The 71,934-nt window shown below is 41.7% G+C and overlaps 3 protein-coding genes across 23 annotated transcripts in view; 2 read left to right on the plus strand and 1 right to left on the minus strand.

The window, feature by feature from the left end:
* The first annotated feature begins 642 nt into the window (after positions 1 to 642).
* Positions 643 to 46,391, plus strand: cntnap2b (contactin associated protein 2b). Its single transcript, XM_019348132.2, has 25 exons — positions 643 to 1,103; positions 13,210 to 13,320; positions 14,225 to 14,418; positions 14,995 to 15,142; positions 16,964 to 17,167; positions 17,270 to 17,454; positions 22,035 to 22,178; positions 26,324 to 26,582; positions 26,721 to 26,870; positions 27,293 to 27,455; positions 27,615 to 27,721; positions 28,386 to 28,505; positions 28,667 to 28,779; positions 29,027 to 29,111; positions 29,298 to 29,454; positions 29,749 to 29,876; positions 31,520 to 31,690; positions 33,299 to 33,517; positions 35,329 to 35,565; positions 35,661 to 35,894; positions 36,198 to 36,331; positions 38,688 to 38,781; positions 41,898 to 42,125; positions 42,503 to 42,577; positions 44,133 to 46,391. Exons 1-25 carry the CDS (start codon positions 1,022 to 1,024, stop codon positions 44,330 to 44,332), a joined length of 3,942 nt encoding a protein of 1,313 aa, XP_019203677.1. The 5' UTR covers positions 643 to 1,021; the 3' UTR covers positions 44,333 to 46,391.
* A 997-nt stretch (positions 46,392 to 47,388) lies between these two features.
* On the minus strand, positions 47,389 to 60,671 carry tgs1 (trimethylguanosine synthase 1). Of its 3 annotated transcripts, none has more exons than XM_005461534.4 (15): positions 60,447 to 60,671; positions 58,510 to 58,571; positions 58,104 to 58,231; positions 57,906 to 57,996; positions 57,029 to 57,103; positions 55,936 to 56,445; positions 53,848 to 53,974; positions 53,644 to 53,730; positions 52,024 to 52,180; positions 51,297 to 51,627; positions 51,051 to 51,206; positions 49,641 to 49,787; positions 49,328 to 49,544; positions 48,036 to 48,114; positions 47,389 to 47,760 (listed from the first exon to the last, which is right to left on the minus strand). In XM_005461534.4, the coding sequence occupies exons 1-15, from the start codon at positions 60,557 to 60,559 to the stop codon at positions 47,650 to 47,652; spliced, it is 2,391 nt and encodes a 796-aa protein (XP_005461591.1). In that variant the 5' UTR covers positions 60,560 to 60,671; the 3' UTR covers positions 47,389 to 47,649. The 3 variants fall into 3 exon arrangements, with proteins under 3 accessions (XP_005461591.1, XP_019203678.1, XP_025756285.1); XM_019348133.2 differs by having other exon boundaries at positions 60,398 to 60,518; XM_025900500.1 differs by lacking the exon at positions 60,447 to 60,671 and adding an exon at positions 59,088 to 59,257.
* tmem68 (transmembrane protein 68) overlaps positions 60,425 to 71,934 on the plus strand; it is an 18,624-nt gene continuing 7,114 nt past the window's right edge. For 13 of the 19 annotated variants that reach the window (XR_267432.4, XR_267434.4, XR_002057224.2 and 10 more), the window contains exons 1-6: positions 60,917 to 61,116; positions 61,497 to 61,645; positions 62,534 to 62,704; positions 68,354 to 68,453; positions 69,382 to 69,549; positions 70,328 to 70,521. Coding sequence is in view for 7 of the 19 variants with exons in the window: in XM_005461528.4 (XP_005461585.1) it covers positions 61,586 to 61,645; positions 62,534 to 62,704; positions 68,354 to 68,453; positions 69,382 to 69,549; positions 70,328 to 70,521 (693 nt within the window). In the remaining 12 variants the exon portion in view is untranslated. Of the gene's footprint in view, positions 60,564 to 60,916; positions 61,117 to 61,496; positions 61,646 to 62,533; positions 62,705 to 62,938; positions 62,988 to 68,353; positions 68,454 to 69,381; positions 69,550 to 70,327; positions 70,522 to 71,934 lie in introns of those variants that run through there. The other 6 variants (XM_005461530.3, XM_005461532.2, XM_005461531.4 and 3 more) reach the window with 6 other exon arrangements.

Consider the following 71,934-nt stretch of genomic DNA (forward strand, 5'->3'; position numbering starts at 1 on the left):
TCCCCCTAAATCTTGTTTTTGTGAGAGTAACCTGATGCGACCAAGTGTAAATACCTTTTTCTTTACACTGTTTTTTGTTTTTGATCATGAAGTGAAGTCATCCAAAAATGCACTTATATTGTAAAAAGTATTCCATGAAGTCCTGAAATTTGACTATAAGACAAAGAAGTTGTATTCATTCATTTATCCTTAAACCCTCATTAAGAACTGCTTTGTGATTATCATTTCTATGGAAACCTAAAGAATATTTCATTTATTTCTTTGCTCTTTACACGAGCAGGAACACCTTTGTGGTGTGAGCACACTGAGGTCTTTATAAAAACTAGTATGCTGTGGTGTTAACTGGCCTGTTTTTACTGTTAACCATATCTATATATTAATTCAGGCCTTTTGTTTTTGTGTGTATTTAATGTATCTTTTAGTCTGGATTCGTGGTGTGAGTCTGTCGTGGGGGATAATTTCCATGTTTTTATGTTAAAAATAAACTGAAGAAGATGTTTTGTTCCAGGCCTTTCTGTGCTTTGTGTCGCGGCTGCACACCTCTCTCGTGTTTTCCCTCCGGGACCCGTGCGGACCCTTCTGTTACCCCTCTGTCCCCCCTCCTTTCAAAGAACCCTGTATTGTTGTACATATCAGACCGTACCAAGTAATGTGGAGAGTGGGGGTGTATTGATTGCTCCTGCGGTGTATTGATGCTCCTCCATCGCACTGTCTGACCACGCACCTGGAGCTCGAGGCCCGGCCCGCTGCACAGTCGCGTTCCGCTCACAGGCTGGTACCGGAGGGTACCGTTTCAAGTCAGCTGAGTGCCACTGGGCAGACTGCTGGGACAGGAGAGAAAGCAAACACGTACACGACGCAGTGGGCGGACAACCATTGCTCCTGGCTGCTAATAAAGGAAAACCGTGTGTCGGCTGTGTGTCGCTGGAACAACAGACAGCCCAGCGGAGGGAGCGCGGCACGGGATCCCGCCTGCACCTGCTTTGTTGTCTGTGCTCGTCTCGTTCACCGTGCGGATAACATGTTTCATCGGAGCGCTTTGTTACTGCTGCCCGTCTTTTGTAACATCATCAGCAACTCCAGCGCTGCATCCCCAGCATCCCGTAAGTAGGCTATCACGGGCGCGCGCGCGCACGCACACACACTACCGTAGCAACCGAGGGTAATTTGGAAACATTCATTCATATAAAAAATTACGCTCGTACCAATATTTCTGTCTAACGTGTAAAAGAACTGGGCTGCAGTAGAAATAGCAGCTCTGCGTGGAGACACACTCGTGTTTCGGTCCACCGTGGACTTCTAGACAGAATATCAACAACACATCAGAATAATATCATGACAAATGCACACCACCTCTTACTGTGTACTATATCCATGGATGCTCCACAGATGTAGCTAAAAATAGCAGCAGCTGTTCAGTGTGTCTCAGTTCAGCTTGTATTTATTTAGCGCCAGATCACAGCAGCAGTTCTGTTTATGGAGCTGCTAATGCAAAAGGTGAGCCCTGCAGAGCAGTCAGATACAGCCCTGTAATGGGTGGAAAGAAGAACAGCCCTTTAACAGGAAGAGATCTCCAACAGAATGAGGCTGAGGGAAGGGCAGCCATCTGCTGCAGCCGGTGACTGGCTGGGCAGTGATGGGAAACGTAAAAGAGGAGCATAGGGAGACCTCCAAAGAGCACACAGTATAAAGCAGGTAGAACTTAATCACATGTATTAGGGACATATAAACACATATGGAGGGGGGAAGAAAGGCATCATGAATGAACACAGGATAAAAAAGAAAAAGTTGAGAAAACTCTGAATGCCAACATGATCCACTGGCTTTTTCACTTTTGAGGGTTGTTTTTGACTTGTTCTGGTAACATGGAAATTAAGAGTAACTGAATATGAGAGAACTGTGATCTTTTATTGGACTGTGACCAGAGCCCGTATTGATTTTGACACAGAAATTCTGATAACATGACGATAGTTGCTCTGAAGTGGATACATTGAAGAAATTGATGGATGGATCATTTAGTATAAGGTACTGTGAGCAGCATATTTACCGGGGCTCCAGTTCTGCTGGAACTGAAGGGGGCAGCACATGCATACAGTTGTTTTAGGTGGTGGAGAAGAAGAATAAGGACCCAGTATACACACTGAAAACTACAGCTAGACAGCTCTGCTTCAGCTCAGTGATAAGAAGGGCAGAGTTGGGTATGAAAGTTTGTTGCATTCAAAGTCAGTGACCAAAGGTTAACAACGGGCAATATGTAACCAGTGCTATCATGCTTTTTATACTGGGAGAGAAAATGCTTCCAGTTTACCATTGCACCTGAAAGTCTGGCATCTGTTCAAAGAATTACATGTTTGTTTCAATTCAACATCAAACCTCCAGTATTACCCTTCTGTTACTGTGAAATACACACAAGTGTTCTCTGAGGCACTGCCATTGGAGAAATCAAATGTGATTGATGCGATTGTGTTTTATCTGACAGTAACATTAGTCGGCTACAGCAGCCACCCTAACGTGTCAGGCTGTGTCCACACGTGGTCTATCACCAGCATGTCACTGATTTAAAAGAACTTTTTATTCAAGAAGATTATGGTTATGTACCTGGGATAGTCATTTTAATTTGGTATCAAAATGGGAATCACATAATTGTACTGGGACTGTTCCCAACTACTAATTTTCTGGCATTGTGACGTCCCCGCTTTCTAGGCCCTGTCATACTTTACTAAGTACATACAATCATTAACAAAGGTTTGCATCTAGTATGCTTCACAGCAGGACATTCTGTTTTTTGTTTTAAAAAGATAATAAATAAGGGACAGACAAAAAATAGAATAAAATAAATAAGTAAAAGCTGTAGACCCGGGGTGTCAAACTCCAGTCCTCGAGCGCCAGCATCCTGCTTGTTTTTGAGATATCCCTGCCCTACCTGCTGCTGATTACCTGGATCAGGTGTGCTTTGCCAATATGAAGCTACAAGGGCAGGTTGGTTGGAAAACAAGCAGGACAGCGGCCCTTGAGGCCTGGAGTTCGACACCTTTGCTGTAGACAAACCAGAGAAGAGTAGTACTGATCAGTCCAGTCGTGTTACAAAATCCAGAAAGGGAGTCCACGTCCACTCAAACTCTTTTCATTTCCTCTGTACTGAATGGAGGATTTTTTGGGGAGTACAGTATGACGACAGCTCATTAATCCAGTGTTTCTGCCTCGGAGGCTCTGTTGATTTCCAGTTTCTAAGTACACACTTTTTTGCTGCAGTCGATGTAAGCAACACAAAATGTCTCCGACTAGGGTGTAGCCTTAGAGACGCAGCATCTCCAAGTATCCAGATCTTAGGATCAGAGTCCAAATGAAATCCAGACAGCTCTGAGGTCATTGTGATCACAGCGTTTCAGTAAGCCTGGAACTCCAAAGCATATGAACAAGATCCCCAACAGAGATTTTACACGTTTGGCACAGGTCAAAGACACTATCTGTCAGTTTACTCAGTCTGTATGGCGTGTAATATGTTCGGTGGATAATATTAAATTGGATTTGTTTGTGTTGAGTAGTGTCCCCAAAATTCATGGTCCTTAGAGTCTCAGAAAGAAAGCTAGGTGTCAAACGTATTCTCGTATCAAAGGATAATATCACCAAGGGATGCTCTTGGCTTTTAGCAAAATCAAATATATGAAACAGCCTCTGAACTTTATCTGCTGCTTGCCTGTTTTCAACAAACCCTGTTTGGTCTGCATGAATAATTTTAGCAATAACTTTCTCCAGTCGAGATGCTTTCACTTTAGATAAAGATTGAGTCGAGCCTACAGTTACCACACCTCTGTGCATCCTTCCCAAGTTTGGGAAGTAATATTGTTGTTGCAAGCTCTGAAGGTTGAGGAAGTGCCGCCTTTTGTCTCCTCGCTCATGTTTGTGAGAGGGGTTAGGAGTTTTTTGAAAAGGTTTTGAAGTTTTCGACCAGAAATCGGTCCCGGTTTATTGTTTTGTAACGATTTAACAAGAAGAAAAACCTCGTCCTCATGTGTTTATCTGCTGTGCTAATCTTTGGCAGAGGTCATTGAGTTAGAATTGTTTTTATTCCAGTATTGTCATTATCATGGTCAGTCTTATATAAGGCTTGATAATAGTTTTTAAATTCTGAATTTATATCTTTTGGGTTTTCTAAATATCTACCATCGTCTGTTTTAATACTGTGGATCTGCCAGGCCAGTAGTTTGCCAGTCTTATTCATAATAATGAACAAATTATTCTGCTTGTTTAATTCTCGAGTGATCAGTTTCCAAGGTCATTATGTTGTTTTCTAATTGAAAAGGCTGTTCTCTTCTATGTTCGTCTTTATACGAGACATATGAAATAATGTGACCTCTCATATAAGCTTTAAGTGATTCTCATATGTTTCAATGTGAGGAGGTGTTTAGGTTCACCTCCAGATACATGTCTATTTTAGTATTCATACAAGTAATAATTTCGAGGTCTTTTATCAAATATCCTCTAAATCTCCACCCAGAAGGAGGAGAAAGAGGCTCAGGTTGGTAAAGCTTCAATTCCATTTTTATAGGACTGTGATCTGAAATTGTAGAGGAGTGCCTGTGAGGCCAAAGACATGTCAGTTCTTCAGTAAGTATTAGGAACAGTTGAATAAAATGAATATTCTTTGCTGAACATCACTTAGGCCCAATTCTCTCGGGCCCCGAGTTTGAGATATTGCCGCCTTGGAAAGCAAACTAGTTTTCCATGGAGCGATCCATTGACGGGTTTAAAACTAGGTTGTAATCGCCGCCCAAAAGACTTTGGACTTTGACTGCTGCATTAAATTATTAAAAAATTGGGTCATCTAAATTTGGGCCATACAGGGATACCAGTACTATTCTGTTCATGTCTGTTACACAGTCTATGAAAATGAACCTGCCATGTTTGTCTATCTCTGTTGAACTTAATCGAAATCTATGGTTTTTATTAATAAGCCACACCTCTAGCTTTGGACGAGAATGACGAATAAAAAACATGACCAACCCAGTCTCTGCACTATTTTAAATGTTCTATGTTAGTGAGGTGGGTTTTTTATTTTTTAACATATGTTAATGCTTTCTTCTTTTTGATGGGGAAGTTAATCCCTCTCAATCAAACACAGTCTAACTGTCCAGTCCTGTTCATTTTACACATTGTAAATGAATCTTTCCCTGGTTAGGAAAGCAGCTCAGAGTATAACTAAACCCCCGACTTTTGCCAGATGTTTACAATTTGCAGCACTTACAGAGTCAAACATGGTACAGAGAGAGCGCCCCAAAAGGTCCTTCAAAGTGGAAAAAAAAGAAAGAAAAAAAAGAAAAAACCCATCCTATAATCTCCCCATGACAAAAAACCCAGGAAGGTAAAACTCCATCTCTAAACTTACGAGCGCCTCAGTGTTCAGAAGTACCGTCACAGCTTCATAAAGGAACAACCGAACCAATTCACAGAAAATAGTAGTAAAAAGTAGCATGCATGATAACCAGTTGTTGCATATACAGGGAGTGCAGAATTATTAGGCAAATGAGTATTTTGTCCACATCATCCTCTTCATGCATGTTGTCTTACTCCAAGCTGTATAGGCTCGAAAGCCTACTACCAATTAAGCATATTAGGTGATGTGCATCTCTGTAATGAGAAGGGGTGTGGTCTAATGACATCAACACCCTATATCAGGTGTGCATAATTATTAGCCAACTTCCTTTCCTTTGGCAAAATGGGTCAAAAGAAGGACTTGACAGGCTCAGAAAAGTCAAAAATAGTGAGATATCTTGCAGAGGGATGCAGCAGTCTTAAAATTGCAAAGCTTCTGAAGCGTGATCATCGAACAATCAAGCGTTTCATTCAAAATAGTCAACAGGGTCGCAAGAAGCGTGTGGAAAAACCAAGGCGCAAAATAACTGCCCATGAACTGAGAAAAGTCAAGCGTGCAGCTGCCAAGATGCCACTTGCCACCAGTTTGGCCATATTTCAGAGCTGCAACATCACTGGAGTGCCCAAAAGCACAAGGTGTGCAATACTCAGAGACATGGCCAAGGTAAGAAAGGCTGAAAGACGACCACCACTGAACAAGACACACAAGCTGAAACGTCAAGACTGGGCCAAGAAATATCTCAAGACTGATTTTTCTAAGGTTTTATGGACTGATGAAATGAGAGTGAGTCTTGATGGGCCAGATGGATGGGCCCGTGGCTGGATTGGTAAAGGGCAGAGAGCTCCAGTCCCACTCAGACGCCAGCAAGGTGGAGGTGGAGTACTGGTTTGGGCTGGTATCATCAAAGATGAGCTTGTGGGGCCTTTTCGGGTTGAGGATGGAGTCAAGCTCAACTCCCAGTCCTACTGCCAGTTTCTGGAAGACACCTTCTTCAAGCAGTGGTACAGGAAGAAGTCTGCATCCTTCAAGAAAAACATGATTTTCATGCAGGACAATGCTCCATCACACGCGTCCAAGTACTCCACAGCGTGGCTGGCAAGAAAGGGTATAAAAGAAGAAAAACTAATGACATGGCCTCCTTGTTCACCTGATCTGAACCCCATTGAGAACCTGTGGTCCATCATCAAATGTGAGATTTACAAGGAGGGAAAACAGTACACCTCTCTGAACAGTGTCTGGGAGGCTGTGGTTGCTGCTGCACGCAATGTTGATGGTGAACAGATCAAAACACTGACAGGATCCATGGATGGCAGGCTTTTGAGTGTCCTTGCAAAGAAAGGTGGCTATATTGGTTGCTGATTTGTTTTTGTTTTGTTTTTGAATGTCAGAAATGTATATTTGTGAATGTGGAGATGTTATATTGGTTTCACTGGTAAAAATAAATCATTGAAATGGGTATATATTTGTTTTTTGTTACGTTGCCTAATAATTATGCACAGTAATAGTCACCTGCACACACAGATATCCCCCTAAAATAGCTAAAACTAGAAACAAACTAAAAACTACTTCCAAAAACATTCAGCTTTGATATTGATGAGTTTTTTGGGTTCATTGAGAACATGGTTGTTGTTCAATAATAAAATTATTCCTCAAAAATACAACTTGCCTAATAATTCTGCACTCCCTGTAACACAACAGTGTTTAGACATTTAAGACACAGCTGATAGTTACTCATTTTAACGTTTACGTCATAATGTGTAACAGTGGTTCACTGTTTACAGCTGTTTACAGTAGGCCTCTTTGACACTGCACAGGAAAGTTTCCACCTCAGATGGAGTAGAAAAAATGTAATGTCAGATCCACAGTTTGGTAGGATAGGTGCTGGTGTACTCAAGGTTCTTCTCTCAAAGTTTTTTCTTCACCTTGTTGAAAGCGATCATGTCGATGCTGTAGTCCAGATAAAAGGAGACTCGATTAGTATCCAGGTATACAGTCCCTTTGTCTCTGGCCAAGCGGAGCACTTTGTCCTTATCCCTGTAGTTGAGAAACTTAACAAGGATAGGCTGGACCCCATCCGCCGCTCTTCCCAAGCAGTGTGCTCTCTCTATGGTGACCGTTGCTGGGAAGTATTCCTCCCCAAAAATCCTGGGGATGATGTAGCCAAATCCATCATCACCCTCAGACTTCTCCGGGATATTAACAACCGTCACATTAGCTCTCCTGCTCCAGTTTTCTGGCTGTCTGCTTTCTCTTTTAGAAGAGCCATCTCCTTCTCTGTGCGATGGCCAGGTTGTCTTCATTAGCTCCATTGTGTCTGCTTTGCAAAGAACTGAAATGGTGTTAGCACTATAATACAGCTGTTTCTGTCCTGGATGCATTTTCTACTTTACTCGCGCTTTTGCCTTTTTGTCCAATAAAAATAAAAGTAACGGCCACATCCATGCTGCAGACTGCAGACTATTTTCCACCACCATGAACTAAAATCATCTGATTGTTGTGCAAGTGCAGCTGGAACTGGTGAGTAGAATCGATCGGCCACCAGACTAATGAGTCCGAGGAACTGAATTATTCAGTTGAATTCAGTTTTATCTATATAGCACCTAATCACAACAGTCGCCTCGAGGTGTTTAACGCTTGGGAACTGGTTCTCTACAAGAGTGCGCTCAGCTTGCTACCAGCTGGTTGTATTTTGGTTGGTAACATGTTACTCTGTTTGGTATTTGTATAAATCAGGACGTTCGCTGAGTGCAGCTGTAATAGTTAAATGTGAATTTATGTCTAAGCAGACAGCAACACACGATGTTTGATGACTTATCACAGTTTATTGGTGTTTTATCAGAAACTGATTGACTGTAATTGCCAACTTTAGCCCAGTTAATCACAAACTTAAAGCAGAAATAGCAGCTTGACTCTGTATTATGGCAACATTATGTTGGATTTTAGTGACAGTGTTTCTGTGATTGACAGTCTGATTTTGCAGCAAGAAAAATAACAAGTTTAACTTAGAGGACGTAATCTGAGTACGCAGTACTGAGTGTATTGAAAATGTAAAGAATCACAATAATATTGTCTGGTGATAACACAGTATCGTGGGGTGTTTGGTGATTCTGACCTCTAATATGTGTCTTTGCACGTACATGCATTCCTAAATAAATGTTTGTATCTGTTTTTCATTTGTGGAGCTAGTGAAACAGCCAGACTGTTTCAGCCTTCATAATCATGTCAAAATAAATGTGCTGACGGCCTTTCAGCAAATATCTTTGTTCCTTTTTTGGCTAATTTTCCCTACATGTTATTTTTAAAACTGTGTTTTAGGTCATTGCTGAGGTTGCTGGGTTTTCCTGTCTATGCTTAAATAACTTTTTAAGTTGATGCAATTAGTTTTGTTTCAATTTAAAAAAAAGTCAGCTGAGTCAACATTTTTGACCTTGTCAGCCATGATTGGAGCATCGACTGGCATCACTTCACAACAGCAGGTTAAAAATTATATGGTCAAAAGTTGGTGAAGAATATTTGATCTAAAGTTAACCAAATGTTTGTCTTGATGATGTCGGTTGACAAATGGTGCTGATTCAAAGGGAAATGGCCCCAGTACAGTTTTCTGGTTTCATTCTTTATCCCTCATGTAAAACTACAACAAAGCAGCAGTTTTGGTTTAGACTTTAGTTCAGTGCAGAAACAGAAAAAACATCAGAAATCATTCACAGTTTTTGGCATTTGCATGTTGAAAATGATGATGAAAGAATATTAAGAAGAAAAGCAGGGATGGATGGAGGTTGCTCAGTGGTCGGGTGAACAGCAGGCTGGTCAGCTTCCAGAAGCAGCAGCACTGTCATCACACGGGAAACTAAATTAGATCCTAGTTCAACCAGAAACTCTGCACCACTCTGTTTATTATTCGACGTGATTAAAAAAGCAGTTAGACTGGATTTTTAGGAATATCATCATTGTGGTTTTGCAGCAGGAGCTCAGAAGTACTGAGTACTGTTGTCAGAAAGATCAGGTGCAGGTGGAGAGGCTGATATTAGGTCGGCTGCTGACGACGTCGTGTTTGTTCCTTTATGCTGCTTAATGCATGCAAGGCTTGTTGTTTTGTAATGCATATGAGGAAGCTCATCACTATGCTCAGCACCTGTCTCTCTCTTTCTCACACACACACACACACACACACACACACACACACCAGGAACAGTTCAGAGCTGTGTGTGTGTGTGTTACATAATTTCCTGTGGGATTGATAAAGTGTTTTTTGGTGATTTTGACTGGGTAAGAGTAATGTGTGAGCTTCGGCCACTGTACACGGTGGGCCATTTATATGGATACACTAGAGCTGGGTGATATATCGAGTTTTTTTAAAATATCGATATATTTTTATACGAGATATAAGATGTGACAATATCCTTTATATCGATATAGTCTATGTTATGTTATAATTATAGTTGCGGAGCCGCAAGTTTGCCTCTCTTTCGTCCACTTTTGTCTTTACGCAACGTTACTCGACCTCGCCTCTCCTTCACTGAACACAACTCCCCCTCCTCCCCCATCACTTCACCTGCAGGCAGCGACAAGATGGACACGGCAAATCTCCGTTAATGAGTTACTGCGCATCGCCCCGTGCGTGGGGCTGGACCGCGTCAACGTGTTAACGAGCTAACTACGCTAACGAGCTAGCCACGCTAACGCCATGCACGGCCTGAAATCCTTTCATTTTCTCAAAAGTTGACTGCTCGCCTTTTGTATGAATTCTGGTTGTGCTTGATGACCGCGAACCGATTTTATGTGATACACGGCGCTCAGCAATCTGTCAAAAAATGTTTTAGTTCGACTTTGCTAAGCTACGGAGCTGCACCGCTTGATGGATTGTCGGAGCATTACGGCTACCGAGGAGCCTCGCGGAGTAATACGTACTGTGCTTCAACGTAATATTACCGTACTGTGTGTGTATAAGGACCATAAATGGCTCCTGTTCAGAGACATGGTTACGAAGCGGATTTCAAACTCCAGGCTGTCAGTCACGCAGTAGAAGTTGGGAACAGAGCAGCTGTGAAATCTGTCTTTGTTATTATGCTCAGCGTCTGTTAGTTTACATTTTGACTGCACAATTGTGAGCTCTTTGTTATGCACAAAACAACATAGTTTTCTTTTATTTATAGAGCATCATTATTTAATAAATGCTCATAATTTATTTTTGAGTAGTTTTTTTCATGTACATCTATGCTGTATGTTAATAAAAGTGCCTGTGTGACATCTGGGACACAGCTTTGACTAAGAACTCTCTTTTTGTTCTTACTTTATGGCTTTAAAAAAATATCGAGATATATATCGTATATCGCCATCCAGCTAAAAAATATCGAGATATGAATTTTGGGTCATATCGCCCAGCTCTAGGATACACCACAATAACATGGGGATGGTTGGTGATATTAAAGTCCTGTTTGTGGCACATTAGTATATGTGAGGGGGCAAACTCCTCAAGATGGGTGGTGACCATGGTGGCCATTTAGAAGTCGGCCATCTTGGATACAACTTTTGTTTTTTCAATAGGAAGAGGGCCATGTGACACATCAAACCTATTGGTAATGTCACAAGAAAAACAATGGTGTGCTTGGTTTCAACGTAACTTTATTCCGTCATGAGTTATTTACAAGTTTCTTACCACTTATAACATGTGTTCAATGTGCTGCCCATTGTGTTGGATTGTCAGTGCAACCCTCTTCTCCCACTCTTCACACACTGATAGCAACACCGCAGGAGAAATGCCAGCACAGGCATCCAGTATCCGTAGTTTCAGGTGCTGCACATCTCGTATCTTCACACCATAGACAATTGCCTTCAGATGACCCCAAAGATAAAAGTCTAAGGGGGTCAGATCGGGAGACCTTGGGGGCCATTCAACTGGCCCACGACGACCAATCCACTTTCCAGGAAACTGTTCATCTAGGAATGCTGGGACCTGGCACCCATAATGTGGTGGTGCACCATCTTGCTGGAAAAACTCAGGGAACGTGCCAGCTTCAGTGCATAAAGAGGGAAACACATCATCATGTAGCAATTTCAGATATCCAGTGGCCTTGAGGTTTCCATTGATGAAGAATGGACCCACTATCGTTGTGCCCCATATACCACACCAAACCATCACTTTTGTTGTTCCAACAGTCTTAGAGGGATCCATCCAATGTGGGTTAGTGTCAGACCAATAGCGGTGGTTTTGTTTGTTAACTTCACCATTCACATAAAAGTTTGCCTCATCACTGAACAAAATCTTCTGCGTGAACTGAGGGTCCTGTTCCAAGTTTTGTTTTGCCCATTCTGCAAATTCTGTGCGCCGATCTGGGTCATCCTCGTTGAGATGCTGCAGTAGCCGGAGTTTGTAAGGGCGCCATTTGTGAGTAGCTAATATCCGCCGAAGGGATGTTCGACTAATGCCACTCTCCAGTGACATGCGGCGAGTGCTACGCTGTGGGCTCTTGCTGAATGAAGCTAGGACAGCCACTGATGTTTCTTCATTAGTGACAGTTTTCTTGCGTCCACATTTTGGCAAATCCAACACTGAACCAGTTTCACAAAACTTAGCAAGCAGTTTGCTGACTGTAGCATGGGAGATGGGTGGTCTCGTAGGGTGTCTTGCACTGAAATCTGCTGCAATGACCCGGTTACTGCGTTCACCAGATATCAACACGATTTCGATCCGCTCCTCACATGTTAACCTCTTCGACATGTCAATGGCTGTGAACAAAGAGAAACTTGTAAATAACTCATGAAAGAATAAAGTTACGTTGAAACCAAGCACACCATTGTTTTTCTTGTGACATTACCAATAAGTCTGATGTGTCACATGGCCCTCTTCCTATTGAAAAAACAAAAGTTGTATCCAAGATGGCCGACTTCTAAATGGCCACCATGGTCACCACCCATCTTGAGGAGTTTGCCCCCTCACATATACTAATGTGCCACAAACAGGACTTTAATATCACCAACCATTCCCATGTTATTACGGTGTATCCATATAAATGGCCCACCCTGTATTTCAGACACATATGTTATACATCAGATATATTACTGTGCTGAGTATTCTGGTCTTTTCCTCTCATAGCAGTCAGTGTGTAGTTCATCAAATGTTATCACCGGACTCTAAACACATCAAACAGATAATCTCAGACGCAGTCAGTAACATCTTTTTGTTGTTACCGTGTCATCACACCCAGTTTCATCAGTTTCCATCAAAATGTTCACAGAACTGAGATCAGCAGCATCAGCCTCACACTTCTCCTAACCTCCCAGTGTCAGTTATATAGATGAGTTAATGTTGTTGGCGATGTCATGTTAACCTTGGCTACAGTTATCCCAGTATTTTAAAAATGTTCAGTCAGCTTTCAGTTGTTTGATAAACATTTGGACCAGAACATTCGTTTTTTGTACAAGTGGAACAAAATGTCCAAATGATGGATTTTGGTGTTTTACTACAGTTTGTTTGTATGAAGACACATCAATCAGTTGTCATTAGAGTGTAAAATAATGTCCTCAAAGCCAACTTTGGTATCGACATGAAGAGCGGATTATGTTTAGTTATCAACATTTACATTGTTAATCCAACTCCCTGAAAGCTCACGTCACCATCACTGGACATGTTCAACAAAACTAACAGATGTCAGTCAGTCACACAGCTGTGGGAAGCTATTTTTGCTTTGAACTAAATTCAGCAGCTAATGTTCTCACAGTCAGATTGTGACATGCTGATATGGTGAGGATGCGATGTAGAAGTACAGCACACTGTAAAACGTTGACCTGCTGGTAGCATTAAAGGAAACATGTGTGGGCTTCTGTTTCTGCTTCAGGGAAGTGTGAGGACAGCTTGGCCACTCCTCTTCCATACAGCTCCTTCACCAGTTCGTCACTGTACAGCCGAGGAAATGGAGCTGGTTATGCCAAACTCACCCGGAAACAAGGTATGCGTCGGGAATATTGTGGATGATGGTGTTTGTATTTCTGGGTATGCGGAGGGGTTAATATTAAAAAAGTTTCTGGGTCCATTCATGGCTGCATTTTTATAGCTTTGGTATTAAATGCTGGCTTCTGTTAAGGCTATAGCTCACAATGCGAATATGTATTAGTTGTATAATTATGTCAAAGAAGAAACTGGTTTGTAGAGTCCTGCTGAAATGCAGTCCTGTACCCTCAGCTGAACATGTTTATTTAACTTTGACTTGGACTCAGGCTGAAACATCCAACATCACCATAAAGTGTTGATCTTGTCATAAACTAACATTGAACACTGAACTAGCAGTTCTAATGCTCAGTAACTTCTCATGAAGGTATGAGCTCGACCTTTTTCTTTTTAATATCACTGTAAATATACTAAACTATGATTTGTGGATTTACTGGCTCCCATGTGAAGTTTTACCTTATCTGACTATAAACATCTGGCTGCTTCTAGAGCATATGTAAATGATAAAAGTATAAAATAATAATGACCAATTGACTATTTAATTTAAGAGATGATCCAGATTAGATATAAATGAGAATTTATATATTTGTTAAACTTTAGGCTGTAAATACATCATCTGTGAGCATTTTAAGAGTTATTTTGGTGAAAAGCAAATTTTTTCACTGTTTTTAAAAATCAGATTTGGCATGTGAGTTCATGTGTGCAGTTTTTTTGCCTTGGTGACTATTGAAATTAAAGTTAGTGTGGGCAAAGCCTCAAAATAATTATCCAGACAAAGTAGTGCAGATGTGCTTCTATAGGACACTGAAGATGATTAGGCTCAAAATGTAGTTTTTTCTTGATCTGCTCACTTTTTTCTCTGACATCTTTAACCCTTCCCAAACTTACAACATCCCCAAATCTAGGTTCTGGAGGGTGGTCCCCATTGGATACAGACCGTTACCCGTGGCTACAAGTAGACCTTGGTTCTAAGAAGCAGGTGCTTGCCATAGCAACACAGGGTTGCTATAGTAGCTCGGATTGGACCACAAAGTATCGGCTACTTTACAGTGACACACAGAAAAACTGGAGACCTTATCTACAGGATGGAAACTTTTGGGTAAGGAAATCAGTCTGACCAACTTATCGACACAAATATCATTTCAAGTCGACGCTGATGGGAAGGTAAAATATTACATCTGTCAGGGTTTAGGAAGACTAAACCCTGACAGATGTAATATTTTAAATTTAGATCTGTGGCACGGTGTTATTACTGAAACTATTACTCCTCTTCCTTCAAGTCTTCTTCTTTTACTCCTCGTTCTCACACTGTAACATAGGCCTGTGTGTAATGTTGCAGTGTGAGTCAGTGACAGTTTCAGAGGTCTGGACCCGTGAGGTGTGTTTGTATTTGCTCAGTTTATCACTAGATCCCTAGAGTCACAACTATTTATGGATTAATGGTGGGTACAGTGTTATTATCAGGTGCAAACTGGGACAAAACCTGCGATTTCATTTGAACTCAGTTTTTTTTAAATATAACACCAAATCACATCAACAGTCGCCTGAAGGTGCTTTTCCCTTTCACTTTTCTAATTAACCAAAAAAATAAATAAATTGTGGTTTAATGTTATTTGATTCATTTTTAAAACAAAAAATGCATTTTCTCTTTTTTAAAACATTTATGTTGTTTCAGACATTTGAAGGGAATGTAAACAGCGAGGGTGTAGTTCGCCATGAGCTGCAGTATGCCATCCTGGCCCGCTACATCCGTTTCATCCCAGTGGACTGGAGCAGGGAGGGTCGCATCGGGGTGCGCCTGGAGCTGTATGGCTGCTCATACTGTGAGTGCAAGCTGAAGAATACCTGAATGAAACACCATGCATATGATGTGGATGAGTGGATGTAGATACAGTCAGTGACCTGTGGACACCTGGCCTGTGTCTGGCCTGCTTCTCACTGACTGTGAATTAGAAGAGGCTCCTGTGGCTACACTACAGGATAGGCAGTTCTTGAAAACTGGAAAGTACAGTTCATCATTTGTTGGACAAATATACATTTCTTGTAGTTGTGCCTCTGTACACCACTACAGTCGATTTAAAACCCAATGAGGATGAAAATCCTTTGCAGGAGTCAATGACTGCCTGAAGTCTGGAACCCATGGGCATCACCGTGGACCAAAGATGTTTCAGTGTTGCTGACCAGTGCACCAGATAGTTTAACTATTTTGATTTTTTGCGCTGCACACAAAGGCTAAATTAAACAGTACGTTTGGTACCAAAATAGACAACATAGACAATTCAATGAAACACGGTAAGATTAACAGGTAGTTTAAGAAAAAAACCTCAACAGAAAGCTTGTTTAAACAGAAAAGTTTTTACTGCTTTTTAAAAGAATCCAGAGTAAACCAAACGTAGTTGTGGTGGTGGACTGTCCTCTTTCCTCTTCAGTCGTGTTCGGGGAACAACCAACAAACTCTGTGAGCGCAGACAACGAGCAGCAGCGTGTTTTGTAAGAAGCTGGGATGAAAAATCTGGGACCATGTAGTGCTCTGTATGTTAAAACAAGAATTTGTAAACTAATTCTAAAATCTATTGGGAGCCAATGTAAAGAATATAAAATAGGAGTAATGAGAGTTTGCTGTCAGTAGTCTGGCTGCAGCATTTGGCTTGGAGGCAGAAAGAGACGATTCGGCCAAGCTGGTAAACAGATTTTACATGTGAGTCAAGGCCCAGAGAAGAATCCAATATTATTTCGAATGTTTGGCTCAGCAGGAGGACAGAAAGAAGCAAGAACCTGACTGATTTTAGAATGTAGTTCAGGAGGAGCTATGATCATGGTCTAATTGCTATGAAAAAACATAATGTCACAAGTACAGATATGTGATTTAAAAACATGAGGACTTTACATGTTAGCTTTAACCTTCCAGTTTATGAAACAGCAGTCCTTCCCTTTAAATCTAAGCTCTCTTCTTCCTCTCCTCTCTTGTCTTTCTCATCTTTCTCCATCTCTGAGTGAAGTTCGCTCTCTTCCTTTTCTTTCCATGTGAGATACAACAGTTGGACTTTCAGCTGCAAACTGTTGTCCTAACTGCAGATTGTAGATAGTTAAGTTTATGATTTTTTTTTTTTTAGATTTCTCAGTCATGCAAGTGTAGCTGAGAGTAAGTTGATGTAAGAGGCTTTGCTATTCAGATCAGCTTCTCAGGCCACGAATGATGATTGCATGGTGCTGGCACATTACGCTCAGCTGCACTCGGTCTGTGCAGTAACAGGTTCTGTGACATACAACAAGCTCACACTACAAGCAGAAAATCATCTCTGTGCAAACAAGAAGTTGCACTTGGTGGAAAGTGTCCGCAGTACATTTGTTAAGGTGAGATTTAGACTGTGCAGGAAAAGATCTTTCCTAAAAGCTGCTGATGGCTGAGAACTTCTCTGCTATGTACCGAAAGTTATAAATTGTGTCAAATGTATGTGTTTGTGTTACAAAGTCTCAGGGCCAGCAGACTACAATCCCTTTGTATTCTTATCGCTGATGTCTACGTATTGATGAAACAACTTGCTAAAAGTCACAACTATACTATACTTTGAATTATATGTTAGTGTTTAACTTTCATTTAATAATTTTTAATGAGTTCATACTTTTGCTTTTGCATCTTTCAGGGGCTGATGTGATTAGTTTTGATGGGCATGGGGTCATCTCCTACCGCTTCAGGAGTAAAAAGTTAAAAATTGTGAAGGACGTCATCTCTCTGAAGTTTCGGACCACAGCAGGAAATGGGGTCCTGCTTCATGGAGAGGGACAGCAGGGGGACTACATTTCCCTCGAGCTTCACAGAGCAAGACTGCTGCTCAGCATCAACTTAGGTAGCCTTCCAATCTTCTTGGTGTTCGTATCAGAGTGTGTTCTGTTAAAATGGACTTTATTAACCACTGATTTCATGAATGATCTGGTATGTGTCTGTCCAGGCAGCAACCAGAATGGTTCTATTCAGGGTCACACGGCTGTGACCAGTGGAAGCTTGCTGGATGATGACCACTGGCACTCGGTTGTCATCGAGCGTTATCGCAGGAATGTCAATTTTACTTTAGACCACCATACTCAGCAGTTCAGGACCAATGGAGAATTTGATCACCTGGACCTGGACTATGAGGTACACCTTCCACGTGGCTCAGTTTATCACGTTAGCCTCGGGACACCCTACATATGTTTGACTCAAACTGTGAATATGTGTGTTTTCAATTAGTAGGAACCTGTTTATTCTATTTATGTGTAAGCACTTTGGTTTTAAATGTGCTATAGAAATAAAATGTGCTTTCAGCTATCCATTCTCTTCCGCTTATCCTTATCGGGGTTGTGGGGGGTTTGGAGCCTATTCCATCTGCCACAGGGGGAGAGCCGGGGTATGGGCGGGGTACAAGCGGGGTGCACCCTGGACAGGTCGCCAGTTTGTCGCAGGTGTAACACATAGAGACAGACTCACAAAACTTATTTCATGAACTACTTGCTAGGTTCTAAGAATCCTCTCCAGTCTTAATATCTTAGTTTGGACGTCACCTCGAAAGGAAGTTTATATGTGAACAAACAATGTTTGTTTTATATGAAGGTAGTCTCACTTTCAGGTCCTCATCTCCAGTATGAATGAGGTTCTGCTGATGTTTATTGTTATATTAGGCATGCAGTGAAACTTGATATAAGTTAAAGCAGCTGCTGCTTCCTTTTAATGACTCCAACTGAGGCTTCAGTGTTAGAGGATATGTGTACACAGGTACGCGTATCTGCTGCTAATGTATGTCCTAGTTATCCATCGGCCCTGTCAGCCACAGCACAGGTTTCATCATTCAAGTTACAGTTATATGTGAACCCAGTTTAATTTATTTATACACTTCAAAAATCAAAAAGATTCCATCTCAGGGCACTGTGCATAGCACACTAGTAAGAGTAACTCTTGAACAGATCGTTGGTGGAGAAAAAAATTTACCTTTGACAGTAAAAGTAAAGATTCTGGCAGAAATGAACCCACTCTTCATGTTTCACGCACAGTTCCTGCTTTGGCACAGCAACACCACAACACTGAGGAAATTCTGTAATGATAACAGTTCACAAATAATTAGGTCAATTAGTTAAAATGACTGGGGCTCAATTATTTTGTGAAAGATGGGCTCAATATTTAAGATATTGTCTTTCAATAGAATTTGACCATTTAATCATTTAGGATCCATAAATTCGCATCACTTCATAATTTCATTCACTGTCTGCAAGGATGCGGCTAAAAAACATTACTGAATGGCTGTTTGGGAGCTCAGGGCTGATTTAAAAATAGAATATTTTGTGGCGGAAATCAGAGCATGATATCAGGATCACATCTAAAAGCTATTGTCAACCAATAGTGTTCATTTTTTAAAATCAGCATTCTTATTTGTTAAAATTAAGCATTTTTGTTTGTTTAGATTATTATCCAGTGGTGTTTTTTGGGTTTTTTTTGTTCTTGTACTCAGTTTTCTTGATACTTTTGATACTCTAGTGTGAGACGGGTACAAAGCAGAAGCTGGAAGCAATGGAGGTAATGAAGGTGAATGAGCTTAAATACTGGGGTCAACCATCCAAGGCATCAGACAGTAAATGGTAAATGGCCTGTATTTATATAGCGCCTTTATGGTCCCTAAGGACCCCAAAGCGCTTTACATATCCAGTCATCCACCCATTCACACACACATTCACACACACATTCACACACTGGTGATGGCAAGCTACGTTGTAGCCACAGCCACCCTGGGGCGCACTGACAGAGGCGAGGCTGCCGGACACTGGCGCCACCGGGCCCTCTGACCACCACCAGTAGGCAACGGGTGAAGTGTCTTGCCCAAGGACACAATGACCGAGACTGTCCAAGCTGGGGCTCGAACCAGTAACCTTCCGATTACAAGGCGAACTCCAAACTCTTGAGCCACGATCGCCCCAGTCCACACAAAGCATGAAGAAGAGATGAGTGTCTTTGTAGCAGGACTGCAGCAAGAGTGCAAGTGAACACAAAACGCAGTTTCTAAATGAAGGTGTTTCTTATTTAAGGGTAAAAGAAATCCAAACCTACATGACCCCACGTGACAAAGTGATTGCCCCGTAAACCCTAATGACTAGTTGGGCCACACTTGGCAGCAACTGCAGTCAAGTCTTTGCCATAACTGGCAGTGAGACTTTTACAGCTGTGAAGGTGTTTTTGGCCCACTCATCTTTGCAGAGTTGTTATAATTCATTGGGGGGTTTTCGAGCATGAACCTTTTTAAAGTCGTGCCACAGCATCTCAATCGGATTCATGTCAGGACTTTGACTAGGCCGCTCCAAAGTCTTCATTTTGTTTTTCTCCAGCCGTTCAGAGGTGGACTTGCTGATGTGTTTTGGATCATTGCCCTGGTGCAGGACCCAAGTGCGCTTCAGCTCGAGGTAGAGCTGGGCGATATAAGATTTTTTCATATCACGATATGTTTTTTTCATTTCAGGCGATAACGATATATATCACGATATAAGCCAAATAACTATATTTGTAAGATTTAAATGTGCCGTTGCTCACAAGTAAAATGTGAAATAATCAGCAGCTTGTTTTAATTAAAATATTTATTTCCCATAATAAGTTCAACAGGGCAGATGTACTTAAGGAACATGAGACTTTTTCAGATAAATAAAGGCAAATATTGCAAACTACACAAAAGGCAGCCGCTAAAGCGTTTAAGTTTCAAAATAAAACAAACAAACAGACTAAATTGTCAATTCCACTTAGAAACAAAATTTTAATTCTAAAAATAAATCTTAGTTTGTTTTACAGAAGAACAGACAAAACTGAAACTTTTGTCAATATCAAATAAACTGAGAACTAAAAGGAAATTCTCAATCTCTCCTTGTTGTATAGCTTTCTGAACTTTCTGAATCCTTTATCATCCGCAACTGAAAATAGTTGTGGATGATTACTATACCTTTCTAATGTGATGTTGTTGTCCCTGGCTCTCTTTCTCTCTCTCCCTCCCGCTCTGTTCCTGTGCTACTGCGAGTGTAACTACCGCCCCTCCCCCCTCTTCCCAGCGCAAAGCACAAGGCTCGCGTGCGGAGTGAAGCGGAAAAAAAGTGCGAGAGAGAGGGTGAGAGAAAGAAAGAAAAAAACCCCAGGGCTCGCGTCGTTCACGTCAAAAATCTGGCTCTAAGAGCCATTTCGTTCGCAACCGACACATCACTACGAAATACCTTCACACTACGGAACTTCTGTGGCCCTTCCGTTCGACAATCTCTCCGGCATTGGAACCATCATCCCTTTTCTCTTCGGTAACCTGGTCACCCACGCTCTCGGTTGATTTTTCTCTAGTCGGCACACTCATTTCCTCCATTACCTGGGCAGCCCGGCTGGCTGCTTCCCAAACTACACATGTGCGGCTTGGCACTTGTGCTGTACGTAACAAGTCACGTGACGTGACGCTGCGGCTGTGATTGGTTCGGCTCTGCGCTACTTAATTTGGATTGGCTGTTCTTTTCTTTTGTTTTTTTAAGAGAGTAAGGCCTATCGCAATAGTTTATTTTTTCTATCGAGAAAAAGTTATTTCGCAATACATACCGTTATCGTTCTATCGCCCAGCTCTAGCTCGAGGTCACCAGCAGATAGCCGGATCTTCTCCTTCAGGATGTTTTGGCACACAGGAACATCCATGGTTCCATTTACCACAGCAAGCAAAACAACCCCAGACCATCACACTACCACCACCATATGTTATTGTTGGTATGAAGTTCCTTTTCTGAAATGCTGTGCTGTTTTCTCGCAAGATGAAATGGGACGCACATGTTCCAAAAAGTTCAAATTTTATCTCTTCAGTCTGCAGAGTATTTTCCCAAACGTCTTGGGCATCATCAAGATGTTTTCTGGCATTACTGAGACCAGGCTTTATGTTCTTTTCGTCTTTGAACTCGCCACGCAGGCCAGTTTTGCCCAGTGACTTTCTTATGGTGGAGTCATGAACACCGACCTTAGCTGAGGCAGTTCTTTGGATGTTGGTCTTGGAGTCTTTTGTGAACTCTGGAATGAGTCGTTGCTGTGCTCTTGGAGTAAGGATCAGCCGGCCATGTTTTCAATAGCTGTGGTTCACTGGAGACCCACAGCTTTAGGAATGGCTTTATAACTTTTTCCAGTTTGAAAGATCTCATTTACTTTGTTTCTCATTTGTTCCTGAATTTCTGTGAATCAGAGCCTGATGTCTGGGTTTTGAGGATCTTTGTCAGGCAGGTCCTGTTTAAGAGATTTGTTAAAGTGATTTTGATTTTCAGTCACTTCTCACACTGGGCCATGTTGGTTTTTCTCCCTTAATAATAAACACCTTCATTTAGAAACTGCACTTTGTGTTTGCTGTCTAATATTTACATTTGTTTGATTTAGTGTTTAACATACAAAAAAAATAGGTCAGGAAGGAGGCAAACACTTTAACAACACTGTATAAAGCTTATCTCACTGTGTATTTGAAACTTATCTGATGTCTGAATTCGGAAAGAGTCCATTTATTCCTGCTGGTATTCCTACAGTTTGCAACATTACTGCGGTTCATCTGTGTGATGCCTGAAATATTAATTTACTGCTCACAATCGGGTGAAGTGGTTGTTGTCTGTTATTATTACGAGACCTTAAAAAGTGAATGATTTGACTGTGTGTTGGTTGCAGAGATGCAGTATCCTCCAGTGTTCCTTTCTGCTGTGTGTCCTCAGATCAGCTTTGGAGGACTTCCTGTGTCTGTGAAGCCAACCTCAGGAGGCAAAGAGAACTTTGTAGGCTGCATGGAGGGAATTACCTACAACGGGGAAAACATCACTAGTTTGGTGCGCAGGAAGAAGGTTGACACCACCAGCTTTGTAAGAAGTGTCTTCTCTTTGTGTTTATGTGCCCAGCCTTGACTAAATGTAGACTGGAATGCTACTTGTACAATGCTCTTAAAAACCCTTTCGCAGTTTGTTTGTTATTTGGCAGTTTGCATCTTTTCCTAAACTAAATATGTCATGGACACTCGTCTGTGGAGGAAAACTCTTCTTTTTCAAAAAGAAATTCTTCAGCTTCAGTAATATGCCTCAATTCGTCATGACCCAAACAGCTCTAAATGTACTTTTTTAAACCATATACCACTGTTGTTTGTGTTAACCTCTGCAGCAGGTCAAAAGTGAACTTAGCATTAACTTAGCACAAGAAAATTGCAAATGAATTTCATTTTATAGCAATAAAAGTTCCTTAAAATGGCTAAAGTGCTAGACAATATAAAATATTTTTTCTTCTTTACTGGGATCTTGTTAAATAACAAAGTTAATTGAGTGCATTTAATTGTTTTTACTGGACAGAAAACTCTTGGAAAAGAATAAGTTGCTCCTGTGGATGTGTCCCAAACAGTCTCTAACCTGTTAAAGCCTCGAGCTTTGAAAACCAAACACTTTCGACCTGTCAGAACATTAAAAGGAGCTCCGGTAGTTTCTTCACTGCTGCTCAAACTTGTCCTGAGCAGATTAGCAAAGTGGTCCGTAACACTCATGCCTGTGAGGCTGTTCTGCAGCAGTGATTTAGGGCATTCTCATACCTATAAACCAGTTTACTGTGGTCTGAATCAGCTGTAGTTTTGCCCCATGATTTGGTGTCTTTTCACACTGAGAAAATTCCAGGTGAACCAAAGTGCATCACTACAAACCACCTGGTAGATTATTCTGGGCAGGATCAATAAAAGTAAATACAGCAAGAAGGTGCTGTGTTTTGGAGCATTAGAGAACAGGGAGAATATTTGTTGATTTCACTGCTACTTCCCAGAATGCAAAGCGTTTGTTGCTACAGGAAGCTTTTCAGCTCAGTTTTGAAATGTACACTGGGTAGTTTATTCAGATTGAGGTCACATTTATACCATAAAGGAACCACCGCAACAACCACACTGAGACTGTTTGAAGGAGGAGGTCTTGGTGCAGTTGTTTTGGTCTGTGCCCAAGTGCAATTACTGTGCTCACGTCTACACAAACAAACCACACTAAGAGGGAAGACAAACCAGAGTTTGATTCTTTCAAAGAACCAGAAACCTCTTTCTTCATTCTTTTGGTCATTACTCAGAACTTGTTGCTATGGTTGAAGAATGAAGATTGGCTGGTACATCGACAGCTTTGCTTTAATGCTGAGCTCCCTCTTCACAACAACAGATGGGTAAACTGCAGATGCTGCTCCAGTTTGTCTAGCAATCTCACTGTCCTCCCCTCACTCATGAACTGGGATACCTAAACTCCTCCACCTGCACTTGGGGTAGATTCTCATTACCACTGCTTCACATTCAGTTATCACCTGATGAAGCCAACAGAACCACATCATCTGCAAATGTAAAAATTGAAACCTAAGGCCACCAAAGTAGAAACTGTCCTTGCCCAGATGTTTTGTCTATTAAAAACTATGAACAGAATCGTTGATAAAGTACAGCAGAGTCCAAGATCCACCGGAGACAAGTCTGACTTATTGCCAGCAAAACAAAACAATCTCTCTTTACTGTTGTGCAAGGACTAAATGGCCTTTAGCAATGAGCCAGACATCCCATAGTCCTGCCCATACAAGGAGGGATGGGGTTGACTACCTTCTCAGAAACACTCCTGCCAAAATTCTATCTTAAAATCAAAAGTGATGAGCTTTGTGTTAATACTATTACCATATCGCTGTATATTCAGTGCCCATGCACGCTTTTGAGCTACGAGCATATTCATTGCCAAATGAAGTGGTCTGATTGGTCACATCTGTTTTTTGAGATCTGACAAATCTAGTGTGGTTCAAAATAATAAATTCTGTATTCGTCCAATGAAATGACGCCGTCAGTGTAAACAGATGCATTTAATTCGGTTTCATTTATATAGCACTAAATCACAACAACAGTAAGTAAATAAGTTATATTATAAGGTAAAGACCCTCCAACAATACAGAGAAAACAGAGAAAACCTCAACAACCATATGAGCAAGCACTTTGGTGACAGTGGGAAGGAAAAACTCCCTTTTAACAGGAAGAAACCTCCTGCAGAACAATATGATCCACCAGCGTAAACGAAGATTTGTCTGTAACTTTCTGACGACTTGATCCAATCCGCTCACAAATACGAAGCACACTTAAAACTACTTTACAAATGTGTTTATCCAAACCTAAATAAAAAGTGATTATTTACGCACAATTTATTAAGTTCATCTTCATTGGAAAATTTTCTTTCAAAAACATAACTGTTCACACAAATATCTAAAACTACATGTAATGTTTCTCTCATTTACTTACAAACCCTTAAATATGCGCCGTGGCTCCAAAACACTGATTTAAACCAGTGCAGCGTACTGCTTTTAATACCAGCATGCTCCAGTCGCTGTAATAAAATATTATGGTCAACAGTATCAAGTGCTCTTCAAAATAAAACACTTCCTGTAACAAGCTTTTACAATAAAATAAATAATTACCATTAACTGTTTAAACACATTTTCTTCATATTCACTGCAGTAAATGACAAGGACAGCATGTTTTAGTGTTTCCTGCATGTCCAAGAAGCCAGTAACATGTAAAGGATCATTAAATCACAACATCGTCCCACCTGATTAACAGCTGTTCATCAGTATCCAGCTGCTTCAGTACAGTGCGTTTACTTATCTGGAGTGGACGTAGTAACTGAGCAGGTCTCCTCAGCAAGCTTTAAACTGTGAACAATGCAGGAACAGCTGTGTCCGAGGAAATACGTTTGTCTGGGTGAGTTATTCTCTTCAACCAGGACATCATCTCCCACATTCATCACACTGGGTGTTTTTTACTGCTCACTAGTGTGAAATGTGTGTTTCACACTTGTTAGGAGATTTGAAGTCCATTAAGTAGTCACACCGCCAGCAGCTCCAAACGCTGGTTAAGAGTGTCTGGCAGTAGCTCCATCTTTGACCCCTCCCAGCTTACATTAACCTGTGACGGGGAAATACTGTCTTTGGTGGAAGAGAAGCGAGTCTTTGCCCAACTCTGGAACTCTGAAGCACCACTGTATGCAGAGGACCGAGGCCTCAATATCGCCTCTACTTCTGTCAGTATACTAGTTAGCTCCTCAAAGTTCAGCGAAGCCCTCCCAGGACACTCTTTGGATTTGTTTTCACAGATTTCTCAGGCTTTTCCCAGAAGCCACCCCACCGAGCTGCTCGCTAAGCAATAAACTTCCAGCTGATCCCCTTGTCAGTGAAGAACGTCTCTGATTCTCGGATTGACTTCCAAAGTTTTTTTAGATTTTGGTCTGCTCTTTTAAATGTCATAAACAATCCAACATAACCCTCGTCTCTTCAAAGCTAAGAGACATTTTTCAGTGGTCTGATCTGAGACTTGTTCTAAATGGACCACCTGACTGACAGTGCATTGAACAGTGCAGTGTAATCACAGGCTGCCAATTAACCGCAGTGAATCTGTGATTAGTTGGCGGCACCCATGGGTGTTGTTATCTGAAACTAAAACCAGAATACTGTAGCCTACTTCCCACACTAAGACTGCTGTTTTCATCTAAGAATGGATTTTGAATCTCTCCTGACATCTTGTTCGGATTTCAGGTGGCACATTTCTTGTCTGAAATTTGTCTGACTCGTTAGAACTAATTTTGATTACCAGTTTGTTTTTTCCACTCCATAATAACCACTGTGTTTTTAGCTCAGATGTTCAAATTGACTGGAGTTCGTCTATATCACACATGTGAGTGCAGTCTGTGAATAGACTGGCTTTTAGTAACGTATTCACTGTGAAAATGTCCGTGGCGTCATAAAAACAGACATGCACGTGGATCCACGTCTCAACATTTGATGACATTCATGTTACCCAGACCTATGCTGGCCCTAGAGGACTGACAGAAGTGGAAAATATAGCATCAAGTCTTTATTCTACACACTTTAAGCACCAAATAAAATGACGATTCACAATAAAAGTCTGTTAGGTATTGCATACCTACTCCATGAATCTCTTATTATATCGGTTATCGGTTTCTTTTTTCCACTGTAGCGTAACCTGACATTTTCCTGCGCCGAATCCAACACCTCCCCAGTTTTCTTCAACTCCACATCCTTCCTGCGGCTGCCGGGTCAGACTGACAGTGACACCCTGTCAGTCAGTCTGTCTTTCAGGACGTGGAATCCCAACGGCCTTCTGATGTTCACCGCCCTGGCGGATGGCTGGGTGGAGCTGGGCCTGACGGAGGGAAAAATCACCGTCTATATGAATGTGACACAGAAGAAGAACACACGTATAGACATTTCATCAAGTGAGCTCAGCTTGTTGGCTTTTAGAGTCTTCGGTTGTTTAATTATTACCTCGAGGTCCCTTTTTGGTCTCTTTGTCTTCACTTCGATGGCTGCTATGTTTTCCTGTTAAACTTTTCTGCATGTGTTTTTCCTCATAGGTTCAGGTCTGAATGATGGACAGTGGCATAGTGTCCACCTGAATGCACTGGAAAACTATGCAATGCTGACAGTTGATGGAGATGAGGCCTCCACAGTTAGAACAGCTATCCCCATCCAGATCCAGACTGGAGGAACCTATTACTTTGGAGGTGATCACTGAAAAACGGGAGTAAACATATTCCAGAGTAATTTGATGTTTTATTAAGTGTGTCCAAGTTTTCTCCTAAAAACACAACACCAACACAGCATGATCAAGCAGCACTGATGCAAGTGTGAATTTAAAAAGTGTCACAGCAATTTGGAATGACAGGGTAGGCTATGACTGACTGCTACAACCGTGTGGGTAAAATTAGTTTCTTAATTATCAAACAAAATGAAAGTAGATGTTTGTCCTAAAGCACAATGACTTTATTTTCACAGAAGCTTGCATTGATTTTTGGTGCCTGAAATAATTTCATGTTTTGAATCATACATAAAATGAGATTAAACTGTGCAGTCCTCACCAGCTTAATTCCAGGATACGTCTTTGCTGGTGATAATAATGCCTTTGATGCTCTTCGTCTTTCTCTAGGTTATTTTCTGCAAACGAACACCAGATCACATCAGCGCTCCTTCCAGGGCTGCATGCAGATGATCCACATAGATGATCACCTGGTGGACCTCAAGGCGGTGGAGCAGGGCCTCATTGGAACTTTTGAAAATGTCAGCCTAGATATGTGTGCCATTATAGACAGGTATATATCCCAGAAGTCCAAACCTAAGATTGTGATAAAAGAATTAAAAACACAGTGTATTGTTCATGGGACCTGCATCAGTCTGGAGGGTGGAGAGGGGTTAAAGTCAGAGCTGTGTTCTCACTGAGTGCTCATAAGTTTCCTGCTGTTTTATGTCAGGTGTGTTCCAAACCACTGTGAGCACAACGGTCACTGTTCTCAGACATGGGACGCATTCACCTGCAACTGTAGTGGCACTGGCTACACTGGAGCTACTTGCCATACCTGTAAGTGCATGTATACACTGGCGTTTGTTTAACCAATGGTAATCCTAATGTTATGTTAATCATAAGACTAGTTTTTAGTTAGTTGGTTATTTCATGATCTATTTGCCCAGGTTCCCTGAAAGAATTCTTTATCAAGTTCATTCTTTTAGGCTGAAGGTAGCGCTCAAACATGAGTGTTTTTGTTTTTTAATCCTCTGCCCACCGATTTCAGGAAAATTCTGATGAGATCAGGTTTCCTCATCAGTACAGTCAGGGCAACATCCTTCCAGATCCTATTATCATCTAGTTCTGAGGCTATCATTCTGCATTTATCTAAATCAAATATACTTTTCCTCCCTTTATTCAAATACAGTACTATTATTAGTACAACCAATATTTTCCATGCAACCTCACATGGCTGCAGACACAAGTCATAATATTGATAGGCACCAGCGGCAGTCTTCGAGGCTGTGACTGAACTGAGTGCCTAGGGCTACTTTTCGAGACGATTCCAAGAGAAAAGCAGAAGTTTGATCTAAAAATCCTCATCAGGTAGTTCCAACTTTGGGACAAGCTACTCACTTGTGTCATATTGGTCCCAACTTTTTGGCTTTTGCGTCTGACTCTCTATGGTGGAAATGGATGCATACAGAAAGACAGACTATACGTTGCTTCCCCTCCATAGCACTGTATCAGCAATCGTGTGAGGAGTATAAGCACCAAGGGAAGAGTTCGGCCAGCTACTGGATAGACCCAGATGGCAGTGGCTCTATAAACCCTTTCAGAGTCCACTGTGACATGACAGGTAAGATATTCAATCTTTATTTAAACCAGCATGAAGAATATATTCAAGCACAAACTACAAGTAACACTTTTCTCCGTGTTTATCGTATGACTGATTGTATTTAGGTAAATCTGTGATGTAGAATGAGTAGAGAATATTTACATGTTGGTTGTTTTTCTTAGAGGATGTGGTTTGGACCTCGCTAAGGAACGACCTCTCTCCTCAGACCTCAGTATCCAGTGCAGACAAGGGAAACGCAGTGCTGCAGATATCTTACAATATGACTGACGAACAGGTACACACTTAATGTTACACACTCCATTTCATACATGCACTTCACTTTTAGTTTTTTAACAAAGCAGTTTGCTAACAATAAACATGCAGACACAAATTGAGTAAAAGTGTCACTGAAGTAGAAACACAGGCATCTTCTAAGCATTGTTAATCGAGAGTTCAGCATTACAGATAATATCACAGACGAATAAACATTCTTAGCAGACAAATGACAAATCAGAATACTCGTGTCTGTCTCGTGTGTCCAGATGTTGTCAGTAACCAGCAGTGCAGAGTACTGTGAGCAGTACGTCGCCTACGCTTGCCGAATGTCCCGCCTGCTCAACAGTCCAGGTGACGATGCCTATTATCAACCTTTTCACTCACTAACAAAGAACGTGTTTACTCTGTTCATCAGAATACCCATCAATATTATTATAACACATACTGCAAACATAAAATTGATATTTTTGAGTGATGTGTGTGTTCAGAAGTGTTTAAGTAGCAGTACACTGAGTAGCTGTTTGCTTCGACCTCCAGATGGCGTCCCTTTCACTTGGTGGTTAGGAAGAGCCAATGAAAAGCATTCTTACTGGGGGGGTTCAGGACCAGGGATCCAGAAGTGTGCCTGTGGTATTGAACACAACTGTACTGATCCCAAACACTACTGCAACTGTGATGCAGACCTGCGTGCCTGGTGAGTGTACCCTCACTCAGCCGCTCAGCTGAGCTGCATCGTGTTACAAACTAGAGTTTATGGTTTCATCCTACAGATTCTAATCCTCATTATCCTCACTCAGTGTTTGAATGAAAGCTTGTGCCAAACCCTGATCAGCCCTTCACAGTACTTTCTTAAATATATATGTGAATGATGTAATAAGACAAATTAGACAAGATTTATTGAAAAAATCAAATCTAAAGTAAAGGAAATATTTTTAGCTGACATAATCCTGAGCTGACTGTCATGTCTTGTTTCTGTGTGTGTGTGTAGGAAGGAGGACTCGGGCCTGTTGGTCTACAAAGACCACTTGCCAGTCAGTCAGGTTGTGGTTGGTGATACAAGCAGAGCTGGATCTGAGGCCAAACTAACAGTAGGGCCACTCAGATGCCGAGGGGACTGTGAGTCACACACACAGACGCACGCACACACAGACACACAGACGCACACACACACAGACACACAGACGCACACACACAGACGCACACACAGACGCACGCACACACACAGACGCGCACACACACACACACACACGCACACACAGACGCACACACAGACGCACAGACGCACACACAGACGCGCACACACACACACACACACGCACACACGCACGCACAGACGCACACACAGACGCGCACACACACACACGCACACACAGACGCGCACACACACACACGCACACACAGACGCACACACACACAGACGCGCGCACACACGCACACACACACACACACACGCACACACAGACGCACAGACGCACACACAGACGCGCACACACACACACAGACGCACAGACGCACACACAGACGCGCACACACACACACGCACACACAGACGCGCGCACACACACGCACACACAGACGCACAGACGCACACACAGACGCGCACACAGACGCACACACACACACACACACACAGACGCACACAGACACGCACACACAGACGCACGCACACAGACGCACACAGACACGCACACACAGACGCACAGACGCACACACAGACGCGCACACACGCACACACAGACGCACAGACGCACACACAGACGCGCACACACACACACACACACGCACAGACGCACACACAGACGCGCACACACACACACACACACACACACACGCACACACAGACGCGCACACACACACACACACACGCACACACACACGCACACACAGACGCACACACACACAGACGCGCGCACACACACGCACACACACACACACACACAGACGCGCACACAGACGCACAGACGCACACACAGACGCGCACACACACACACACACGCACACACACACACACAGACGCACAGACGCACACACACACACACGCGCACACACAGACGCACACACAGACGCGCACACACACACACACACGCACACACACACACACACACGCACACACACACACACAGACGCACAGACGCACACACACACACATATTCGCGCACACACAGACGCACACACAGACGCGCACACACACACACACACGCACACACACACACACACACGCACACACACACACACAGACGCGCACACAGACGCACAGACGCGCACACACACACACGCGCACACACACACGCACACACACACGCACACACACACAGACGCGCGCACACACACACACACACAGACACACAGACGCACACACAGACGCACACACACACAGACGCGCGCACACACGCACACACACACACACACACACGCACACAAACACACAGACGCGCAGACGCACACACACACAGACGCACACACACACGCACACACACACAGACACACACACAGACGCGCACACAGACACACACACAGACGCGCACACAGACACACACACAGACGCGCACACACACACACACACACACAGACACACACATAGACGCGCACACACACGCACACACACACAGACGCGCACACAGACACACACACAGACGCGCACACACACACACACACACACAGACACACACACAGACGCGCACACATATTTCATGTTGTTGAAATTTCATGTCATATTTATGACATAAATATATTTTATGTCTTGTGGTTATTTTCTATAGCAAACTTCTGGAATGCGGCCTCCTTTACAAGCCCCGCCTCTTACCTCCACTATCCTTCTTTGAGAGATGAAACCAGCACTGACGTCTCTTTCTACTTTAAGACATCCTCCACTCATGGAGTCTTTCTAGAAATCCTGGGAAGCACCAGCTTCCTTCACATTGAGCTCAGAGGTGGGTCAGTGTGTGTGCGTGTGTGTGCGTGTGTGTGTGTGTATTGCACAGTGTGTTAGAATACTGTTGAGACCTTTGAGCATGTGTAGCTGAGATATGAGGTCCTTTTTATCTAATATATTTTCCCCAAAAGGTTGACTCTGTTCATCTGGATGTTTTCAGAGGGAGAAACATGTCGTCACTGATCCAGCTGACTTCTTCAGTCTCAGCTGACTGCAGGTTTCCCCAAACCTTATAAACAGTACATTTGCATAATGACTGAAACCAGCCCACTGAATGAACAATGGGCTGTGAGGACAGTCCATTGATCAGCCGAGACTGAAGACGTCACCTGGATTAGTGACGAAACGTTTCTTCCACTGAAAACATCCAGATGAACAGATTCAACCTTTTGGGATAACAGTGGGTGGATTATATCCTTAAACTTAGTTACAGCACTTTCAGAAAGACATCTACTGTGATGAAGTCTACTCTCCACTGCTGTGTAATCAATGAATTCAGACAGCAGAGGGTTTTCAGGAAACACTGTTAAATGTTCAGTTTCTATGCTATATGTTAAAACAAGATCTAGAGTGTGATTAAAGTGGTGGGTGGGTTCTTTTACAGTTTGAGAGAAGCCAATTGAGTCTAATAACAGATTAAATGCCATGTTGAGGCTGTCATTTTTAGCATCTACATGGATGTTAAAATCACCCACAATAATTATTTTATCTGAGCTGAGCACTAAATCAGATAAAAAGTCTGAGAAATCAGAGAGAAACTCTGTGTAAGGCCCAGGTGGACGATAGATGATAACCAATAAAACTGTCAAATAAATTATAACTCTGTTTGGGTTTTTGGCTGATAATTATGCTGGAGTGGAAGACTGCTGCCAACCCCGCCCCCCGCCAAATTAGTATGACTCGCTGGTGTTGATTCATTTATATTAACATAATTATCCTGCTGCAACCAGATTTCTGTACGCTAGAGTAAATACATTTCTTGATGAATTATAAATTCATGTACTAACAGGCCTTTAGAAGAGAAGGGAAAGGTGGTTTTTTTTGGTAATAAAAGCAGAAGAGGAGCTGCAGAGACAAGGGTAAGACTGCAATTCTGTTTCCTGGGGGAAGGATATTATAAACTTTTTCTAGAAATAGAGCTGCTTGATCAGAGGTGGGATGATGCTATTTATCCTAACAAAGTTCACATCATGTTTTGGACATGCAGCTAATGTGACCAGCTGTCACTCCTGGCTCAGTTGGGGAGGAGACCAGAGAAAACAACAGAGTCTGTCATTGTTTTAAAATATCTGTGTTGTTTTATAATAATATTACCTAAGTGAAACATGTATAATGTAAAAAATATTGGTCCCAGCATGGAGCCCTGTGGAACTCCATTCCTAACTTTTAAATGGGAAAAAGCCTTCCGTTTACATGGATAAATTGGAGTCTATCAGTCTATTTAGCTAAAACATCTGGATCAAGTAAGAGCTTTTTGAATAAGGATTTAAAAGCTTGTGGTATATAACCTGTAAACAGAGATAAATTAATAATCAGTATTTATTACTATCTGTCTCTAGATGAAAATTGTAACTATTTCCAATGTTTGATATGTTTGATTCCCCAGCCGGCTCAGTGGTATTATTCTCTTTTGGCATTGGTACTGAGAAGATGGAGCTCAGTGTCCGCTCACCAGTGCCATTAAATGATGACCAGTGGCATCGTGTGGAGGCTGAAAAAAACATCAAGGAGGCAGTGCTGCAACTTAATGGACAGCACAGAATGGTCAGGCCCACCACCTTACAGGGCCATGCAAAACCAGAGCTCTACAGTGATCTCTCTGTTGGTAAGACTTGTTTGCCACATATGATTTAAAGACATGTTTATGGTCCCATTTGGACTCATGATGAGTATGTTACTCTTCTTGATATATGTCTTCGAACCACGATGAACAAACTGTTTCATTTCATTAAAAGTATGTGTGTTTTATTAAGTATATTTTATCGTATTTTTTTGATATTTTAAAATTTTATGTTGTGACCACCAGAATCTGAACTATAAAAAATCTTTTAAGTAGTGCTGTCAGCATTAATCTAGTTAAAATGTCGTTAACGCCATAACTGCATTAATGCAGGAAATCTCCATTAACGATTTACTGCAGATCGCCCCGTGCGTGGGCCAGGACGGCGTCAATGTCAGCAGATGTTATAGGAGATGTCATTGCTTATTTTCGACACATAGACTATATAACGCTTCTACAAAAGCTAGAATTCTGTGAAAGGCTCTAATCAGCAACATCAGTCTAAATTTTATTTCATTTCTGCACCTTTAATGAACACTACAGCCTACCCTGTATCAGATTTGTTTGTTACCAAGTTTGTAACCAAAAGAGGAGTCTTGGTATCAACACAGTCCAGCGTAGTGCATTCATTCAATTTAGATTTGTTTATATAGTGCTGATTCACAGCAACAGATGTCTAAAGGTGCTTTAGAGTTGCTCAAAAGATTACCTCACCATGAGCATGAATGATTTCAGTTGGTGTCATGACTGAGGGCATAAGTGGGGCATGTGATGTCATTATTTTCTGATTTCTGTACCGTTACCCGGAATCTACGGCAGACTGGAGCACACGAAAAAAATAAGAAACTCAGGCCATGTCCACACTAATATGTTTTCGTTTGAAAATGCATCTTTTTCTCTCCGTTTTGGCCTTCCGACCACACTGAGACGGCGTTTTTGGTCAAGGGAAACGGAGCTTTTGGAAAACGCTCTCCAAAGCGGATACATTTGAAAACGCCATTTTTGCGTTGCAGTGTGGACAGCGTAACCGCAGGCTTTTGGAAACAATGACGCATTTTAGTCATTGCACTCATGTGACCAATTACCCCAACTGGTCACAGCAGATGGCCCCACCCCTCCCTGAGCCTGGTTCTGCTGGAGGTTAAAAGAGAGTTTTTCCTTCCTACTGTCACCAAAGTGCTTGCTCATAGGGGGTCATATGATTATTGGGTTTTTCTCTGTATGTATTATTGTAGGATCTACCTTACAATATAAAGCACCTTGAGGCGACTGTTGTTGTGTTTTGGCACTATATAAATAAAGTTGAATTGAACTGAATTAAATTAAACTGAGACAGCGGAGGCCATTACACAGCAGTTGTTTTGTTTGCTCTCAGCTTTGACAGCCCTATTAAAGAATAATATCAGTCTGTACATGCTCCAGATAGCTTTTCTTCAAATTCTTTAACTCTCACTCGCTTTTGCAACTTTTTACTTTTGTGTTACTTGCAGCAACAACTCCACCTCATTGTTAGTCCATTTAAGAAACTCTGTGCTTTTCCTCGACATTTTGCCGCGACGTTTCAAAGAGCCGGAAAGTAAATAAACGGCAGATAGAAATGAGGCAGGTCGAAGCTGGAACGTAAGTGTTTTCAGCCGTTTCAATGTGGATGAACAGCTGTTGGGAAATGATTGAAAACAATAGAGTGTACGTAGAGCATTTTTAGACGAAAACGCCACTTTCAAAATTATCTGGATTAGTGTAGACGTAGCCTCATTCAACAGTAATGTGCTAATCTGCATATCAGATTGAATTTCTCATTCCTTGAAGGTGTTCTGAATGTTGTTCTGAATTATTCTGCCTTACTTCTATACCAGGTGCTTCAAGTGGTCAAAGGGGTTTTCTGGGCTGCATGCGGGCTCTGAAGATTAATGGTGTGACCTTTGACCTGGAGGAAAGGGCAAAAGGGACTCCAGGTGTGAATCCAGGCTGCCAGGGCCACTGCAACAGCTACAGGATGCACTGCAGAAATGGAGGAAAGTGTGTAGAGCAGTACAATGGATACTCCTGTGACTGCTCCCTTACTGCTTATGATGGACCCTTCTGCACTGATGGTATGACCAACACCCTGTTTGAGATTAGATGATTTCAGATTTTATTGCCAATAAGAATTTTCACTATGTTTTAATGTTCGTTAATTGTATGTTAGATGTAGGCGGCTACTTTGAGACGGGGACATTGGTGCGTTACGACTTGCTGCCAGAGGGGGGACCTTTTGCGTTGAAGGACGTGAAGAGTCTGTCAGGTGTTGGTGTTTCAAGTGAGGCCAACCTGACTCAGGAGGAGCTTGTGTTCAGCTTCAGCACCTACAGTGCTCCCAGCATTCTTGTCTACATCAGTTCCAGAACTCAGGACTACCTGGCTGTGGTGGTCAGACACAATGGTAGGCTTATTAGTGTCATATCTGATACATTTAATGTGTTCTCATCTTTATGAACTTCATGTAGGGTGGTCTCCATGCCAAATATCCTTGGGAGAGATACTAACCCCAAGTGGCACTCTGATGCATCGGAGTGTCAGTGTAAATGTTAGATAGCAAACACCTTTGTAGAAGAACAATAGAAAAAAGTGCTTTTGTGAATGAGGCAAGTTGTAGAAAGTATTTGAATGCTCAGAGTAGAAAAGCACTTTGTAAGAACCAGCCCCTTTACATTTATGAACTGTACGTATTTCTTTGTGTTTTCAGGCACTCTCCAGATCCGCTACAGCCTTGGAGGGCTTACAGAACCATATACCATAGATGTTGACCATCGTAACATGGCCAACGGTCAGCCACATTTTGTCAACATAACTAGGAACTTAAGGGAGATACGGCTACAGGTTAGTGAATCCTGCCAATACAATACGTGATGAATTGCAAAATGCAGTTAAGTTAATATAAAAGTCTTCAACTGAAAATTCTTTTAGTTTGAAGCTGTAGCAAATATTTAATAGTGAATATTAAGTTTGTGTTAGCAGTGATTTAATGCAGCACCTTTTGCTGGAATGTCATCAAAGACACAATTTGTAACAAAGACTTATTATGTAGAATAATTATATACATGCAGTTACCTCTGTGTTACTGAGAAATGTATCTGTAAATTCTTTGTTGCTTTCACATATTTTTTCTACGTGTAAATAGAAATAACAGAAGCTAGCTATTTTTTTTAGCTGGAGATACATGCTGCTTTAAAACTTATTCTTGGACAATATACACTACCACTATCAAACGTTTGAACACAGCTTCTCATTTAATGGTTTTTGCTTTATTTTTCTTGACTATTTACATTGTAGATTCTCACTGAAGGCATCAAAACTATGAATGAACACTTATGAAATTATGTAGTAAACAGAAAAATGTAAAATAACTCAAAACATGTTTTACATTTTAGATCCTTCCTAATAGCCACCCTTTGCTTTGATTACTGCTTTGCGCACTCTTGGCATTCTCTCCATGAGCTTCATGAGGTCGTCACCTGAAATGGTTTTCCAACAGTCTTGAAGGAGTTCCCAGAGATGCTGAGCACTTGTTGGTCCTTTTGCCTTTACTCTGTGCTCCATCTCATCCCAAACCATCTTCATTGAGTTCAGGTCAGGTGACTGTGGAGGCCAGGCCATCAGGTCAGCGCTCCATCACTCTCCTTCTTGGTCAAACAGCCCTGACACAGCCATTGTCATTGTGCTGTTGAACAATACATGATGGGATGGCATGTTGCTGCAGGATCCTGTGGTAACCATGGAATAAATCCCCAACAGTGTCACCAGTGTTTTATTGCTCCTTCAGGACCCCCACTCTTTGCAGCAAACATTAGGGTTATAGATTTGCTTTCAGAAGTCTCAGCTTCTCTATAAACTGGTTGAAATCCACTATTTTACCACTCTGTATGGATGAGGAGGATGGGGCAGATCTTAAATATTAAATATTTAGGTATTAATGTTTCCTCCAAGCTGACCAAATCCTGTTCAGCATGAATTTCCCCCCCTTGCTTAAATCGATTCAAGAGAATTCAAACCGCTGAATCATCCATCCATCCATCCATCCATCCATCCATCCATCCATCCATCCATCCATCCATCCATCCAAGCGTCCTAACACCAAAAAGAGAGCAGTGGGTGCCAGTGGCTTGGGATGTAGAGCAGGGTATCCAATAAACAGAGGGTTGGTGGTTCGAATTCTGCTCCATACCAGTCGTATTATTACCAGTCATTCAGGACTTCAGCACGGGTGTGAGTGGGTGAAGTTAACTAAAGCACTTTGAGTGCTTAGAAAAGAGCTATATACGAACTAGTCCATTTACCATTTACCAAAACAGAGGGGGGCGTATGAAAGGAAAGAGGAGAAGGAAAAAAGACAAAGACCTTTCCTACCCTGTAGGTAAAGCCTCTGAATCATCCCTCCAGCTTATTTTAGCAGAATACCACTATGAGCTATTATATTCTTCTTATAATGATGTTATTGTTATCATTGTCATGGTCATGATTGTTATTGTTCATAGCTGGTCATTGGTCATACTTATGGCTATCATTATTGTCATTATTATGATAATATGGTGGTGGTGGTGATGATGGTGATAATACTGAGTTAATGTTGCTTTAACTATTATTATCATTATTGTTATAATTGTCTCCTAAATTACATTAATCCTGGACTGAAAAAATTAACACTTCACTCTCACTACTCACAATCACACTTGTATTATTTTTCTTCCAACTCTTATAATACTACTACTACTACTACTAATAATGATAATAATGATAATAATAATAATGATTATTATTACCATTATTATTATTATAAAAAAGAAAGTAGTACAAATAAAAGAAAACCATTAAATAAGAATGTGTGTCCAAACCCTTGACTGGTAGTGTGTATATTTCTTGAATTCACTACTTTGAGATGAGGTGCTAAAGGTGCTAGTTTGACATATTGATAGTCAGAGTAGAAAATGTATTTAAACACTGAGTTCACCTGAATTGCAAATTGTAATTAGTTGCAATTGTAAATTACATCTGCTGAAAGAATAATTCCAATATAAAAAGTACATAAAATTATATTTAAAAAGTAGTTCTTAGCTTAAACAAAATTATTTTCACCAAATCAAGGACAGGAATCTTAAAACTTGAAAGTCAAAGTCTAAAGAAGATTCAGTTTATCAGTTAAACTTGACTGTTGCTTTCCTCTGTCCACATTAACCAGCTGGACCATTATCCAGTGTCCACATATATGCTGCCTGAGGCCTCTGACACCCAGTTCACTTTGGTCAAAAGTATCTTTCTTGGCAAGGTCTTTGGTGAGTCTAGAGATTAATGTGTGTGTGCGTTTATATGGCTTCTGTTTTTGCATGACTGACTCCATGAAGGGATGCTGAGTGATGTTCTATGATCTGAATATTGTCCTATTTATTCTTGTACCAGTCACTTATTAACTTTTTTGTGTGCCTTTTTTTCTACCTGAAATGATGAGCTTCTAGTTCTAAGAATCCAGATGTGTTATGTGTTGAAAAAAATAAAATTAAAATAAAGTAAAAAGTTGAAATGGCATTTAGTTTTTAATATTTCTAATATCATTAGAGCTACACTTGTATTCAAAAAGTCAATCAGTTATGTGCTGATTTTTATTTTTTTTTACTACAAAGCAGGATTTCATCTTACCCTGGGTATTCTGTACTATGAAGGTGGTTCACTTCTTACAAGGATACATTATAAGCTCTGAACAACCTACTCTGGAGCAGGTTAGCATCCAGATTAGAGATCAACAAGTACAAAATCACTTCCCAGGAAAAGAATGTCACCACTGATGGAAAATCTCTTAGACCTCTATGTGCAGGCAGTAGGAGACCAAAGTTTCCATTAATTTAACAAAGTAATTGTAAACCATCAGATTCTCTCTTATTTTAATGATAGAGTTGTAAAATTAGGTCTGTTAACCTATAGAGTCAGCTTTCTTTCCTTCCTTTAAATTGGTGGGACTTCATTAATATAGCAGATCTTTACCAGAATAAGTGAGCAAAGTCCGTGCTTTTAATACTTTTTAATACTAAAACTACTTACTACGCCTTTGAAACAAGTCTTGTAGGTTCGACTCCCGACCGGGGTGTCTGTATTCAGTAAGGGTCTTAGGCTAGACCCCCCATGCTAACCAAGCCTACCTCGGACATGAACAAGAGACATAAATATAAAGCCATACCGGCTTGTACGTTGCCCGGATTAACAAGGTCTGCGTCAGGTACTTTTGAACCAGGACACCCTGATGAGAAGTGGGCTAATGGAGCAAGACGGCATAGGTGGGCTTGAGATGACAATAGGGTTATGTTGAAATGCTACTACGCAAGTAACCCCAGTGGAAGGGGTTACATAATTAGGAAGAGGGACCTATGGAATCTTCGATACCCAGCATCCCGACTAGGGTGACCAACCTGTGCACTACCTGGATTGATTACAAGAAGGCCTATGACTCAATGCCCCACTCCTGGATCCTGGAATGCCTAGAACTGTACAAGATCAACAGGACCCTAAGAGCCTTCATCAGGAACTCAATGGGGATGTGGCGTACAACACTAGAGACCAACTTCAAGCCCATTGGACCAGTCACCATCAAGTGCGGGATCTACCAAGAAGATGCTCTGTCCCCACTGCTGTTCTGCATAGGCCTGAATCATCTCAGTGAACATTGACAAGACTTGCTATGTATACCAACTACAGAATAGAGCAGTTGTCAGCCACCTCCTGTACATGGATGACATCAAGCTATATGCCAAGAGTGAGCGAGACACGGATTCACTGATCCACACCACCAGCGACACTCGAGAAATGTAGTCGGATTGTAACAAAGAGAGGGAAGGTAGTCAGAACTGAGGGGATTGCACTACCAGAAGGCAACATTCCAGACATAGAGGACAGTTACAAGTACCTGGGGATCTCACAGTCAAATGGAAACCATGAAGAGGCCGCTAGGAAAGCTGCAACCACTAAGTACCTGCAGGATCATGTAAGTGACCCTCTGCGGAGTCAGCTGAACGGTAAGAACAAGATCCGGGCTATCAAGACCTACGCCCTGCCCATGATCAGGTACCCCGCTGGGATAATAAGCTGTCCAGGATGAGATAATGAACATCCATGAAACATCAGGAAGATGGCTCCAACCAACCGCATGCTCAGTGAATACCTCAGGCAGCAGAAACCCAAGAATCAGGAGGAACCATCATGGAAGGACAGGCCCCTGCACGGTATGTACCACCAGCAGATAGAGGAGGTGGCTGATATCCAGAAATCCTACCAGTGGCTGGACAAAGCTGGACTGAAAGACAGCACAGAGGCACTAATCATGGCAGCACAGGAACAAGCTCTGAGCACAAGATCCATAGAGGCTGGGGTCTATCACACCAGGCAGGACCTCAGGTGCAGGCTGTGTAAAGATGCCCCTGAGACAATCCAGCACATAACAGCAGGGTCAATATGCTAGCAGGTAGGGCATACATGAAATGCCATAACCAAGTGGCCGGCATAGTATACAGAAACATCTGTGCTGAATATGGCGTGGAAGTCCCAAGGTCAAAATGGGAGACGCCCCCTAGGATGGTAGAGAATGACTGAGCTAAGATCGTGTGGGACTTCCAGATACAAACAGTGGCTAACAAACTGGACATAGTGGTGGTTGACAAACAGAAGAAGACGGCTGTAGTGATCGATGTAGCGGTTCCGAATGACAGCAACCTCAGGAAGAAGGAACACAAGAAGCTGGAGAAATACAAAGGGCTCAGAGAAGAGCCTGGGAAGATGTGGAGGGTGAAGGTAACAGTGGTCCCAGTGGTAATTGGAGCATTTGGTGCAGTGACTCCCAAACTAGGCGAGTGGCTCCAGCAGATCCCACGAACAACATCGGAGATCTCTGTCCAGAAGAGCGCAGTCCTAGGAACAGCTAAGATACTGCGCAGGACCCTCAAGCTCCCAGGCCTCTGGTAGAGGACCCGAGCTTGAAGGATAAACCGCTTGTAGGGGCGAGTGGGGAATTTTTTTATATGTATATGTCTATGTTGACATTGGTTGTACAGTGTCAACACCACTTTCGTGTGAAAATGCAGGGAAACTGGGTTAACTTAGCGAGCTGATAACCAGGTTTTATTCAAGTTACCACTTAGCCTGACTGCCAGTTTTAGGATAAGTAGATCAAAAAAAGGACAATCTCACTCCCCGACTACGCACCATCGACTCTGTAGCTTCAGCTTAAAACACATTTGGGTAATGTTCGTGTGTAATATATTGTTTTGTTTGACATGGTTTTATATTCCCATGTGAAGCACTTTGTTATAGCTTCTTGTCTTAAAAAGTGCTATATAAATGAATTTTACTTAATTACTTGCATTGCTTCCAGAGAAAAGCAATTAAACCTGCTCTCCCTTTCTTTTAGAAACAGGCCAGATTGACCCCATCCTGATCGAGCGCTACAACACACCGGGTTTCATGGGCTGCCTGTCAAGAGTTCAGTTTAACAGTGTAGCACCGCTGAAAGCTGCCCTGCGCTCGAACATAGCAGCACCTGTCAGCACCCATGGGATACTGGTTCCTTCAAACTGTGGAGCCTCCCCCCTGACTATCTCCCCCATGGCTTCAGCCAAAGACCCCTGGCACATAGAAGGTGGTAGAAACCTTCCCCTGCCCATGCCCATGCCCCTATATATGCTGAAACCCTATGACAGGGGTGTCCAACTCCAGGCCTCAAGGCCCGGTGTCCTGCAGGTTTTAGATGTGTCCTTGATCCAACACAGCTGATTTAAATGGCTAAGTGACCTCCTCAACATGTCTTGAAGTTCTCCAGAGGCCTGGTAATGAACTGATCATTAGTTTCAGGTGTGTTGACCCAGGGTGAGATCTAAAACCTGCAGGACACCAGCCCTGATGCCTGGAGTTGGACACCCCTGTCATAGGGTTTCAGCATATATAGGGGCATGCCACTGTAAAATTCTAAAGTTTCTCAGGATTCAAATAGATAACAGATGTTTGCTTTGTTTGCAGCTGGAGCTGTTTTCAACCTCAATGAGGACAAGTTCAGTGGTGATGGTGTGGATCGCAACTCGGCTGTCATAGGAGGTATATTTAATTTTAACATGCAAAAATACCAGGATTTGGAGCTACTGTTTTTGTCTATACAATTGGAAAATGCACACATGGAAGTACATAAAACGAGGTGATGTAGGATTTTAAAATTGATACCATAGGTGTATCTATCTGAGCAGTTTGAATCTCAGTTATGTTGTCTTCAAGGTCGAGGTCACAGGTCAACTTTTCTGAAAACTGCCTAGGAAATTTTTTACCATACGTGCGCCATTCTCTCATACGTTCGGTGATCACATTGAATTTTTATGCTGTCTGGGACAAGTTGAAGGTTGCCCAGAGGTCACCTGGTGGAATATAACCTGTCTTATTCTGACTCAAACTGGCTGCCATCAGCAAATAATCACCATCTAATTTATTAATTTATTAATACAGATTGTTAACCTGTTGCAACACATTAGAATCAGTCAGCACTGATGAGTGCAACTTGTCTGTTCCAGCACATTGTGAAACACACACCTGACTTACTTGGGTTTGTGGCAAGCAATTTACTGTACATTGCACTAAACTTAATGAAAAACGTGTCTTATTTTGCACCCGATATGTGTGTGATATTTGCTACCAGGAATATTAATTTGAAATGAGACGTAAAAGTAAATGTCCCTCCATGAATCGCTACCTTACTGTGGTGGAGGGGTTTGTGTGTCCCAGTGATCTCAGGGCCTATGTTGTTGGGGGCTTTGCTGCTCCCTGGTAGGGTCTCCCAAGGCAAATTGGCCCTGGGTGAGAGGGCAGACGAAGAGCAATTCAGTCGACTGCTATGGATAAAAGACCAACGGACGAGTGTACCCTGTCTGGAATAGGATTGCCGGGGTCCCACCCTGGAGCCAGGCCTGAGGACGGAGCTGGAGGGGGAGGGGCTGGGGGCTGGGCCTTAGCCCATGGGACCCAGCCAGGCACAGCTTGAAGGAGCGACATGGGCCTGCCCTGCTGTAGGCCCACCACCCACAGGAGGCGCCGTTAGGTTCAGGTGCAATGCGTGTTGGGAAGCAGACAGTCCCCGGCTACAAAGGCTGGCTATCAGGACACAGAATGTCACCTCTCTGGTAGGGAAAGGAGCCTTGTGCATGAACTGAGATACCGGCTTTATACGTGGGCCTCACCTCAGTGCAACATTTGGCTCTTGAACCAATCTCCTAGAGAGAGGCTGGACTCTGTTCCAGTCTGCTATTGCCCTTGGTGAGAGGTGGTGGGCAGGGATGGATTTTCTTGTATCCCTGGCTTACTGCCAGTGTTTTATGTTTTTTTTTCCCTGTTGGGGAACGGGTCCTGAATGTTGTTTGCACTTATGCGCAAAATGTAGGCGTCCTTCTGTCTAGTGACACAATTGTGTAGCGTCCAGATAGCTGGCAATGTTAGCATCCCATTAAAAATGACGAGCTCCGTTCAAAGAAGGCAGATTTGTAACATAAGGAACAATGCTGTTTTTTGGACTTTGTCTTCAGTCCATTCTTCAAATGCTGCATCAAATATACTTGAAGTTCACTGTGTTAAAAAAAGTGCTCACTGTGTTGCTCATGCTTTCTTCCAGGAATCATCTCCGTGGTGATCTTCAGCGTCCTCTGCATCATGGTGTTTGTGATCCGTCACATGTTTCGTCACAAAGGCTCCTACCACACTAATGAGGCTAAGGGAGCCGATTCAGCAGACTCTGCCGATGCAGCGATCATTGTCAACGATCCGGCCTTCACCGAAACCATTGATGAGAGCAAGAAAGAGTGGTTCATCTGAACCCTCGTCGATATGGACACGTTAGGATGTAGTTTTGTAGGCATAGGGAGTAGCTGGAGGTGACGACCTACTAACCCTGGAGGATGTGCTGAGGTCTTTAGAGACAGTGGAAACCATTGGTATTTTAGCTTGGGTATTAAAGCACAGGGCGCAGAAGTGCCTGGCAGCGACAGTGTGGAGTGATTCATATGATGGAATGACAGCCTTCAGTGTACGGTGCCATAAAGTTTCAGGCCTTGGATCAGTCAGTATGTTCATTTGCTTTTATCTTATATTTTTATATATATCGCTCTGACTTTGATTTCAGTATGTAATGTATTTATTTATTGATATTATATTTTTTCAAATGTTTATATTATTTATTCTTAATTTTCTTTGTGTTTTTATTTTATGTGTTTATGCTTTACTTCTGGTACTTTGACTTTAAGAACTTTGGCATGAATTATAATAATTATGAATTAGTCCCAATACACCTTTGTGCATATAGCAAAAGTAAATAATTCTAGAGTGTTTTTGTATATTAAGTGTGATACGTTATAGTTTGCCTTATTTTTATAAAATAATTTATTCCATATGTTGGTAGAGTTTAATTTTGGTTCTCAGACTAAAAACTATGGTGTGTGTGTGTGTGTGTGTGCACGACACACACACACACGTGCATGCACTAGCTGGCTTGCTTGTCTGTAAAGGAGATGTAGCCATGACATTGTTTGCATCATCTGAACTCAGAGCTTCTGTTGATTTCTGCATCTGAATGTGTCTTTCAAAGACTTTTTGGTACTTGTACTTTTCCTTTCTTGCTGTGAGTTCAGGAAACACACTCATCTTGTCTTAAGCTGCCATTTGTCCAGGGCCAGACTACAAAAACATAATAAATAAATAACTTTATTAAACCTTACATGAGCCTTCAAATCCACAGTGAGGCAGCATTAAGTTTATCTTAGTGAGTCCACTACCAAGGCTGGTGAGGGATGAGTAAAGCATAGCGCAGGACTGTAGCAAACAAATACTCTAACTTCCCTAAAGTGAACCAAATACCTTCCAACAGCTCCCAAAGCTGGCAGATGTATTCACTGTCAGCTGCTGAGAGCTAGCCACAAACTCCACAATCAAGACTAAACTGTGACTCTAACAGCACCCCTTCATTACCTTCATATGCTGAAGGTAACATGTGTGACACAAAATTTTCTTGCAAGCTGGTGGCAGATCTGCGATATGTCCGCATTGAGGTCAAATAAAGAGCAAAAGTAGGAAAAAGCAGCAGCCTTCATAACACCGTAAATGAACTGTAGATCTTAAAAAAGGGTTTATGGATCAGGAAAGAACTCTTATCTTGGATAATATCCAATTTTGCACAGTGTTACGAATTATTATATCAATGAGCCCTCCCTGTAATATAAGATAGAGTGGACTGACAGCAGAACAGTTTCATCATGCTAGCTTACACAAGTTCAGGTGAACAGCAGTTGAGAAGAAAAGCCCTCCTGCTGCTTTTGCTGACTTGCTGTGACTGAACTAAGCTGCAGGGTTGGTTTCATTCTTTGTGGTTAACTCCAAGGTTAAAGACATTTAAACACCATCGCTGTAGTAGATGAATGTGACATGAAGCAGATACTCATCATCAAACAAGCAACTGATCATATTTTGGCAGCAGGACATTTTCCACAACCACAGAGAAATTCCTATTTTCATTTAGCACAGTCTCTCAGAGGTGTTGTTTTCTCCTCTATGTCCCTGAAACCAGAATAACAGGTCAGATCATACTGAGAGCTGCTCCTTCCAGTAGAGCAGCTACGCTGACTGGATTCAAGCTGGTGATAAGTGTGTTTTTGTTTCTTTTAACTGGAAATATGTTTCTATAAAGGAATGTTTGTCAGTCACATGCTAATGGCTTACACTTGACATTTGATTGTACTGCATTTGTATTCATTTGACTGCATTGAGATGTATTGGCATGCCATTTGCCACTGAATGACACTTTTCTGTTGATGAACCACTGTAGCATCACATTGCTTTTTCTTCATTGTTGTGTGTATAAATGATTATCATTTATAGCTGATTTCTCATTCTTCGTGCTTTATAATGCCTCTTGGAGCGACCTGTAAAATACAAGTATGACTCGTACCCTCAATGATCAGTTTTTACAAAACGCACTTTCATCATGATGACGATGAGTCTTCACTCGGGACCTTGAAGTGACTCTCGTGCTTTATTACTATATAAAAAAACTGAATGAAATTGAATACTTATGAAAACAGTTACATGGATACATAATTGCAATTTTTAATTGCGTCAGGTAAAATCAACATATTGTAGTATGGATTTTGTGAGTCCCTGATCCCAAAGCCGTAGCTCAGGATGTAGAGTAGGTCATCTACTAACTGGAAGGTTGGTAGTTTGATCCCTGACTGCTGCAGTTTGTAACATGCAAGATGCTCTGATGCATCCATTGGAGTGTGAATGTTAGCAACTGCCAGTGCTACCCCTCTGCCTCCTAGTAGACACACCTACAGTGTCAAACTCTAAATCCTACATCACAACGAGATGTCAGAAAACTTCATCTCCAGGATTTGAAATCGTCCGAGATTTGCAGTAGACACACCTGTGGTATCAATTTCCAAATTCTACACCACCTCGTTCACGAGTTATCGCATTCACAAGATTTTCAAAAAACCTGATGTTTGATCTGAGATTTTTAATAGATGCACCTGTGTTATCAAACTGAAGCCCCTACGCTGCCTCGTTTTCAAGATATCACATTCACAAACTTAGATCTTCACACCGCCCGCCCGCCTGGGAGGGTGACCCCATTATCAGAATGTGGCATGATGGAGAGGTAGAGTAGAAAGGTGCTATATCAGAACCAGTCCATTTACCATCCTAGTGGCAGCTATCAAAGCTTTTCCCCCACACTGGACCTCTTTAGCAAATACATAAAAGAGCTTTTTAATGCTAAAAGACGGTTTTGCTGTGCAGATGTCAATAAATCTGTTGTTGACGTAGTTAATGTCTTTGTCATCTACCTGTCTTAAACTAAAATGTACCAAAACATTGCATAAAAACAATATGAAAAACATTTTATTAGGCTCAAATGTATAATAAAAGGACAAAATATAAAACAGATATTATAAACCATAAAAAAATCACCTGCAAATAAAATTCCAGGTGGGTAAGCTAGGCTAGGCTGATAGAATGAATAAAATCCTGTGTGAATGTGGTTCAGTAATCTGGAAGAGAAATGATGACAAACAGCAGAAACTGATGTTTGGTTTGTCCTCCTTCATGAGAGCTCATACTGGTGCATAGCTTAGCATAGCTTAGCCCGGGTTTATCAAGCTGCCAAAGTAAGCAGTCACAGTCTTCAGCTTGTTGTTGAGGAAGTTCTGCTCGACCTCCACCTTCCCTCCTGGGCCGGCTAGAGAGGCCACCTGTAGCAAAGTGGAAAGAGACAAGATTTCAGGAAGACAGTCCCAACACAAACTGACCAAAGCAAACACATATTACTACGATAAAATACTCATTACAAGTATAAGAGTCTGGGTAGTACATAAAGAACGTGACATATCCCACCGCTGCGTCAGTCTGCTCAGGCGTGTTTAAAACCAGAAATGAACATTCAGACATCCACTGTCACACTAAATATATCCAAGTACAGATTACATTACATGTTTACCAACTGATGAGAAATTCTGAACACACTGACCTGATCCATGTCAACATTGCGGGGCAGAAAGTACACTATGTTGTCTGATATCAGTTTGGCCAGACGGAAAATCTCGAATGTGCCGAGTGTTAAGGATGAAAACTGTATGTTCAAAAAGGAAACTTTCTATTTAAATTTCAGATTAAACAGATGTGACTGATTGTATTAATTACATGCTGAGGTGGTATTTTGCCTGGAATAAAGTTGACCTTTAATGGGGTTAATTGTAGGGTCTGTCTTACAATATCAGTACTTTCAGGCAACAGTTGTTGTGATGTAGCCCTCTGAGAGCACTACCATCCTTCCACTGAGACCATTTCTGACTTCAGTGAGTGAATCAGCTGCAGGAGCAGATGCAGCAGATGGCCCCGCCCCTCCCTGAGCCTGGTTCTGTCGGAGGTTTCTTCCTGTTATAAAGGAGTTTTTCCTTCCCACTGTCGTCAAAGTGCTTGCTCATAGCTGCTCGTCTGATTGTGGGGTTTTCTCTGTATTCTTGAGGTGACTGCTTCTCGGATCCTCTGTCAGTCTTTGCTCGATCTCTTTCCTGTTTCTTCAGTACATGACTTTCAGACTACCTGCTGTAGATATTTTTAGCCCTGGTACTTCTCGTTTTGTTTCCCACTCAAATTCCTCAGATTCTTTAAGGAAACAGTGCAGACCATGTCAACATAAGTTTTCAGCTAATAGCACTTTGGGATTCACCATGTTGGTGTAAAAATACTGATTGGTGTTTGTCAAGTTGTGCTATCTAACAAACAAACACAAACAGGAACAACTGATGTGTTTTTGTGACAAGCTGCTACTAACAAAGTGACTGAACAAAAAACCCCAAAATACCCTAAAAATACTCCATCAGTGCTGCCCCCCAACCCCTAAGGAAATGTACCTATGGTATCAATGTGAAAATCCTACACCACCTCAAGCTGATGCATTAAAAACGTGGGTGTCCATGCCACATGACTGTCAGTGTGATGTGTGCAGCTGAGATAAGAACTGAACTGCAACTGCATGTGAAAGCAGCCAGTGTCCAAAAACTGAAAGCTAGAAAACTGTTCAAAAATTACAGAAAGTCTGGCTGCTTGGAAACAAAATATAAAAATGTGAGAGTGGCTTTTGCACGTTATTATACTAACAAATGAACAGATGACTCTAGACAACCCTGTCTTCTGTAAAATTGAAAAAGCAAAAACATTTTTCAAAGCTAAGTTGTAATTTGCTCCTTTCAGTTTTGGGTCCTTGCAAATGAATCCAGTAAGTCACTAACATCCCTCTACTTCCTCATCAAAGGATATCCATCAGGCTCCATCATGGTCCTGACGTCGAACACCTCAGCAGTCAGGTAGTCAGGTCCTCCCCACGGTGGTGACAGGAAGACCACATCAGCGTGGAGATGGGGGGCCAGCTGAAGGAAGTCTCCTTGTATGAAGTCAATTCGATCGGCCACACTGTAAACTGCAGCATTGTGCCGAGCCATGTCCAGCCGCACTGGATCTATATCAACGGCTAAGACTGAGAGAGAAACATGACACAGAGGACAGAGACTGTGAGCTCAGTGTGTTGCTTTCAACATTTCTAAATACACCTTATGATCTTATAAACACTTACCTCGCTTTCCAGTGAGGGCAAACTGGATGGCATTTCCTCCTACACCACAGAAGGCGTCTATGACCAGCTGAGACTCAGAGAAACTGTGCTCTACCCTGAGAGCAATGTGCTCAGCGATTCTCTCTGGTGTCACAGAGAACCAGCCCTCTGAAACGGGATTATTAACGTGTGTGAGACACAACCTGAAAAGCTTTCAATCCTAAGCCTGCAATGAGACACGGCCAAACATCCTGTTGTATTCATCACCCATTCCTTCTCACTTTAATTCAATACAATGTTAGTTATATAGCGCCAAATCACGACTGCTATTCAAGGCACTTGTTGAACATAAGGTTACCATGAGGCTGGTTCTCCTCAGTATATGAGCAGAGCCCAGACGGAGGATCTTCTGCAGCTGTTGGATGCTGTGTTACCTCACCACTGATGGTGTTCTGAATTTCAAAGTCTTTATATTTTGAGAGTTTTTCTAAAACTTTCAGAGTTTTCTCTTTCTTATCCTTCCTTACTAAGCCATGTGTCTTGTTCTTGATTTCTTTATCTGTATATATTCCACAGTGTAGCAGCCTCAGTTTACTGCTCTCAGTTACTGTTTATGTCTGAGGAGCTTGGCTAGAAAGCGACAGGACTTTGTTTCAAGTCTCTTCCAAAAAGCTTCTTTAGTTCTAAACCAAAAGGTCGAACGAGCTTCGTAGTAGTAATGTGTGCGACTAGATGACTAATAATCGCTATCGTCACTCATCAGTAAAACTAGTCGTTGATATTTCTCGAGATGATATTTTTCGGCTGGCCTGGAAACGTCTCAATGTTTCTCCAGACACGTTGGAGGAGGTGGGCGGGGAGAGGCAGGTCTGGTTTCCTGCTCAGACTGCTGCCCCATCACCCGCTTCAGATAAGCGGAAAAAAACAGCCGGATGACTTATTACTGTACTTTTCACTCTGAGTTATAAGCTAATTCAATGACAGTAAATGATGAGTAACCTTTCAGAGCATCAAAGAGACTGAATCATCAAGTGTAAGAAATATATCTATATAATAGTTACACAGCAGCTGTGGGGAAGCTGACATCACGAGTGTCAGGTTTTTGTTTTGTTTAATCTGACATCAAAGAAAAAATAAAAATGCATGAAAATCTGTGTTGCTGCCAATCACTGACGCTTCTCAGGGCCTAATAAAATCATAATCAAACGCTTCTTTAAATGTCGTTTATAAAAATGATTTTAGTTTTTTGGAGCCATGTATGTCTTGATGCATGCTCAGTCATCCAGGTGAGTAAATCCCCAAGATAGATAACACTGAAATGAACTGAACTGTAATATAGAACCGGGTCTCAATCATTTAAAGGTTAAATATGACTCGCATGTTGTTGATACCACTGGAATAATGTGACATATCTGCAGTGTGCAGACTGACCTCGGTCCAGTCTGATCCCTTCATCAAAGCGAGAGAAGAGTCTGTAGCGCTGAGCCCAGTATTTAGCCAGCTGGGGTTCAGCTGCCATCTCTGCTGGGACCTGCTGCTTCTTCTTCTTCTTCTTCTTTGGTGTTTTTGTGTCTTTCACACTTAATTCTACACAGACATAAATATTAGGCAGTTAGTTTTTTGTTCATTTTTTTTTTAAACAGCATAACCTTACTATGTATGAACAACCTGATTTACCAGCAGATTCACTGTGAACTTCAGGCTCATCAGGCAGGAGAAAGTCAGGAATCTGAAGACAGGGTAAGTGTCTCCCCGGCTGCTCCTCTCTCGCCTCCACGTCACTCTCCTCAGGCTCTGTGACAGAGTTGAAGGTGATGCTGGGGTGAGTGTAACTGCTCCCCTCTGCATTTAAACTGGATGCAGAATTCTTCACCTCCTTTTTCCTGCTGTCTTTTTCTTCTTGAGCTTCTCTTAAAAATGGAGGCTTGTCCTCAGGTTGTCTCTCTCTGTCCACCTCACTCTGGTCACACTCTCTCTCTCGCTGGACCTGTTCAAGGAAACTTTGAACCTGTGAAACAAAAAGACTTTTTTCATTAGCGATCTGTGTAACGTTCAAACAAACAAAGTTCTATTGTGCTGCTCGACTTCCTCCTATCTAACCTGCTCCAGTCCTCCATGCTTTTAATCTACATCCACGCTTTTATCCCAGGTCCACAGACATGCCAGGATAACAGATAAAGGACATGACTTTCAGTGATTTCCACTGTGATGCTTCCTTTCAGCTGTTACTCCAGGCTTCTTTCTAACGTCTGAGGACTTATTGAGATTCTGGGGTCATCTTTTATGTTCACAAAGCTGAAAACATCTAATCTGTCCTAGCTGATCAGTTACAGGTTACATCAGATTTGTTTGCTGTGCTCTGTCTTAAGAACATGTACACTCTTCAGCACGTTACAGGTCATACCTTACAAAGTGAGGTGCTGATCTGTGGATGTGTGCAGTCTCTGCCCATCTTTGAGAACCTGGTGCGTTTGTTGGTGCTGCTGATTTTCCTCTTGGTCCATCGCTGCCTCTGACACTTTGAAGCTGAGCTTCCTTTGAAGCTTAACACACTGTTGAACCTGAGACATGAACACATTGTAACAATTTAAATATTTAAAAACATTTTTTACACTCAAACAGCCACGCCCACATAAACCTTTGTGTTTCTAATTAGCCTGAGAAACAGGGCTCCAAAGTAGGCTGGGTTCATTCATTTCAATAGAGCCGATACCTGCAACACTTACTTAAAGCATAAAAACTGTCAATTTGCAGCATTCGCTGCCTTGCAGGCTTTTTGCGTTCTAGATGTTAGTTTGCTGAGGTTAACAGCTTTCATGTCAGATGTTTGTCTATTAATGAAGAATCAGTGCTGTTAAAAATCCCAGCAAACAATGCCACATTACCATCATGCACAAACACTGAACATCTCCTGTGTGCTACAGTGACAATCACTCGTCCTGTGCTTTCCCTGCTGTCAAAGGTCTGTTGGGAAAGGTCGTTCCACACTTCCACAGTGTGGATTTTGTCCCATCTTCCTCCCCTCAACCCAAACCAGTCACAGAAGATACTGGGAGTTTCTTCCTGTTTAAATGGTAAATGGCCTGTATAGCGCTTTACTTAGTCCCTAAGGACCCCAAAGCGCTTTACACATTCAGTCATTCACCCATTCACACACACATTCACACACTGGTGATGGCAAGCTACATTGTAGCCACAGCCACCCTGGGGCGCACTGACAGAGGTGAGGCTGCCGAACACTGGCGCCACCGGGCCCTCTGACCACCACCAGTAGGCAACGGGTGAAGTGTCTTGCCCAAGGACACAACGACCGAGACTGTCCAAGCTGGGGCTCGAACCGGCAACCTTCCGATTACAAGACGAACTGCTAATAAAGGGTATTTCCTTCTCACTGTTGCCCAGAGCTGCTCGTAGCTGATTGTTGGGGTCTTCTGTGTATCATTGCAGGGTCTTTACCTGACAATATAAACCTTGGGGCGACTGTTAATGTAATTTGGTGATAGTTCAGGGAAGTTGGATCCATATTGGCTCATATGTTTATTTCAGTTTACTTTCCCTGTTTTATGAGGAAATGGGTTCCAATCAGTGACGTTAACCATCTAAAGCATAATGCTGCAAAATTCAATGATGGATATTTTTTGTCCTTTAATACTTTTTTACCCCGACTGTGTTTTGTTTTACCAATCTTATCCTTCTGGAACTAATCTACTATGTATTTTAAATCTCATTGGGATACGTTAAGTATTTCTTATTTTATTGTCTCTGCCTAGAAGACCATTATTTATTTTAGCAGGTAAAATGGATCTAGTCACTGAGGACTTGTGACCTACCACAAACAGAGCAGGACAAGCAACTGAATAACAACGTCAGCTTTTGGCCAATTTCTAATAATCAAGTCGAAATGTTTTCATCTGAGTGTTTTTGTTTTGCATGTTTTATATAAACGACCAATCACAAGGTAGTTCAGTTGGAGTCGGCAGACATGACGGAGACAAGATTCCCAAAGGAGCAGTGGAACACTTACTGAGGCTCTGGGTTGTGTTTGAGGCCAAGTTGACTCCAAGCTTCCTCGGGTGTCAGACGTGGGCACTCGTCCACATCCAGCTCATGACTGACAAGGATAAACATTAGAAACATTATTCCTGGGCCAAGTGAAGAACGCTTGTTGGAGAGATGACGGTCTCCATGATTGAACTTGAAATTCAGCACACACAGGCATCAAACTTACCTCCGTTTGACTTTTGCGTATCCTTTTCCTGGTGGTTTGTCGTCATCGTCGTTATCATCTTTTCCATCAGGTGTTTCATTCCTTGATCCGTGCCGTCTGTTATTCCTGGCAGCAGCCAGTTGGAAGCCTGAGTCAGAATGTACAAAATGCTACATATTTATTAAAGCAACCACACATCCACTTATTTAACAGAGGAGAAACAAACTCCATAAGGTGCCAACCACAGGACAGATCAACAAGAACATGATTAACCAAACAAACTGGGACATCAAGTTCTTTAGATTCAATCTTTGACTCTGATTCATTTTCATACACAGCGAAACACCTCAGTAAACACAAACACATCTTCTGTGACACTGGTGACAATGACTTCAATAACTCAAAGTAACAAGTTCCTGTGGCATTGTGTGATCAAAAGGTTGATTGACACTGCCAGGATGTGAGCTCCTTCCACTTTTCTGAAGACATTTGTTTTCAGTGGTTGTGACGGCCTACGCCAGGGGTCGGCAACCCACGGCCACATGCGGCTATTTCATCCTTATACTTCCGCATGGCTTGGGAAAATAAATTATAAGTATTTAATTGAGGTGTATTCTATTTGTTTTAGTTCTTCTTTTAAATTTGTAGTTCTAAATCGGAAGATTATTGTGATCTTGAAACAGTAAAATAAAATTATAATTTATTATATTTTGTCGCCCAAAATAAGCGTCACACTCCACATCAAGGCCACTCTTGTTCAGGATCACAAATGGAGTGATGTTGAGAACCTTCCAAGACTGGACAAACTCGTGTTTGAAACACAGAATGCCATCCCGACACATAAACATGAAGAAATATGCATTTGGCGTCCTGTCGATCTTCTGATCCACATACGTATGTGAGCAGCTATTCTCCACACCGCTCACGCCTCACAGCCCCGATTTGCAGACGCTGTGCGCAGAGGTTCAGGAGCAGGAGTCCCATTAACCAGGTAAAATAAATATTTATGCAGATATTTTTTTCAAACATTTATTTAGCATTGCTTAGCGACATAGTGCTTTTTCCCATTTATTTTTTAAATTCAGGTCGAGGCTCCGCTACACGCTCCGGTTTGTTTGTTACGTGGATCATTTAAGTTTAGCTTTTTAATTGTGTTTGTTATTATTTTTTTAAGAGTTCAAAATGTTCAAAATGTGTTTATTACATAAATTTAATTTTCTCTGTAATTTTCTTCATGGATTTCATAAGCAACACACTATTGTTGTTTATACAAAGCGTTAAGGTAAAAAAACCCAATATATAGTCTTATCTTCATTTTAGACGCCAAAAAGTGTTTGCAGCTCCCAGTGTTTTCTTTTCTGTGGAAACTGGGTCCAAATGCCTCTGTGTGTTAAAGGTTGCCGACCCCTGGCCTACACTATCAAACAGCTAATGTTTCTCAACATAACTGATTTCTGTTGTGTATAAAAGTAGGGGGGGCTGGAGCCTATCCCAGCTGTACAGCCTGGACAGGTTGCCAGTAAAACACATAGACACAGACAACCATTCACACCAGTTTAGAGTTTCTAATTAACCTAACCCCACTGGCTGCATGTCTTTGGACTGTGGGAGGAAGCCGGAGCAACTTGCTGAGAGGTAACAGTGCGAACCACCATGCTGCCCATATGACATATGTCTGAAATATATATGCTGCATAATAAAGATACTATAAAAAGGAAGAAAAAAACTTTTCTACACTGATTTTATGTGATTAAATATTTTAGTTTCCTGTGGGCACCCGTACTTTGTTCTTGTCCCCCGCCACCCCTGGAAACTTTGCTGGACAGTGGTTTTCAGGCAGAACATGTTGGTGGACAGACATTCTACACTGAGGTCAGCGTCTCATTGTCCCAATTAGTTGAGAGTTTGATTGCTTGTATCTCACTGCCAGCACCAAGTGGAAGAACCTTAGTTTATGTTACAGGTGTCTCGTTCCTTTGAAACGTGTTCCACTCAAAATGCTTTGGAGCTTAAAAAAGAAAAAAGAGAACTCTTACGACTAAAACTTAGCAGACAAATACTCTGCCTGATCATACAGCCTTGGTCGCACCTCATACACACAATTATTACCTGTGGTAGTGCTGTTATGCTGTACAGAACCAGCTGGTCTCTTGTGGTTATTCCCATCATCAGAAGCATCATCAGAGCTGCAGGACACTCCCTCTGACTGGACCATGACTGAACCAGCCACACACTGTCCATCTGCCTCGATTGTGAAGCTCTGTCCAAACAGATCATGCAAAACTTCAGCATCATCTTCTTCGTGTTTACTCTCAGCTTCAGCAGGGCCGTCTCTCTGTTTCTCTGATTGGCTCTGTAAACCTCTGTCCATGACTCCTGTTTCTTCTTCCCCTCCAGCGTTCCCATTACAGGCAGACTGCTCAAAGGTCCAGCCCTGTCCCGCCCAGTATGAGTACTGTTCCCAATAAGAATAGTAGATCTCTGTAGCGTGTTTGTCCCAGAGATCTTTTGTATCCGGGTTGTCCCAAGGAGCCAGTCCTGGATCTTCTGAAGATGGCAGCTCATCCTCTGAATATTTCTCCAGCCAGCTGCCCCACATCAGGGCTTCTCCCTGTTGTGCTGCAGAAGAGTCAAAACATTAGTTAATATTTAATGTGTAGAATTGTTGCATCAAAAGAACATGATGAACACTGAAGAAGATATGGTGGAACTTCTTTTTTTTTTAAATGGTCAGTGGCTACTGAATTCAAGGGAAATGTATTTATTTTTAATCCGGCCACGTTTTCCTATCTGGTTTGGTCTAAACAGATGTGTGAAGCCAAACTTTTGGATGGATTCTGCGGGTTCTGAGGAGCACGATAAACAGTTATAATTATTCATGAAGTCAGATGACACAAATGAGTTTGACATCAGGAGACATGTCCTAAAGACCTAGAGACCTGGATGACCTGCCAACTGCTACTTCTAGAAGAAGAAGTAGACTGTTGGGCCCACTACCAGTGGGCCCAGCACACTGGAGGAGCCCACTGGTAGTTGACCCACTACATCCTGAGCCACAGCCACCCCAATATGATATCTCTATGTCTTCCTACCGAAACCAGGTGTCACAGTCCAGTGTTAAAAAAAAACAACCTTTCTTCATAGAGTTCATTTGTGTACAAATGCACACATTTCACTATAAACGTCATGTCACCATTCTTACCCCAGTAGGCTTCCCAGCCAGCATCTTGGATCCCTCCTGATACTTCCACTCGTGGATCAAACACCTCCTCATCAACTATGACATAAAAACATCATGCATGACATCACAGTCGCATGAAAAAAGAAAGTGTCCACTGACCATATGCAATACTCTGAAACAATATATACATTGCTACTGTTTCCATTGTAATTAAGAAGGTAAGGAGCAGCCATGTGCTGCTAATAAAAGCCTGTAAGCTGACCACCTAAAAGGAGAACTTCTGGCAATTTGCTGGTCTGGAACATTCAGCTGTGTGGACCCAAAGGTCTGATTGTGCAAGAGCTATATCTCAGACGGCATTAACATTTACAGGCCTTAATTAGCATGTTGAATGTTAAATGTTCTCAACAGTACAACCCCATTTACAAAAACAGTGGGGTGGTGTTCCCAAAAGGTTGATTCTGTACATCTGGACGTTTTCAGTGGGAGAAACGTTTCGTCATTCATCCAGGTGACTTCTTCACTCTCAGCTGACTGCAGGTTTTTAACCTTATAAACAGGACATTTGAACAGTGGCTGAAACCAGCACCACTGAGGGAACAATGGGCTGTGAGGTCAGTATATTGATCAGTTTCTTGATCATTAATATGCTGCCACTGAAAGCTCACTGGTGCATGTTGTCGCAGTAATCCCAGTACCAGATGGTACCTGTCAGCTCCACCACCTACAAGCAGAGTGCAGCTCTGGCAGTAGCTGACACAAAAACTCAGGTATGGAAGGAGTTCAGTTAGACCGTGGAGAAAGTGGTTACTCTACCACATAAAAACTCATAAAAACCTTACAATTTGTAACATTACTCGTAATAAAAACAATAAAAGCAATAAGATAATTGCATTACCTTTTTCATCAGCCTGTGGATCTTCTTTACTTTCCTCTTCTTCACTTGTTTCTTCACAGTATTTTGAGGAACTCCTGTTAGACCTCCACCCCTGTGACATGACGAAAAATAATAACCAAAACTGCTCTTTAGTTTCCATTAAAAAAACAGTGACTTTAATAACACAGCACAACAAAGCCAAGATGAAGTGTGACTTACTGCTCTCCTCTGCTCAGACGAGCACACAAAGGCTAAAGGTAGGCCCATACTGGCCATCATCTGAGTTTCTTCATCCAGCTCCTCCACCTCAGTCTCCTCTTCCTCCTCCTCTTCACCATCATCTACGTCTATGAGTTGAGAAATGTATTTTTAAAATCATGGCAACTAAAACTAGACAGTACAGCGAGGTTAAGAGAGCCACATTCTTCTACAACACAGAGTATTCAGTGAGAACACCAACTCTTTACCAAATTCAAGTCCGTCTTATGAGATGTTAGAGAATCAGAATCATGTTCCTCAGAACCTGCTAAAAAACACGTACCACCAACCCCAATTCCTGATACATTTCATAGATGATTATTTTAATCCCCAGTACTATTAAATATCATGATAGGATAGGATATACCTTGTACAGTGTTTTCCAGGTCAGGCAGAAGTCTGTTATCAGAACGATACAACTCTCGATCCCTGTAAAGAGGCGATGGACATAAAGGACAGATGTACTGTAGGACATCCATAGATGCATCTGTACATATCAGCGTATCCACTAAAACTCAAGGTTTTTGGGTACTGAGAACAACAACATCTAAATGACTGTGAAAATATAAAGTAATATACTTGCATTCATACAGAGTTTTTCTACTCCTATTCAACACTCAAAGCATTTGACATGACACACGATATTGCCAGAAGTATTCATTAAATCGTTAAATTCAGGTGGTCCAATCACATCCGGGTGTATAAATCAGCACCTGGGCATGCAGACTGATTCTACAAACATTTGTGAAAGACTGGGTTGCTCTTAGAAGCTCGGCGAATTCCAGCGTGGTACTGTGATACGATGCCACCTGTGCAATCTTGAAATTTCCTCGCAACTAAATATTTCACAGTCAACTGTTAGTGGTGTTACAACAAAGTGGAAGTGAGTGGGAATGACACCATCTCAGCCACAAAGTGCTAGCACGTAGTGCACAGGTCACCAACCTTTTGCAATTGCTACAGAACTCCAAACTTCACATGGGCTTCAGATTAGCTGAAGAACAGTTAGGCAGCTGCATTGAACGGGTTTCCATAGCTGAGCAGCTGAATCCAAACCTTGCATGACCAAGCGCCACGCAAAGCATCTAATTCAATTCAATTCAATTCAATTCAATTCAATTTTATTTATATAGCACCAAATCACAACAAAAGTCGCTTTATATTGTACAATAGATCGCACAATAATAAATACGGAGAAAACCCCAACAATCATATGACCCCCTATGAGCAAGCACTTTGGCGACAGTGGGAAGGAAAAACTCCCTTTTAACAGGAAGAAACCTCCGGCAGAACCAGGCTCAGGGAGGGGCGGCCATCTGCTGCGACCGGTTGGGGTGAAGAAGGAAAACAGGATAAAGACATGCTGTGGAAGAGAGACAGAGATTAATAACAGATATGATTCGATGCAGAGAGGTCTATTAACACATAGTGAGTGCAGTGATGTAAAGCATGCTGCTATTACTAGACTTAGAACAAGCACTCTGTGGAAAAGTAAAAATCTCCTGCCTTTCATAAGCTCCAGTATTTGATAACCACCAATATTTAAAGCTTTAACACAAACACCTCTCACAGCCTAAAGGGAATTTTTACAAAATTAATTAATTTGAGCAGAGACTGTGAGCCAGGTCTTCTCATCCAACATCCTTGTCTGACCTCACAAGTACATTTCTAGAAGAAAAGTAAAAAATTCCATGAACATACTCCTAGAAAGCCTTCCCAGAGGAGTTGAAGCTGTTATAGCTGCAAAGGGTGGGACAATATCATGGGATGTCACTCAAGTGCATATGTGTGTGAAGGCGGACGAGTGAATACGTTTGGCAATATAGTGTATGATAAGTTTCCACCGCTCTGTGTGCAAGACAACACCTCTCCTGGTGTGGCAGCTCATACCACACACTGCTCATCTTTCCAATTCAGACTTAGCACACAGTTGCTAACATTTTCTTGTGGAGTTTAGCACACCATTGTACTAGTAACAGTAGCAGCCTTGTAATAACTGCGATTTATTCAACTGTGATTGATATAACTTTTAAAAACACTGCTTTGTGGTAGTCTTCAATCAAGTCAGTTATACAACAGTAAATCGGCTATTCATTAAAACGACATTTAATACACGAAATTTCAAAGATTTGACTGGTTTTCATTTCTTGCTGTCTTTTAATAATCCACACTGGCTGGTTGCCATGGCAGCCTGGCTGAGATGTCAAACACCGGTTTAGATCAGACTGTTGTTCGACATGCGGTAAATGAATTACGTGTATGAGAATAGCTCTAGCGGACAGAGGAAAGGTGGTGGAGGCTCACTGTACGAAGGCTCTGGAGCAACGACAATGAATCGTTTCTTCCTCCTGCAGTGACTCCTTCTTGCTGAAGATGATTTCCGCCACCAGGGCTACTCTTCTCATTTCCAGCATCATGGCGGTTAGCTCGCTACAACAAGAAACACACTTTCATTTACCGACGAGCTGCTCGCGTCTTTAAGCAGCATGGGACTCTTTCCTTTATTATTGATTATTTCCGCACTAGAAGCTAACAGCGGATTTTCCGCTATTTTTCAAAATAAAAGTTGCAAAGTAGTTTTTCTTCGGCACATTAATGTAACTATTTTTACTGAATTTATTACACTTTTTTAATTTAATGGCACCTTTTGACATTTTCCACTTTTACTTTTGAGGGATATTTTCTAATTCTCTATGACTGTATATAGTTACTGTTTGAAAGCTGGTGCAATTCAGTTTTGTTTTTATTTTGAAGCGAACGAGTCGACCCGGAAACTCTTTATTGTAAGCCAGTAAGAACTCTTTCATCGGTACAGCACAGTTTTAGGATAGAAATCTGTGACTCTGTGTTCCCCCAACGACGTTCCGGGTTGATGAACAGGATAGTTGATAGCTCTAAGAAGTATAGGTTTTGCTAGTGTAATACTGAATATCGTGCTACATTCTAATGGCACGCTTTACCGAGTAAGCAGTCGGTAGGTACCGTTTTTATGTTTGTAACCGTGGAGTTGGCTTATTGAGAAATGTCAGATTTTCCGGCTCCTTCAATGAGACTTAGCTCTCAGTCAGTTATTATACCGTAGCCCGAGTTCGCTGTTGTCATTTTGCTGATCAAATGTAGCCTCTTCCTATTCCCAGTAAAAAGGTGGTGGTGTTCTAGATACTAATGCTATGTAAAGTTGCTGTCATTTGATTTGATGTTAAAAAGCTGCTGGTGTTTATTAGAAATTGTAGTTGGTATAATACGTGCTATTTACATCTTTTCTGATCTGCGTAATCCACTGCGACTGTGTATTTGTAAATGTAGTCACAGAACTGAGTTAGCGGTGTCCTCCTATACCTCCTTCTTATGTAGCAGCCGGTGTTCTCTATGCAGTCTACCTGAGACCTGATCTGAGCGTCACTCGGTTGAGCTGGAGTTCTCGTGGCTGAGAGCAGAGCACTATGTCAGGCACTGGCAACCAGTCATGTCTGACGGGCGCGGAGGACACTCTCTCTCTCTTGGTATGCATCCTGTCCATGCATTACAGGCACCTAGGACTTGATAATGAAATCGAGCTTACCTAGAAACAAATGTGTTATTTATTTAACATCAGCTTTGGTGTTCATGCATTATTTTATTTTAAGACGCACACAATACAACAAATTTTCCATAATAGAGGGTTAGCACTGTTGCCTCACAGCAAGAAGGTCCTGAGTTCAATTCCACAATCAGGCCGGATCTTTCTGTTTGCATGTTCTCTCCCAGTACTCCTACTTCCTCCCACAGTCCAAAGTGCTTGGTGAATTGGTGAGTCATTGCCCATAGTGTTAGCCCTGCGACAGACTGGCGACCTGTCCAGGGTGTAGCCTGCCTCTTGCCCTTAGACAGCTGGGATAGGCTCCAGCCCCCCACAAGGAGAAGCAGAAAAAGATGCATGGATGGATTTTCCACAATATGTTGGCAACAAGTGGATAATAAGTCCCACAGTTTGAATAATGGGATGTCTCTCCAGCCCTCTTTGAGGCCCTCTCCTCCACAGAGGAGGCGTTCAGATCGTGGGCCCCACGCCATTCTAAATTTAAATGTAGATAATTTGTCCCGAAATGTAGTTGTTATTACGATCTCACCTGGTATTACAAAGAGTGTTATACTATCACTATGTCACATGTTAAGTTGTGAAAAGAGCTTCTATGGTGTCAATCGCCTAGAAACTCTAGATTCTCCCTCAGTGGTATTTTATGTCCAACTGTAATGTTACATAACACTGTTAACCAGTTTTTAAAAGTAATGCTAATACAAACAAGAATGTGTTGCGTATTTTAAAGTTACCTATCCAGTAATTATTGAGATGTTTTCATCTGGACCAAAGTGATGGATGTTAGTATTGACATTCTGGTCCTGGTCAACAGGTGTGTTTGTTTCATGCATGGGAGGAATGGGCAGGTCTTGATCAAGAGGACTATCTGAGTGTCTTGGAATACCTGTTGTGGGTCTTCACACCCCTAGCCATCGTCTTCATTGTGCCTTTCCTCATCGTTATCTTCCTTTACCTCTCTATACTCTTCCTTCATGTCTACAAGGTACGTAAACAGTCCCTACAGTCTCAGTCACATAAATAGAGTAACACAAATCAAAGACCTTCACTGTTTAGTTATCATCTACAGTTCCCTCTATAATGTTTGGGACAAAAACACAATTTTAGTAGCTTTGCCTCTCGACATCTGCACAGTATTTATAGGACTGTCTGACTGAAGTGCAGACTTTCAGATTTAAGTAAAGGAGTTCACAGCTATTTTTTTTTTTTTTTTACATAGTTCCCTATTTTTAGAGGGACAGTTGACTGGCAAGCAGTTTCATGGACAGGTGAGGCCTGCTCACTTGTTATTTCATAAAAAAATAAACCAGTTGATTCAAAGTATTGAGTGGTATTTTATAGTTTTATATATGAGGCCTAAGTAGGGATGGGAATTGATAAAAATTTAGTAAATCCAGTTGCATAATCAATTCTCATTGAGACCATCTCTAAGCAGTATGTCACAGACATTAAATTCATGCATGGTCAAATGTCTGTGCACACTGGAGGTGTTTCCCCAGTTTGTTGTGATCAGTGTTGGGATCATTACTCCAAAAAAGTCATTACTGCACATATAACACACAACACTTTTCTTCAAAGTAATGATTTCTTTGAACTGTTCTTTTTCCAGGTTTGGAAAGATTGTACAGCATACATCTTTCATTACTTTAAAAAGTAAAAATTGGGTGCACAAATTAGAAGTTATTTTGGATTTTCTCTAATTCAATCGGGAAAGTCTTCAACACTACTTTAGATAAATAATGGTCTCTCTATACTCCATGTAATGTCAGGAAGTTGGCAATGAGTCGTTTACTTTAACCTACTTACATCAGACATTTTTGACTATGCTTGTTGACATCACACCTTTTTTTTTTTAGCCTTTATAGGATAGAGACAGTGTAGATCAGGGGTCGGCAACCTGCGGCTCTTTAGTCCTTATATTGCGGCTCGGAAAAATAAATTATAAGTATTTAACTGAAGTGTTTTTTATTTGTGTTAGTTCTTTTTTAAAACTTGTAGTTCTAAATTGGAAGATTATTGCGATCTTGAATAATAAAAATAAAGTTATATTTTATTATTTTCGTTGTTCAAAATAAGCGTCACACTCTTTGAAGCCGGTATACCCGCCGAAACGACGTGCGTTTACCGAGACTTTCAGCCCCAGGTAGGCCTAGTATGGAGAACTGTAAGAAAAGAAAAATATCTGAAGAAAATACAACATTTAACGATGCCTGGGCAGAGTCATTTGTATTTACTTCTGACGAGAGTGGCCTACCAGTATGTCTAATTTGTGGCGTGTCGATCTTCGGATCCACATATGTATGTGAGCATCTGTTCTCCACCATGAACTATGTTAAAAACAAACACCGCACACGCCTCACAGACGACAGCTTACAGTCCTGCGTAAAGATGAAAGTGACTTCGTACAGCAGACGCTGTGCGCAGAGGTTCAGGAGCAGAAGTCCGATTGTAAACACATCACGGCACCGACGATGTTTACATGAACATGCTCTTCAGCATCTCTTTATTGACCACTTTTCACACACACAGCCGGCTGTAGCTTTCCAGCGCACAGCCCGACACATACAAACAAGAGCAGAGAGAGCAAGCAGGTGAGGCGTGATTGCGGATGCCACTCAGGTACGTCTGCCTCTCCTGCAGCGTCACTGCGGGCCACGCCCCGCGAAGCACATTAACCCGGTAAAATAAATATTATGCAGATATGTTGAAAATATTTATTTTTAATTTTTTAGGAGCATAGTGCTTTTTTCCAATTATTTTTTAAATTCTGGTCAAGGCTCCGCTCCGGGAAGCCCAGAAGGCGATATAAGGATGACGGCTCACTGTTTTTCTTTTGCTACATGGATAATTTAAGTTCAGCTTTTTAATTCATTTAAAAGACACCTTCAACTGGTTGACTTTATTTTTAGTTATTATTTTTTAAGGGGTGACAATGTGTTCATTACATAAATAAAATTTAATTTTCTCCGTCTTCTCTTTGCTGACCCCTGGTGTAGATGGACAGGAAGAGGGGAGACGGAGAGAGAGGGGGGAAGACATGCAGCAAAGGGCCGCTGCTGCTCTCGGGCCATACGGCATATGCTCGCCTGCTCGCCCGCTGAGCTAAACCGGTGCCCCAGGCTGTTATATTTGTGCTATTACTGTCTCTTCGATTTTTTTGTTGCAGAGAGACGTGTTAAACTGCAACTCTACTTACTGTTTTTTCCCCCAATTATCTGTAAAACGCACATCATTTTTGATCGCCACTGAGACATCCAGAACAGGAGACCATGTGGCCAAACATGTCACTCCCAGTCCGACTGGGGAGGGGGAATGTTGGGAAAACATGGCTTTGTGAAACATTCAAAGCATTTGTGCCAAAATTGTATCGAAGTTTTGAAACAATCTGAAACCTCTCTCCACAGTGACACCTGCTGGCCAATTTGGCTATCCTCACATCTCGATAGCGCTATTCAGTGAACTGATGCAGACAAGCCCTGCACAATTTCAAACCCACTTATTATACCAGACTGTCAATAATTGTGATCAACAGAAGTTTTGGAGAAATTGCCCCACAAACATAAAAAGAAAAATACTGACACTGTTAAAGACAGCAAGCTGTGATTGTAAAGACCAATGTGCTTCAGCAAAGTTCTTATAACACTCATGAAGTTGTTTCAGCTGCTCACCAGAAATGAATTTAAAAAGTAAAGCATCCTGAGAAAAGAGTGCTGTGTTTATTGTAACAACCACACTGGTCTTCTCAAAGTTTGGAAGTTTTTTGTTGACTTTTAAGCTGTTACGAGTTGATCTCGTAAGATTTGTCCTATAAAAAATCTAGAAGCTGGCATGCCATTATTTTTTTTATATTTATTTAAAAATTTTTATTTAAATGAAAAGACTGTTAACTAAAAACCTTTGTTACGTTTTTATGGGCGAATTCTGACCAATCGTAACAGTTCCTTTCACGCCCGTGGACTAATACACTTTTAAATCAGCTTCTTCTGAGCAACATCTGAACCACAAAGACACTTTCTTTATTACGTATAGGTACTGTGGATACTGTGTGTCATGTGACATAGGCATGATGTTTAACTCAGTGAACCTGCATGCCTCCTATTTATGAGATATTTGCACCAGAAGCATTAGTGGTGACAAAATAGGGAAAAGAAAAGAACTTAATGAAAAAATTTGAGAAATTTATTTAAGAAATAGGTCGCCTGTAATTAATGGACATCAAATTGGCATCAAATTCTCCCCAACTGGAAGTCTTGAATTGGTTATCAGTAGCTACCCATCCAATCCACACATGCAAATAAATCGAACATTTGATGTCTATAAAATAAGTAATGTGTAATAATAAAAAATGACACAGGGAAATGTATTTAATACTTTGTATAAAAGTTGATAATGACAACTTCAGGCCACGTCCTGTATGGAGTAACTATTTGCATACATTTCCCACTATTTCCCAGGCTTGTCTGAGTGTTGTTCAGCAAATTTTAAATGTACTTCAGCATGCTTTTTCTTTATCAGTGGGGCGTGGTGAGCATACATACAGGCCATGGTGGTTGAGTGCATTAATCATTGTTTTCTTTGAAACAATAGTACCTGCTGATTCCAGGTTTTTCTGTAGCTCTCCACAAGAGCTCCTTGGCTCATGGACCAATTCAATTAAATTCAGTTTTATTCATATAGCGCCAAATCATAACAACAGTTGCCTCAGTGCGCTTTATATCGTAAGGTAAAAAACCCTAGAATAATAAAAAGAAAACATAGAAAACCCCACCAATCATATGACCCCCTATGAGCAAGCACTTTGGCAAAAGTGGGAAGGAAAAAGTCCCTTTGAACAGGAAGAAACCTCCAGTCAGGAAGGGAGGCTGTTTGCTGCAACCGGTCAGAGATGAATAATAAACTAATAATTAAATGCAACAACTCTCCTGATAATTCCTCTCACTGCCCCGTCTTACACTTTAGATTTTATTGTTTTAGTGATTGGATACTCTACACTGCCAGTCAAACGTTTGAACACAGCTTCTCATTTAATGGTTTTCCTTTATTTTTCTTGACTATTTACATTGTAGATTCTCACTGAAGCATCAAAACTATGAATGAACACATGAAATTATGTAGTAAACAAAAGTGTGAAAAAACTCAAAACATGTTTTACATTTTAGATCCTTCCTAATATCCACCCTTTGCTTTAATTACTGCTTTGCACACTCTTGGCATTCTCTCCATGAGCTTCATGAGGTCGTCACCTGAAATGGTTGAAAGCACTTGTTGGTCCTTTTGCCTTCACTCTGCGCTCCATCTCATCCCAAACCATCTCCATTGGGTTTAGGTCAGGTGACTGTGGAGGCCAGGCCATCAGGTCAGCACTCCATCACTCTCCTTCTTGGTCAAACAGCCCTGACACAGCCTGGAGGTGTGTTTGGGGTCATTGTGCTGTTGAACAATACATGATGGGATGGCATGTTGCTGCAGGATGCTGTGGTAGCCATGCTGGGTCAGTGTGCCTTCAGTTTTGAATAAATCCCCAACAGTGTCACCAGTAAAGCCCCCCCCCCATGTCCACTCCTTGTGTTTCTTGGCCCAAACAAATCTCTTCTGCTTGTTGCTTTTCCTTAGTCGCGGTTTCTCAGCAGCTATTTGACCATAAAGGGCTGATTCACACAGTCTCCTCTGAACATGTAGAGATGTGTCTGCTACTGGAGCTCTGTGGCGCATCTATCTGGGCTCTGAGCTGAGCTGCTGCTAACTTGTGATTTCTGAGGCTGGTGACTCGGATGAATGTATCCTCAGCAGCAGAGGGGACTCCTGGTCTTCCTTTCCTGGGGCGTCCTCATGTGAGACAGTTTCCTCGTAGTGCTTAATGGTTCTTGCGACTGCGCTTGGGGACACATTCAAAGTTTTAGCAATATTTTGGACTGACTGACCTTCAGCTCTTAAAGTAATGATGATCTGTTGCTCTTTCACATCATTGCGTTCTAGCTCAGCACTGATGTCACCTTTGCTCTGTGGCTGATTTCATTTCGTGTTTTCTCATTTTTGAGATATAAGTTCCAACAAGCCTGCGTTCCAAAATGCTGCAAAGTTTCAGCTTGTGGCCTTCGTCAAGGTCAAGATAACGGCCGCGAAACAAAATATGTCATTAAAGTAATAGTTGTTCTTTACACTACTTACAAGTGTTGCTTTAACGTCTTCAGATCTTATCCATGCATGTTGGAAGTAGGTGAAGCTCAAATGATTTTCACTGTATTTTCACGATGTCTCATTTTTTTTATAACATTAATTTCAATCGTTGGGAACAAACATTGCATTAGTGGTAAAGAGTTTATGACGCTTTTTGTTGATGAGCAGGTCAGCTGATTTCATGTGCTCTAGTATTTCATAGCGTAGTATTATTTAGGACATGCTGGAGTGTTTTTGTCAAGCAAATGTCTTTTGCAGATGAGGGCATTTTAGGCAACCTATTTACTGATTCGTAAATGTCAAACATTTGTATAATTGTATAAATTAGTGTCTATATTTGTAGATAATTTCATTACATTGTAGATCATGTTCACTTATGTTATAAAAAGTGAATATTGATGATCTCCTGAAAGCGTGACCAGGTGTTAAAGTTCTGCTTACGGATTTCTTCTACCAGAGGAAGAATCAGCTGAAAGAAGCTTACTGTAACAACCTGTGGGATGGAGCCAGGAAGACCTTAGCTACTCTGTGGGACGGACATGGAGCCATCTGGCATGGTAGGACACCATGGTCCTTCATTTATGTTGACACAATGCTCTACTACCACTGCTAGAAGTAATAGCCTCCCTTTGGTTAAAGCCAGCAATATACATGTGTGTATAAGTTCTTAGTCATCTAAATCATGGTAGTCCTGAGTGCTTGAAAAGAAGGCAGCCAGGCTTCTTTTTGGTTTGTGAAGGAATGTCACCCCTCGTCCAACAGGCTAGTTCAATTCTAACAGCTGATGGAGAGCTTCGTGTAGCCTCTCGTGGACTTGACACCAAACTGCAGGTTTAACTTTCTGTCCTCGTGAATCCCAAGAACAAAACACCCAAACACAAGTTAAACAGTGTGGTGTATGCTCTGCAGTCCAGTGAGGAGTGTGTAGAAGCGAGAGCAAACAACCACTCTGCAAATGTTAAGCCAGCCTAATAGGACAAGGCTTAGCTGTACACATACAGTCTGTTCAGATTACCAGTGTTTGAACTTTAGAATATAGATGCACCAGTTGACTCACCATCGCTGTGAGACGCTGTGAACAACCATTGTTGAGGCCACATGGTGGCTTTGCAGACGATGTAGTCTTGAGATCCCTTTCTGGATGAGTCCTGTCCAGACCTTGGCTCATATGACCTCAATAACTCACATGATAGCAGGGTGGGGCATAATAGACCACACCTTGGTCGATACCTTGGCTCACGCAATGACTCGTGTGATTAATAGTGGGCCACCAACCCTCAGGTCCACAGTTAATACCTGAGACTCTCCATCAGTTGTTTTAGAACTGAAGAATCAGAACCTTGCAGTGGTGAAACCTCTCCACCAACCAAAAAGTCTTTTTTTTCCAAACTCTGAAGATGACAATAAAGTACTTACCAAATCTTTAATGCAGCACCATCTATGCATAATTTATTTATCCCTAATGTTATCTGGCCTGTGTACTAGGGTATGAGATTCATGGTATGGAAAAGATTCCTGATGAAGGACCAGCTCTGATCGTGTACTATCACGGAGCCATTCCAGTCGACTACTACTACTTCCTCGCTCACGTTATCATTCAGAAGGGACGGACCTGCCACTCTGTAGCCGACCATTTCCTCTTTAAGATCCCAGGTACTGTACGCAGGACTGTTTGACCCATGTGCAAACATTAACACGGAGCACACACTAAACACTTTACCAGAATCACTGTGTGGTCATTATTCCCCAAATGCTCTTAAACCATGAAACCACTTGTAGGGTACTCACTCAGTTTTTGTTTTACTTTTTAGCTGAAAAAAACAAACAAAAACCAAAATTATATAATTTTCTTAATAGAAAATTTTCATTGAACATACAAAGAAAGAAATTATGTTAGCTATCACCAGAATCTTTGCAGATCGAGAAGAGGAAGAAATTGTGGAGTCACTTGAGATAAAATATGTGTTCTTGATCAAAATTTCCAACTGAGGTCCGAAGCTGGAGAAGATACTGGTGTTACGTAAATAACAACCTGTACTAAAGAAGTCAACACCGAGCAAATGATTATTAATCAGTCGCCATTACATCGCATGCATTGAAGCTGTGTTGGCCCACAGATAAACCACAGGTGAAAAATGTGATGTTTGCATCGCTGGACTGGGCGGTCCTTTGTGATTGGCTGATGCACAACAAAGGAGCTCCACAGATAGGGACTGCTAACCTCATTGCTGTTCGCCTTTTATACCGCAGACTTTCAGTACTCTGGGTCATGCTAGCTACAAAAATACTGTGACATTTGTATTTTTATCTAACATTCACACTCAATGGATGCACTGGGAATACTTTGAAATATGGGCATAGTATAGTAAAGTATTGGTGATTACCTGTGACCGTCTGTTCATTACTCTGTCGTCCTGTCTCATTACTTTAGGTTTCAAATTGCTGTTGGAGGTGTTCAGTGTGATCCATGGTCCTCAGGAGGAGTGTGTTCGGGCTCTTAAGAACGGTCACCTGTTGGCGATTTCTCCGGGAGGAGTACGGGAAGCTCTGTTTAGTGATGAGACCTACCCTCTCCTCTGGGGCGAACGGAAAGGCTTTGCCCAGGTCGCCATTGATTCTCAAGTGGTGCGTTGTTTCAGTTTAATGTAGTCACATTTCAGTACAGAGCGGGTAGTGTTTGAAATGTTTTTGAACCATCAACAGGCCACAGCAATACAGTTCCTGCCCTATTTGATTAATACTTTATCACTGACCATAGCTAGAATAAATCACAGAGAAACAAAACAAACAAACAAAGCTGAAGGCTCTGCGTCCCACGCTGCTTTTAAATACTTTAGGAACCACATGTAAACCAACAGTCTGAGAGTGAAGTGCTCTAATGGGGTGATACAGTACTACAAGGTCTTTAAGATGAGATGGGGCCTGATAATTTAAGACCTTGTCTGGAGAGGGATTTTAAATTCGATTCTGGATTTAACAGTGAGCCAATAAAGAGAACCCAGTATGGACAAAATATGCTTTCTTTATTGAGTCCCTGTCAGTGCTCGGGCTGAATTGATCATTGCACAGAACCCTGTCTGTGCTGTCTATTAGATAGATATGATACAAACCACTGCAGTGCAGTACCTGTAATACCTACAGCATGTTCTAATCGCTCTAATAGGATATTATGGTCAACAGTATCGAACGCAGCACTGAGGTCTAGCAGGACAAGCACAGAGATGAGTCCACTGTCAGAGGCCATAAGAAGATCATTTGTAACCTTCACTAAAGCTGTTTCTGTGCTGTGATGAGCTCTGAAACCTGACTGAAACGCTTCAAATAAGGACTGCTCAGGACGTCTTTGAGCAGACTTGTAGGAAGGGTCTAAAAGACACGTTGATGACTCGAAGGAAGTCATTATAGAAGTTAGATTAGAGATTAGATGAAACTTTATTAATCCCTCGGGTGGGTTCCTCCGGGAAATTCAGTTTCCAGTAGCACAGCACCGACAGATGTTGCATGTTACAGATACAATAAGGGCAATGAGAGTAAGGATATAAGCATAAATATACCATATATACACATATAATATAATATAATATATATTATATTATATTATATTATATTATATTATATTATAATATTAAAGTTAGCTTGATCAGAATAAATAAATATCAGTGGTATTGAAAGTTGCTGTATTTAATGTTACATCTGTGAGATGGTTGTGAGTAAGTTTTTCTCTAATGGTTAAATTTAATTTGTGAAGATGTTCATGAAGTCATTGCTCATTAACATTAGAGTAATGCTTTAAGCTCAGACTTTCTGTCAGCCTGGCTACAGTGAGGGAGAAACCAAGGCTTGTTCTTATTTTCTTCAATCAGTGATGAATAAGAAGATGCTCCAGCTTATAAAGTCTTCCCAGGCTAAATAAAGATCTTCTTACAATGATTTATGTATGTATGTCTGTCCCCCTCCAGACAAGTTTATAATGAAACTTGTTGAAACAAATTATATATATTATGTGTAGCAGCCATCACATGTAGATGGACACTGTTG

This window comes from Oreochromis niloticus, linkage group LG18 (genome assembly GCF_001858045.2).
Source record: "Oreochromis niloticus isolate F11D_XX linkage group LG18, O_niloticus_UMD_NMBU, whole genome shotgun sequence".
NCBI lineage: Eukaryota > Metazoa > Chordata > Actinopteri > Cichliformes > Cichlidae > Oreochromis > Oreochromis niloticus.

Excerpts from the sequence above, each read along its gene's own strand:
- cntnap2b (XM_019348132.2), top strand. The coding sequence starts at position 1,022 with ATGTTTCATCGGAGCGCTTTGTTACTGCTGCCCGTCTTTTGTAACATC. Across the intron at positions 1,104-13,209 it reads CGCTGCATCCCCAGCATCCC|GGAAGTGTGAGGACAGCTTG; the intron begins GTAAGTAGGCTA and ends TTTCTGCTTCAG. Across the intron at positions 33,518-35,328 it reads CTACAGTGATCTCTCTGTTG|GTGCTTCAAGTGGTCAAAGG; the intron begins GTAAGACTTGTT and ends CTTCTATACCAG.
- tgs1 (XM_005461534.4), bottom strand. The coding sequence starts at position 60,559 with ATGATGCTGGAAATGAGAAGAGTAGCCCTGGTGGCGGAAATCATCTTC. Across the intron at positions 53,975-55,935 it reads GCATAACAGCACTACCACAG|GCTTCCAACTGGCTGCTGCC; the intron begins GTAATAATTGTG and ends ATTCTGACTCAG. Across the intron at positions 49,788-51,050 it reads AGGGATCAGACTGGACCGAG|AGGGCTGGTTCTCTGTGACA; the intron begins GTCAGTCTGCAC and ends ATCCCGTTTCAG.